Here is a 72,089-nt window from a genome sequence, read left to right on the forward strand (position 1 = left end):
CAGTAGGCACTCAATAAATACTCATTGATTGATTATTATGAGCAGCAAGGCTGGCTTGGCAGGCTGTGCCTCCTCCTTTCTCTGCTCTTTCTTCCAGCACCCTGATGCTACTGCCAACCTGGGACAACTCCTGTAAGCCACCTACAAAGTAAACCTGGCATCCTAGGATTCAGAGTCTAAAGAAACCTTAGGCATGGTGCATTTCAATATACTCCTTTTAAAGACCAGGAAACTGAGACCCAGAGAGGTAAAGCAATTTGTCCAAGGTCACACAGATTGTCAACAACAAATTCAGCATTTGAACAGGTCCCCTGACTCCAAATCCAGTGTGATTACATCAACTCAGCCCATAATGCCCCAGGCAACTTTGCCATCTCTTCCTTTCTCATGATGGCAAATGTGAATTCCTCTGAGAACCCCCATTTGAGGAAGCACCACACCAGCCATGTTCCCTTGAAACCTGCCTTAGTCCATAGTCCCCTGGATTACTTTTCCACTTTGTACCCTTCCCTCTCTGCTTTTCAGTTCCCTTTTCAGAATAAAAGCTCCTTGAGGGAAGGGACTTCTGTGTTTCATTTTTTGGCTTGTACTTGTATTACCATTACTTGGCATACTGCCTGGCAAATAATAAACACAATAAATCCTTCATTTGTCTATCTTTCTAATTGAGAATGACACCAAGGTTACAAACCTGAGTAACTGAAAGAATAGTGGTACCCTTGGCAGAAATAGGGGAGTCAGAAGAAAGAGTGGGTTTGCAGAAAAAGATAATAAGTTCTGTTTGGGACATATTAGAGCTTTAAAAAGATGACTATGGGACTCCTCATTCTAAATCCAAAAGTCAAGTGGTCATGGAGGATTGATAATTGGAAGAGAAAATAGGGCTGGCTAAATATGTCTGAGTCATAATTGGGAGAAGAGTACAGAGTCATCCTCATAGAAGTGGGAATTCATTAGATTATGAAATGAGAGAATTTAGAGGAGTTTATATTCTAATGGGAACTGAAAAGCAGGGAGGGAAGTGGGGAGATCCCTGCATAGGGGGCCAAGTGGAAAAATAATGCAGAGAATCATGGACTGAAAAGAAAAGTGGACCTTTGATGGAGCATTGGGACATGCTTAAAGTTCAGGGGTGTGGTATATGTGATGATCCAGCAAAGGAGGCTGAGAAGGAGTGGTCATACAGGTAGCAGGAAAACCAGGAGAAAGCAGTATCACAAAAACCCAGAGAGGAGAGAGTATCCAAGAGAGAGTGGAAAGCCATGTAGAATGCTCCAGGGGTCAAGAAAGACAAGGATTAAGAAAAGGCCATCAGACTTGAGCAATTAAGAAATCATTGGTAACTTTGAAGACAGAGCTTTCAGTTGAGTGACAAGGTCAGAAGCCAGTCTGCAAATGGATGAGAAGTGAGTGAGAGGAGAGAAAGAGAAAAGGCACTGAGAGAAGACAGCTTTTTCTAAGACTCTGGCCAAGAAAGGGAAGGGAAATAGAGGATGACAGCTTGAGAGGAGGGTAGTGAAGATGTTTGAAGGATGAGGGAGACAGGCATATTTGAGGAAAACGAAGAAGAAAACAGTAGAGAGTGAAAGATTGAAGATTCGAGAGAAAGAATTGTGGGATTAATTTTCTAGAGAAGACATAGGGAGATCGATGAGGTTGGTGCCAGCAGAAGTCAGTGATCTGGTTGCTAGTATGTGTAAGAAAAGCATAAATATGGTGCAGAGGAAGAAGTGTTGGTTGTCCCATCTTTATGTGCCCCTGTTTGTGTTGTCTTTGTACGTGTGACATGGCCACCTGGGCCCTTTCATGCATGCCCCCCTGACTATCAACATACTGTAAGAAAGGGCTCATCATGCACATTCCCTGGTTGCATCCATTCTCTGTATATGTGTCCTTGGGGCACATTTCTTAATCATGCCCATGCTCTGTAAACATGCCCTTCCCCACTAAGGATGTAGGAAAGGATGTCTCATGTATGCACGAGGAAACGAAGAACAGGATAGTTATGTTTCCATGTGTGGCAGTAGGAAGACAAAATATGGCAGTAACTGCCCTTGGTTTGTGGGTTGAGAATGGGACAGGTAGACACCAATCGAGTGAGTGGGTGCAGATGAAGTGTCCAAATGGAGACTACTGGGTAACCTGAAGGTTCTGGGTGAGGGGTAGTGGGCCCCACAAACAGGATCTGGGGTAGAAAAGCTCTAAAAACACTAGGTATTAGCAACGCATTAATTTAGTGGAAAGCAAACTGAACTGGAATTCTGGAGATCTGGATTCTAGTCATGAACTTGCCATTTTATGTGTGATCTTGGACAAGTCCCTACCTCCCTAAAGTTTCTGTTTTCGCAGCTATAAAATGGTGGGGTTGAACTAGATTGTCTTTAAGGATTCTTCCAGCTCTAACATTCTATGATACTAATTATACGATCCCTGAGGGCAGGGATGCGGTCATATTCATCTTTGCAAAACCATAGCCTAGGACATTGTCTTGTACATAGTTGTTGTTCAGTGGTATCTAACTCTTTGTGACCCCATGGACTTTGTCCATGCAGTTTTCTTGGCAAAGACACTGGAGTGGTTTGTCCTTTCCTTGTCCAGCATGTCCCCAATTTATAGATGAGAAACTGAGGCAAATAGGGGTTAAGTGACTTGCCCAGGGTTACACAGTTAGCAAGTTTGCCATTCCCTTGTCCAGCATTTCCCCATTTTACATATGAGAAACTGAGGTAAATAGGAGTTAAGTGACTTACCCGGGGTCACACAGCCAGGCCAGATTTGAACTCAGATCTTCAGATCTTCCTGATTAGAAGATGAGCCTAGTGCTCTATCCACTGCACCAAAACTAACTGGCCCCTGCACACAGAACTCATCTAATAAATGTCCGTAGAATTGAATTGCAGTCAGCACAGAGACACAATGCCAAGCAGACTTATCACTTGCTTCTAGGTTTTGTCCTGGAATCACAGAATTTGAAAGTTGGCAAACAGCCCAACAACGATCCAATCCAACCCATTCCACAAATGGATCCCCATTGCATCATATCCGACAACATGTGGTAAGCCAGCCTCTGCTAGAAGACCCAAGGGGAGGGACCCGGCAGCTCTTGAACCGACCCATTGTACATCAGGACAGCTCCAATTGCTGAGACATCCGGCCTAAATCCACCTCTTTGCAGCATCCACCCTGTGGCTCCAGGCTCTGCCCCTGGAGGTCACACTAGCCCTTCACCTACTTGAAGGCAGCTTTCACATTCCCTGGAGGATTCTCTTCTCCAGACTAAGCATGCCTTTGACTAGTCCCTCATGTGACATGAACTCAAGACCCTCCACCATTCCTTTGACCTCTTCTGGATGCTCTGTGACTCATCAGTGCCCCTCATGGCCTTGGAAACTTACTAGCTGTGTGACCCTGGGCAAGCTACTTAACCTTTCTTTGCCTCAGTTTCTCTTCTGTAAAATGGGAGTAAAAGCATCTACCTCCTAGGTTTTTGTGAGGACCAATTGAGATAATATTTGTAAAGCATTTAGCGCAGTACCTGGCACATAGCAGGTATTATAAACATGCTAGTTGTTTATTATTATTATTTTGCCTTTTCTAGAAGAAAGCCTAAGCTTTCCTCTCCCTCTTGGTCCTCTTGGTTTTAGTCCCACTGGGTTTCCAATAAATGCTGCTCTGCACTCACTCAGGTCAGAAATGGTGACCCTACCCCCCCCAAAACCTCACCTCTTTGAAATTAGGGGGGTTAGTGTGACTGACCTACTATGCCTGAGATTCATCGTTCATTCTTTCTTTCAATCATTCATTCACTCATTTATTCATTCAACAAGCATTTATTTATTAAGACCCTACTATGTACCAGATGTTAAACACTAGGGGATACAAAGAAATAATTAAGTAGACCTTGCCCACAAGGAGCTACCATTCTACTGAAGGAAAATAGCATGTACCCAGATAAGTGAGTATAAAATTGTAGAATATATAACACATTATACTTAATATATAAAATTATATAAATTTTTGAAAATACAAGGTAATATGGCAAGGTGAGAAGTCCCAACAAACTGGAAACCTCAGGAAAAAGCCTCATATGGGAGTTGGGACTTGATCTGTGCCCCGAAGGAACTTAGGAATCCTGAGAAGGGAAGGGAAGGAAAGTGTACATTCCAGTTATGGAAGTCCAAAGGAGAATGGAGATAGGGCTCCCATGTGCCAGAAATAGCCTTCCATGAGAGTCACAGTGAGCAGGAGTGATCCGTGTTCCATGGGGAGTAGGGAACTCTGAGATACTTTCATGTGAAATTGTGACACTTTAGCCAAGGTATTTCTGAACACTTATGATGACGGACTTTGATCTCAAAGCCCGTGAAGACTTCACAACAGGTAAGAAACTTGAAATCAGGAAAGCCAGTAACAGGACTCAGAAATCACTGAACTTGTCTCAGGGATCGGACAAGTACAGGACAGCTTGTAGACTGGTATCCAAAGCACAGGTCAAGACATCCTGTCTGCCTTTCCCCGGAAGTCACCTTGCTCTTCTTTCTCCTCCTTTCCCCATGGACTCCCACCCTTCCCCCTTCCACAGTTCAGGCAGGACAGGACTGGCCCCGGCTTTGCCCCTCTTCCTTCTACTGCCAAGCCCAGGGGGCACAGGCGTGACCCCAGCTAACCTTCACCCTTCCTCCTCTGATGGGCACAGCAATATGTGGCATCTTCAAGTTTTCTCAGAAATCTTTCTAGGGGTGTCCCAAGTGGGGCTGCTCCCTGCCCACACACATCACCCCAATCCCACAGGCTATTTGAGCAGCTGCTCCTCCGTCCTTATCTCCCCTCTGCCTTCAGAGAAACCTGAGAAAGACTGAGAGGGGGAAGTGATATGGTTTCCCAACACAAATAACCCCCCAGAGTTTTCTCAGCAGTGACCCTTAGTCGGCTCTGTCAGCCTCGGGCTGAGAGAGGAAGGAAATAGGCCTTCTATTGAGGATTTTTCTTCCCCTGTCAAGAAGATCAGAGGAACTCAGACAGAGAAAGAAAAGGAGTCAAAAGCACCTTCTCGCCGGTCTCTCCAGCATTTGTGTCCCCCTCCCTTCCCCTCTTGAACTCTAAGTAAACAAACTCCCCAGTCCAGCAAGGCCCCAGGCCTAACTCCAGCCAGGCCATAAATTAGGAGCCTTCTGCCTTTCACTCTCTTCCCAGTAAAGAGGGCCCTTCTGAGCCCAACATTTGATAGCGGGGGAGAGACTGAGGGGAGGGTGCATGTGTTAATTGAATCCCAATTTCCTTCTCCCATACCTCCTCTTATCTTTTTAATTATACAAGGCCTTTAATCTTCCCAAGGACTTGTCTCTGTCATTAAAGTGTGATCTCTATTAGAGATAGAGATCTGGGAGGTGGGTAATGGGAGCCTGGGAGAGGCCCTTGGAAACATCTTGCCTTTTCAAAAAAAAAAAAAGAAGAAGAAGAAGAAGAACACAGTCTCTGTTAACCAGGGCAAAAATACATGTTGGGGAAAGAGAAGAGTCTTGAGATGAGCTGAACTAGGAGGTTAGCCTAGAAATGAGGCTGCATGGGGTACTGGATTTCGAGTAAGGAAGACCTGTGTTCAAATCCTGCCTCTGACATTTACTACCTGGACAAATCATTGAATCACTGTGTTCCTCAGTTTCCTAACCCATAAAGGAGAGGTGTTGGATCTGAGAGCCTCTAAAATCCCTTCAAGCCCTAAATCTGACATGCTTGTATTCTATGTGTGGCCAGATCAAAGGGAACGAATGTGTGGGAAGGGGAGAATAATAAAAATTCTGTCTCTCTGACAATGGATTCTGAGCCATCGCTTGGGATCCAGAAAGATACATACTGTCAGCACATCACCCAACACCTGTGATTCCTCACAGGATCATAGACTTAGAGTGAGAGGAGATGTCAGAGCTCCCTCATTTTGCAGTTCAGGAAACTGAAGCCAAGATCAGTGAAGATTGGTGACTTGTCCAGGGTGACAGAGTTGGTAACAGAGGCAAGATTTGAACCCAGATCCAGTGCTGTTTTCCTTGTACCCTCATCACCAATCAGCTTTAACGTCCAGCTTTAACGTTCTGTGAGACTGGATGCAGGGTACCATGCTAAGTGCTAGGGGAGGGGTTCCTGCCTTCTCTGTCCTCAAAGCCGCCATAGGCCAGTTGTCTGAGGTTTTGCATTACCTTCCATGTGACCCTTTGACCCTTCAGCAAAGGCATTTATGAACTTTTATTAGGGCTTTTCACGTCAAAGTCTATAAAAGTTGTGAACAAATTAAAAAAGGGAGAAGGAGGAGCCTGAAAACACAAGGTCCTGGAACAAAGGGTCTGCAAAGAGATCAATCTGGAGATAATCAGAGTGGAAAGACGGAGTCCAGGGGACCTGGGATGCAATCTTGGCCCTACTATTTATTGATCTCTATGACTTTAGGCAAGCGTCTTTGGGTCTCAGTTTCCTCCTCTGTCAATTGAGATAGAGAAATAGACTAGACACCTTCTAAGGTTCTTTCTAGTTCTAAATCTAGGACCCAAGGATTCTAATTGTATTTATCGTGTAGGTCAGTAGACTAGTTTCCAAGGTTGGTGGCAGGGGCCATGAGTATTTATTAAGTATCCACTATGTTCTAGGCACTGTGCTAGGTGATAGATACAAAAGCAGACAGACTTTGGAAACAACATGGACCTAGACAAGCAAATACAAATTACATGCAAAATAAATGCAAAGGAATTCGAGTGAAAATTAAGAATGGCACTTGAGTTGAGTTTTAAAGGGAACTAGGGTTTCCAAAAAGTGGAGATCAGAAAGGAGAGGAGTCTAAGCATCAGGTTATGCAAAGACATAAAGATGAGAGATGCAAAATCTTTTATTAAACACCTACTATGTGCAAAGCACTGCCCAACAGAGCAGCTTCTGGTTGTACTTGGGAGCTAATCACATAAAAGGATTCCATATAGAATCCAAGCTCCAAACAGGGACTGGAGGCTATTCCTGAAGGCAGTAGTCCATTTCATTTGCCATGGTGGTCCAAAGAGGGCAACAACCCTCTGAGCCTGCCTGAGAAACGAAATGTCCTTCCCTGGACAAAGCCATCGCACATCAACACTTGGAAGACTGGTACTTGGTTCTGCTCACTGAACCTCAAGGAAGGCATAATGGACCTGGAGGAGATCCAGAGGAAGGCAATTAAAATGATCAAGAGGATGGAGGGGTTTCTGAATGAGGACAGTCAAAAAAATAGCATTCCAGCCTGGACAGAGATAGGGAGAGAGGTAATATAATCAAAGGATATAAAATGATGAAGGGCACCAAGAGAGAGAAGGTGGGCTTGTTCACCAAAGGGACACTCACTGAAGCTTGAAAGAGAGAGTTTGGGGACAAACAAGAGGAAGTGCTTTGTAAAACCAGGGGTAGATTTATGGAACTTGGTTTTCCCAAGAGGTGGTACTCAAAATACTCAAGAGGTGGCTCAGGCTGAAAATTTAGATTTAAGAGGGCTTTACATAAATTCGTGAGTGACAGCTAGGTAGTGGGTAAGAGGCAGGGTGGTGTAGTTGAAACAACACAGGACTTACAGTAGAGTCAGCAGATGTGGGTTTTAAATTCTGACTCACCCTCTCTAGTTGAATGATGCTGAGCAAGTCATCCTACCACTCAGAGCTTCAGTTTTCCTACCCTTAAAATGGGGATACTTCCACAATATACTTTATAGGACTGCTGTGAGGAATGTCTTTAATTTTGCATATTGATGTGAGTTATTAATAATATAAATTAGAAATGTTTAGTTAATCCCCTAAGGGGATGGACCAGTCAATGAGTTAGCAGGAAGCCTTTGCTCAGCACTTTTGTTGTTGTTCGGTCATTTTCAGTTGTGTCTACTCTTCATGACCCCATTTGGGGTTTTCTTGGCAAAGATATTGGAGTGCTTCACCATTTTCTTCTCCAGTTCATTTTACAGATGAGGAAACTGAGGCAAGCATGGTTAAATGATTTGCCCAGGGATACACAGTTGGTAAGCATCTGAGGCTGGATTTGAACTCAGGAAAATTCATCTTCCTGACTCCAGGCGCAGCATTCTATCCACTGTGCCATGTAGCTGCCCCTGTGCCACAGCTGCAATTCACGCTAAGCCCTATGGATACAAAGAAAGTCAGAAAAAGTCCCAGTCCTCAAGAAACTCACACTGTGATGAGGGAGACAACTTGCAAAGAACTAGGTATGACTCAGCAAGGCAGTGGCTGCCTGTGGTGGTAGAAGAACCTGTGGCCGACATGGGAGATAAAGATTGGGACACAGAAATCCTCAAACTCCCAATGCCCTCTTTTGTCCCTGTATTTAAAAAGTATGCTTTTTCTTCTGGAGCAAACGGAGATGCTTTTAATAGGGCTTCAGATTCATCAGAAATCAATGATGTACCTACCCAAAGAGATCAATTCATGAGTGGATTTGCTTCTGGATGGAGTCTGGGAAACAGAGATGCCAGCCATCAGTCTTCTAAGAGAGAAAATCTATCCATGAGAGACAGATATGGACCTGGAAAAGGTTTTGGAAACAGAGGTTTTTTTCAAGTAGTAAATTTGAAGGAGGTGATAGCTCTAGCTTTTGGAGAGAATCTAACAACTATGAAGATAATCAGAAAAGAAGGAGAAGATTTTCCAGGAGAGGTGGTTATCAAGAAGGAAATGATTCAGAAGCTTCAGGATCATCAAGAAGAAATGGACACAGCACTTTCTGAGGTTGCCATAGGAGGATTTGGTCCCACTCATCATAGTGAATCTGAACAAGAAGATGAACCTCAACAGCTCAGTGGATTTTTTAGTAAAGAACTAAGCATACACAAGGTTTATGCAGAGTAGATGGAAGGTGATCTCAAAGGGATAGCACCAACAGCTGGAGGAACCAGAAAAGGTCTAATACAGAGGCTGGGATTTGAAAGGAAGTGGCAGAGGCAAGACAGGAGAGGGATACCCATTGGATTGGCCCATGTGGCATTTTTGATGTTTAAAAAATGTCTGATAACAGAGAGAGAGAGAGAGAGAGACAGACAGACAGAGACAGAGAGAGAGACTGAGAGAAGAGAGAGAAAGAAGAAAGAAGAAGAAGGAGAAGAGAAGAAGAAGGAAGAAGAAGAGAAAGAAGAGGAATGAAGAAGAGGAAGAAGAGAAAGAAGAATGGAGAGGAAGAAGAGGAAGAAGAGGAAGAAGAACAAGAACAAGAACAAGAACAAGAACAAGAACAAGAACAAGAAGAAATTGCTCCTGGTTTCTAAGCTGCTTTTCCCTTGCAAATGATGGGTCTTTTCCAGTTCTAAAATTCTTTGATTTCACAGGACCATTTGTACAAATGACTTTGAGTCTCAGCTCTCTTCCAGGGTCTCTTCAGAGCTGGACCTGAAGGACTACCCAGACTTCTGCTCTCTGTCTTTGCAAGACAAGCAAAACAATAATAGAGCCGTTACCTCAAAGGGTTGCTGTAAGGGTCACAGGACATAATAATGGCCAATATTCATATAAAAATACTTGAAAGTTTGCAAAGCACTTTACACAAATCATCTCATTTGATCCTTGGAACAACCCTGGGAGGTCAGTGCTGTAATGCATGTAGCAATAACAGATTAAAGAGCTTCACCAACTTGAAAGCGCTATATAAATGTCAGTTGTTGTTGTTATTGGGTCCTGAATGTGTGATTTCATCATGGTGGTGAATCGTCTGGTGTGGAAACTCTCTCCACTGATGGAGACTAGCAATTCACCTATAACTTACACTCCTAGAGAATGGCCTAGGGCAACTCAGAAGTTAATTGACTCATCCGTGTCAGGAGTAGGACTCGAAGGGATGATCTTCCTGACTCTAAGAGCACTACTACATGCTGCGGCTGCTGCTCTTGATGCTGCTGATAACAATAATGTGGTATATTATTAATATGTACTAGTGTTATCCTTCTAATCATAATCTCATTATTTCAAGTCAACATTCATTATTTTTGATTTAATATTTTAATTTCCCCCCAATTACATATAAAAACAATTTTAACATTCTTTTTTCAAATTTTGGGTTCCAAATTCTCTCCCTCTCTCCCTCCCCCACCATTGAGAAGGCAAGCAGTCTGACATAGATTATACATGCGTAGGCATGCAAAATGTATTTCCATGTGAGTCACAGTGTGAAAGAAAACACAGACAAAAAATTAAAAAAATAAAGTAAAGAAAAAGTATTTTCAATCTGCATTAAGGCTCTACCAGTTCTTTGTCTGGAAATGAACAGCACCGTTCATCAAAAGTCCTCCAGAATTGTCTCAGATCATTGTATTGTTGAGAATAGCTAAGTTATCCACCGTAGATCATCATACAATATTGTCGGTTAACAATTATTATTAAAAATAATTATAGTTGTAGCTAGCATGTGTGTAGCTCTTCTAGGTTTGTAAAGCATTTTACAGTTATTACATCATACATTTATCAAGCCCTTACCATACTTGCCAAGTATCTTACCAGACACTATGCTAAGTGCTAGGATAATATATGCGAGCAGAAATAAAGAGGGTCTCTGCCTTCAGGAGTTCTCATTCTATTGGGGGAAGACATTCTTCTCACCTTATATTTGATAGATTTCAGATGGAAACATTCCTGGGATAACTTATCATTCTACCAAAGCAGTGTAGTAACAGGAATATAGTCATTAGGCTGGGCCAGTGAAGAGAAGGCTAGTTTATCCCTCCTTCTGGCCCTAATGAGTAAGATTTTCCTTTTAAACTCAGACCCAGGAAATAACATGGCAAGAATGTGGCAATATCCCTACCTTCCAACCCAAGCTAGCTAATCATAGCCTGAGACCTGCTAAATGGTTGACTCATTAATTGCCTGAATAAAAAGGTTCCTGTTTAAATTTTTCTTTCTTTCTGCTCTGGGAAGTTAAGTACAAATCAATAATTCCATTATGTTTAGTCTCAAGCCCTGGTGAGAAAGAATAAGTCCCTAGTAGAGTACTGCTGTTTCAAATCTTTCTCCCATCATGGGTGTATCACTCATGCAATGACATACGTTGGCTAGTACAACATTTAATTATGTTTATCATAAAAAGTGACTTTAAAACAGGTAATCAGGAAAGAGAAACAAATGCTTTAAAGAGAGAAGTTTCAGGAACTCAGATGTATATCCCCCTAAGGAAGGACTAAGGGAAAGAAGAGAAGGGAAATGAAGAATCATCAGTTCTAGTCACAGGATTCCAAATGTTTCCACCAACATAGTCCTTCTCTGGGCCACTCATGAATTGTCCATTCTCAGAGCCATAGTCCTGACATCCTACCAGTAACTCCTCATGAATGTCACCCTACCTCAGGCTCTGGCATAGCTGTTGGCTACCATAGCTCCCTCTCTACCCTTCTTCATTTCAGAACATTAAATTTTTTGAGGGGGGAGGAGAAACTCTCCCACACGACTTCTTCTAATATAGAAAGGATAACTCCAAAGTCAAAGTGCCCTTTGTAAAGCCAAGCTAGTGCTACATTCCTCCCCAGGGTAAGAAATGTCTCTGCCCCTTGTAATATCAACCATAGTACACTTGACATTAGCAATTATACATCACAGTACCACCTTGTGTGTCTAGCATGAATTTTGGATGTCATGGCTCCCCAGGTGGTCTTTTCCTTTCAGTTTCAGTGGGGTTTTTTGCTATTGGGGTAAGGGAGGGGTTTTGTGTTTTTGTTTTTATTCATTCATTTGTTTATTTATTGATCCTTGCGCATTCTCCTGGGAGAATTCTCTTAGCACAAGAGAGGCTAACCCCTCCATCAAAGTGATCTTTGCAGTGCCAAGATAGCATTACATTGCTATTATTCTTATATGAATCTGAGTTTAAGTCCAGCTTCAGACCCTTACCCTCAGACCCAAATCCGGCAAGTCACTTAACATTTGTCTTCCTCAATTTCCTCTACCATAAAATGGGGAATAGTAATAGTACCTACCTCATAGGGTTGTTGTGAGGATCAAATGAGATGTTTGTAAAGCACTTAGCAAAGTCCTAGCACATAGTAGGTGCTCAATCAAGGCTGGTTTCCACCCTTAATATCGACATTATTGCTGATTACATTTCTAGGGTCAGAAGTTTCTCCTAAAATTTGGCTAGCCTGAGGACTAACCACTGCTCCTGACCACTAGAAAAAGAAAATGCCAGATCTTTTGCCTCCTAGAGGCTCTTGGGCTAACAAAACATGCATGTGTCTATGTACATGTGCATGTGCTTTGAGGGGCTAGTGAAGGGTTATCCTGACCAAAAATGAATTCATGTTTAAACAGTCCTTTTGAGTGCCCAAATCTTCTGCTTATTTTGATGGGTTTTGTTGCAGATCCTTTAAGAAAACTAACACTTGAGTCATTCATTCAACAGACATTTGTTGAACACCTACTATGTGCCAGGGACTGTACTAAGCAATGGGAGAGCCAAAGCAGACTTCCAGAGATCCTGCCTTACCTGTCAAGTAGCTCAGCTTAGTCTAGTTTTAGAGTCAGGAGATGTTCTTATTTCTCCTGCTGACTCCCCAGGTGGTTGAAAGTAGTTTATCACTTGCACATGACTCAGTTTCCCCATCCATGAAAAGAGGTTATGTTATCTGCTCCATTCCTACCTAATAGACTTGTTTCACTTACTGGCATTTTCATGGTGAACTTGGAGTCTCGGCTTAAAACAGCTCTCTGCTGAAGAATTCAGCCAACTCTTTTGTGGAGGGCACTTGACTGATGGCTGGACAATTCTACCTAGTAGAAAAGGCCTCTTTCTGAGCAGCACCAAGTGAAAACAAGGGATTAATTTATACCCTGTATAATTCCATAATGTGTTGTTTTATGGATGGGAGAACAGGGAATACAGTAGTCTCCAAAGAACTGAAAATTAATACAATGCAGAGAGCAGTGGACAGGCACATGGTGTATATGAACAGGCTGCAGTATGAGCAGTGAAGACCTCCAAAGAACAGATGTAAAAGACATTATCAAAGAATTATAAGATTAAAAAAAGAAGACAAGCTGAGATAGGAAGGGTAAATAGCCAGAGTGCTGCACTGGTATCCAAATGATATAAAACAGCCAAGAGGGTCTCCAATCAATCCCCTTTGCAGCCTTATGGGAAGTTGAGACAGTCATCCATCCTGTCCCAGGACACTTCTAGTGGTGGGAGCTTACTGTCTAACAAGGCTGCCTAATCCATTTTTGACACTTCTAATAATTGTCCAACTCTTCCTTATTTTAAGCCAAAAAAACCCACCTAGCTTCCTGTAATGTCCACCCATTAGTCCCTTGTTCTGTCTTCTAGAGCTACAGAGAATAAATCTAATTGCTCTCCCATATGTTTAAAGTCAGCTACCGTTCATCACCTATATCTTCTCTTATTCCCAGTTGGTCTAAATATAAGTTAGTTCCTAAAGCATTCATCCTGATACATGATGTCCAGACCCTTCACCTTCTCTCTCTCTTATGTGCTCCAGTTTCTAAACATTCCTCTTAAAATGTGCTGCCCAGAAGTGAGCATAGCATTGGGGATGGAGTCTGGTAAATTCAGGAGTACCAGGGGGACTGGGACTAGGACTCAAGTGTGCATAGAACATCAATTCTAGAACCAGGAAGATCTGGGTTCAAGTTCCACTTCTGAGACATACTGGTCATGTGACTCACTCAACCTCTCAGTGCTTCCTACAAATCTCTAATATGATAAGCTGCAGAAAAGGTGTCAACTGCATTGAGAGAGAGTTCTTCACCAAGAGTTCCTAATGAAATCATAGGTTCAGTCCCTATCTCTAGCCGATGAGACTGTGGTCTCCTCTCTTGAGAGACAAAATAGAGTAGTTAGTAGCATACTGGATGAAAAGCCAGTAAGACCCAAGTTCAAAGGCAAGTCACTTAACCTTTCCAGGCCTCAGTTTCCTCATCTGTAAAATGGGTATAATAATACATATCTTCACTGGGTTGTTGTGAGGACCGTACAAGATAATGTATTCAAAACGTCTTCTAAACTTTAAACAGTTATTACAATTATTATGAATATTATAATAATGCATTCTCTAGTTGAGTGTCAATCATACCCCCACTATTGCAGACTATTTTTCTCTCCAAGCCCTGTCTGCTCCACTCACTACTTACCTCCTCCATAACAAGAAAATTGAGACCATTTATCATAACTTCCCTTGTCTCACCAACTCCACTCCCCAAGACCTCACTTTTTATTGTTCGGTCATTTTTCAGTCATGTCTGACCCTTCATGACCCTATTTGGGGTTTTGTTGGCAGAGATGCTGGAGTGGTTTGCCATTTCCTTCTCCAGATCTTATTACAAATGAGAAAACTGAGGCAAATAGGATTAAGTGACTTTCCTTAAGTGACTTACACAGTTAGCAAGTCTCTGAGGCTGGATTTGAACTCAAATGAGTCTTTCTGACTCCAGCACCAATGCACTATGCACTATGGTGCCACCTAGCTGTCCCTTTCACAAATAAAATGCTGTTAAACCAGGTCTCTTCTTTTTCCTCTACTTCTGCAGTTGATTTTTTGAACCTAAGTGCAGTAATTTGCATTTACCTTATGAGTTTTCACTTTGTCAATTTCATCCCAACACACCCAGGAGTTCAAGACCTCCTTAGGTAAAAGCAAGCAAATCCTTTGAAAATAGATGGTTGGTGCCCCCAGATCTGTTTCCATGCCACAAAACATGAAGTGCCCTCAATGTGGAGACCGTAGTTTAGAACTGCCTATACCTGCCTAGAGGTCAGAAGAAGGTCATTGAGCTGCTGGAGGCCTCAGCAGTCTGGTGCCTCTCTCCAGCACACTGGCCACTTAGCAACATTTTTAAGAGGACCTGAGAATCTTGGCTTAAAACAACTCTGATGAAGAGCCTAGCAAACTTCACGGTGGAGGGCACTTGACTAATAGCTGGACAATTCCACCTTGAGGTAAGGGCTGCTTTCTGGACTAGGAGCCAGGACTCCTGGCTTCTCTTACCCACCACAAATTGGTTGGCTAACTAGGTTTAAATCTGCTTCCAGCACCACTGATCCTGTACTATCCTGACAGAGAACAACAAGTAGGAGCCAGGGCACTAAAGTCCTAACCACAGCTCCTGCTATTAGATAGCATTGAATTGTAAGCATCCCGAGTGCTGGAGATTTCATTCAAAGAAAAAACCCTTGGAAACAGTTTTCCGAAGTCTTTTAGATCACAATGGTTCAGGACTTCTGGCCCAAGATCATCAATGCCACTCTTACCAACATTCAGAAAGATGATAACTCATTTTATGTCTTAGCACTTGCAGTCATATAGCATTTGAGTTGGAAGAACTTTAAATTATTCAGTCTAACCCCCTGGTGTTATAGCAAAGGAAACAGAGGCCCAGAGAAGGGAAATAAGCTACCCAAGATCACACAGGGTGTTCATTAATAGTATTTTATTTTTTCCAATTACATGCAAAGATAATTTTGTTTGATTCTTTTTTTAATAAAATTTTGAGTTTCAAATTTTCTCTCTCCCTCCCTTCCATTTCCTCCCTAAGAAAGTAAACGATTTGATATAGATTTTATATATGCAATCATATATTTCCATATTAGTAAAACATATTTCCATATTAGTAAAATATCTTTCCATATTAGTCACATTCTGAATGAAGAAACAGAACAAAAGAGAAAAACTATGAAAAAATAAAGAATGTAGAAATACTGTGCTTTGATCTGCATTCAGACTCCATCATTCTCTGTCTGGATGTGGATAGCTCTTTCCATCATGAGTCATTTGGAATCATCTTGGATCATTGTATTGTTGAGAAGAGGCAAGTCTATCATAGTTGGATCATTGCACAATGTTGGTATTACTATGTACAATGTCCTCCTGGTTCTGCTCACTTCACTCAGCATCTCTTCATATAAGTCTTTCCAGATTTTTCTGGAATCTGCTTGCTCATCATTTTTGTAGCACAGTAGCATTCTATTATTACATTTATATACTACAACTTGTTCAGCCACTCCCCAATTGATTGGCATCCCCTCAATTTCCAAATCTTTGCCACCACAAAAAGAGCTACTACAAATATTTTTGTGTATTTAATCCCTTTTCCCTTTTTTATAATCTCTTTGGAATATAGACCCAGTAGTGATATTGCTATATCAAAGGGTATGTACAGTTTGATTGCCCTATAGGCATAGTTCCAAATTCCTCTCCAGAATGATTGGAGCAGTTCACAACTCCACCAGCATTGCACAAGTGTCTCAACTTTCCCACATTTTCTCCAACATTTGACATATTCCATTTCTGTCATATCACATAAAATGTTAATGAGAGATCCGGGTCCCCATCTACTCCTCTGGGAGCTCCTTGAGAGCAGAAAGTATCTTTTGTCTTTCTTTGTAACTCCAGCTACTTAAATGGTTCCTGCATAGTGGGAATTTAATCAAAGCTAGTTGACTAACTGCCTAGATTCACCTTCCCAATGACTTGTCAAATCAAAATATCCCTCCCAAGCTGCCACTGCACAGTTAGCATGTGAGCTCCTTTATTATTCACAGATGAGCTAATAGTTGCTAGCCATTATTAATTAGTCTCCTTTGCTGGATCATCATCTATCTCCTAATCAGTTCATATGGATATTCCCCAAGACTCTGTCCAAGCCCTTCTTTTTTCCTCATCAGCTCCCATGAGTTCAATCATCTCCATGCAGATGTCTCCCAAATGTCTATATCTAGCTCTAATCTCTCTTTCAAATATACTCTAATCACACAGCATCAGCTGCTTACCACTACCACCCCCTGGATGTTCTTAGGCTTCTCAGACTCACATCTTAATAACAACTCATCTTCCCCCCACCCCAAACTTGATCCTCCCACAGAGTTTCTCCATTTCCATTGAAGCTTCCACCATTCCTCCCACCTACCTTGGAGGCCACGTCCTTGTGAGTTTTAACAGATCAGGAAACCACGTGGTCATCTGGGCATTTGGAAGTCAATCCTATGTCAGGTTTTGTAGCCAGCCCAGAATCAATGCCCCAAGGAAAGAGTAACAATCTTTCTCAGTTGCAAAAGCAGTAACTGAGACAAGGATCCATTTGACAGCAATGTCGAATTTCTATGTGAACTTGATGGGAGAAATGCTGTGTAGAAACTGCTAAGTCTGAATCTTCTCTCCCTAGAGACTAAAATGGCATAGGAGATAAAGTGCCACCTACATGTTGGGGGAAATGTTTATATTTCTGTTCCTGCTAGAGCTCCAAAGTATATATACCTTTCTAAAAGGTAACTGATATTAACTGGTTAAGTGGAATTAGGTTATTAATTACTCACTGGTGACAAACAGTAGGATGAATGTAACTGATGGGAGCTCAAAACATTAAAGTAGAGACATACCAATCCTGAGTCACATCCTAGAACCCTAAGGGAGCAATGTGGCTGACCTGGGTCTGAGATGGTGAGCCATATTCCCTACATGTATAATGAACCCCCCTCATCAAATAGCTTCATTCAAGAGTTAACTCAAGTGATAGTCCTTCCACAAAGTCCTCTCTATTTTCCTTAACTTGTAGAGTTCTTTCTCTCCTAAAGTTTCCTTATATTTTATTTTTTCTACTTGTTATGTTCCCTCCCCCCAGTAGATTATAAGCTCCTTGATGGCAGGAACTATTGCATTTGGGTCTTTGTATCCCCACAGCCTAGCACAGTGCCTGTTGATTTTAATTTAATTTATTTTATTAATTTAATTTATTAAACACCTATTACATGCAAGCTGTGAGATTCAGAATAGCAAAATTTGTTGAGAACTGGCCTTGATGCCAGAAAGACCTGAGTTCAAGTCTGGCCTCTGGTACATACTGGCCATACAATCTTGGGCAAGTTGATTGCCCAGTACTCTCTTAGATGCTCTCAGCAACTATCCAAGAAGAAAAGGCACAAACTGACGTTGGAAAAGAGAGTGTACTCATCACGTAAATTATATCATATCATATCATATCATCGCTATGCCAGTGAAATAACAGACCCAGGCCCGATGCCCACCCTACAATGAACAACATATTATTGTGGAGTTTGGGGATACAAAGAATAAAAAAGAATAATCTCTGCCCTCAAGGTGGCCATACAGAATGACAAGCTATTATCTGACTTTGGGGAAATCATGTGAGTGTGCACATTATGTGTTTCTACGTGCCTCAAAATCCCCCATGGGGATAATTATACTTGTCCAGTCCTCCTCACAGGGACATGGTGAGTATCAATCCAAAAGCAGATATGAGATTGCTCTGGGGGAAGGATTTAACCAGGTTAACTCATGGCATTCTTATTAAAAATCCATGCCATACTTAGTCTTCTGTACATCAATCAATGAACATGCATTTGTTAGCCATCTATTATTAATCAGGTACTATACCAGGTTCTGTGGTTAAAAAAGAGAACAAACAAAAGCAGTCCTTGTCTTCAAGGAACTTACATTCTAGAGGGGATAATACACATACATGTATAAACACATACATGATAAATACAGAATAAATACAAAGTGGTTAGAGATGGAAGGGTACCAGTAGATGAAGGTAGGAGGAGGTGGGCCAGGAAAAGCTTCACATATGTAAGCCCTGGTCCTAAGGACCAATTGTATGAAACTCTCTCCTCATTGGTTGAGTGTCAGAGTTGCCAAGAGTGAGAGAGAAGAGAGATGTAGTCTCTCAAGCTCTTCTGGCTTCCAGCATCAAGATGGAGGGTAGATGATGCCTTCCTTTCTTCGGGTTGGTAAAGGGGAGAAAGGTGCTGGGAAGAAACTCGCATTCAAGGAGCTGAAGGTTTCTATCATATCCTTGTCCCCAGCTTGCTACACTAGAGACTTTAGAGATTTTCCCCATGGGTGAGTTCTGGGACTCTCTGTCTCAGTTTTCTTGGCTTCTTCCCAGATCTTTCTCTCTCTTCAGTGACCTGAAGGGTGGGTTGCATCAAACATCTTCTCTCTTGATGCCAGAAGTCAGAAGGGCCCAAAAGACCACACCTCTCTTCCCTCCTGTTCTCTCCAAATCTGGCCCCCTTCATGCTGGCTCAGGACATTTGGTAATCAACCTCCATCAAAGAAGAGAGAGTTCCACACAATTGAGTTTTAGAGCCAAGTGTTACATGTAGAAAGTGACCTGAGAGCTAAGTTTTGAAGGAAATGAGAGATTTCAAGAGGCAGAGATAAAGAGGAAGAGTACTTGAGGCACCTAGTATCTGCCATGGGCAGAGCACTGGGCCTGGAGTCAGAAAGACCTGAATTCAATTCCAGCCTCAGATATTTAGTAGTGGTACGAGACTGAGTAGGTCACTTACCCGCTATTTGCCTCAGTTTCCTAAACTGTAAAATGGAGTTATTAATATCACCTCCTTCCCATGGTTGTTGTGAGGATTAAATGAGATATCTGTAAAGTGCTTAGCTCATAGTAGGCACTTAATAAACACTGCTTCTCTTCCTTCCCTTCTAGGCACAGAACAATCAGTGAAGAGGCTGAAGAAGAAAATTCAAGGCTAATATGCTGGCCCTTTGACTTTGCTTGGAGCTAGAGTCCTCTCATTGCATTGCTGCATTTGGATAATTTTCCTTATGATGACAGAGTCATAACTCTAATAATTATAGCAGCAGTAATAATATCCTGCATGTATCTCATACTTCTCTTCCAAGGATCTTAACGAGTGGGAGGTGGGGTGGAAATTAATTCCATTCAACAAACATTTATTGAGTGCCCACTGTGAATGAGACAGTGTGCCCCTCAGAGGAATCTTAGCAGAAATCTGAATAAGCCCTGTCTAGTGGAAAACCTTCCATAGCTTTCAGGAGAGGCTTTCGGACCTGAGGGAAGGATTGCTGACCTTCAATAAATAATCCAACTCTCTCCAACTTTGTGCCAAGCAGTCTTCTAGGCACTGATGATACAAGACAGAGCCAAAAGAAAAAAGGCTCTGCCCTCGGGATGCTGACATTCTATAAGAGTTACAACATGAAAACAAATAAAGACAAAGTATATACAAATAGGCAGCTAAGCAGTATGATAGAGGGCTAGGTCTGGAGTCAGGCAGACCTAAGTTCAAATCCAGCTTCAGATACTTACTAGCTGTGTGACCCTGGGCAAGCCACTTTACCCGGTTTGACTCAGTTTCCTCATCTGTAAAATGAGCTGGAGAGGGAAATGGCAAATCACTCCAGTACCTCTGCCAAGAAAACCTCAAACAGGGTCACAATGAGTCAGGCATGACTGAACAACTGAACAACAAATACACAAATACAAAAAAACTTCAGTGAGAGGTAAGAAAGGCCCCGTCTAGGAGGTAGCTAGGGATTGTATGCAGCTCAGATGTAGAGGGTGGGCATTCTTGATAGAGGAGACCACCTGTGCTCCCAGGTGCAACATGGAAAGACAGGTGCAAAACATCTCCTCCCCAGGATCTCATGGGAGGCATGCATGGAGAATGCCCTCTTAACTTGTGGCCTCCACTTGCTGCCCTCATATGGGAGGTGAGGGGGGAAGGGAGGGAATAAAGATTTGTCTGGCACCTATTACATGCCAGTCACAATGCTCACAACAACCCTGAGAGGTAAGTGCTATTATTATCCTCATCTTATAGTTGAGAAAACAGAGGCAGGTAAAGGTTAAATGCCCTCTGTGCACTGTGGAGCCCCCCAGCTGCCTCTGTATCACTAGGTGCTTACCTTGTCTGTTCAACAGATTCTCAAGTTTATTATCATTGAATCATGGATTCGGATCTATAAAGAACTCTGGAGGCCAGCTAGTACAAGCCTCCCACTTTACAGATGAGGAAACTGAAGCCCATGGAGGTTAGATGGCTTACCTGAGATCACATAGGGAGTAAATGACTGAGGCAGGATTTGAATGCAGATCCAAGTCTGTCTACATGCTGACCTTTTTTAAGTGACAGGATCATAGGATTTCAGAAGGGACCCTAGCATTGTCTAATAATTTAGCATCTCAGAACCCCCCTCTGTGAAATGGAGGAAAGGGAACAGGCTAGGAGCTCTAGGAGATATTTGTAAAGTGCTTAGCACAGTTCCTGACACGTAATAGGCACTTAATAAGCACCTGTTTCCTTCCTTTCTTTTGAGCTCTAACAGCCTAAGAGTCCTGGGTATGTAATGCTTGTCTTTGCAACAAGATTATAAGATGCTCCTGGATGGACTGACTAGAAGCCAAGGTTGCTAACTAGCCTGCCTTGGTATTTATTCACTTTCCCCCAAGCCAATAGATTCAAATGTCTAACTGACCTTTCAAAGTCCTCTGGGTCCATTTACTATTTTTCCCCCTCTGGAACATTTGACATTTTTATTTGCAAACTGCCTCCCAGCCAATTTTTAGATGGCTTTTCAAGCATTCCTGAGGAGGTAGGCTTCTTCCCCATTGTACGGGGGCGAAACTGAGGCAGGGGCACCCCAGAAGGCACTGACCAACGTCCTGGAAGCAGATAGCAATGCCCTTGCTTCCTTGCCAGTGTTTTAACTATTGGGCCTCAAGCTATTTAGATACAATATGGGAGGATGAGGAGCAAAGCAATCCGTTCCCCGCCGTAGCCCTGAGAATGTCTGCGGACGTGTTCCATGCACAAAAGATGGGTATGTGCCGCCACCTAGCTGCACAGCAGGAGAACTACAACTCTCATTAAGTCAGCGCTTTTGCCCATTGCCCCCTAAGAAACTAAGAACATGAAAACAAATAAAGACAAAGTATATACAAATAGGCAGCTAAGCAGTATGATAGAGTTCTACTGTGAAGCTCTTTCTCTGTCAGCGTTCTTTTATGGGATTACCTGGTTCAGCACTCCTTTCATTTTCAGATGAAGCATTTGAGGGTAGTGTCTTATCCGTGGTCACACCCACTAAGCCAGGCAGCAAATAACAGAACCAGCCCGCAAACACTCTACTACACCATGTTAATTCTGTCCTGATTGCCTTGAGACTCAAAGACACATCACAGAAAAATGTGTCTAACTTACTACAAAAGAGAAAGGTACAGTCTTGAAGAAAGTCCATTGAGAAAAGCAAAATATCATGCTGAACTTGGAATGAGGAAAACCCAGGTTCAAATTCTTTACCTGACATTTGCCAGGTCACATCTGGCATATTACATTCAGTTCCAATAACCATGTTTTATTTTTTGTTTTTGTAGGCAATCAGGGTGAAGTGACTTGCCCAGAATCACACAGCCATTAAGTGTCTGAGGTCAGATTTGAACTCAAATCCTCCAGATTCCACAGCTGGTGCACTATCCACTATGTCACCTAGATGCCCCCTAAGAATCATGTTTTAAAAGGGATGCTGACAAACAACAGTGCATCCAGAAAGTTCTTCAATAAGTTCCTGTTCAAGCACCTCATCATGGTATGGAGATGACCCTGGGTTCCCAAAATCTATTCCTGGGGAATCCAAGTTATAATAGTTCATTCCAAACCGGGAAACCTTCGAGTCTGAGCTTGTGGTGGACTTCAGAGCTCCCGTTCGATGATCAGTCAGCTATGTTTGGCCATCAGCAATGAAAGGTTGACAGCAATCTAAGAAGAGATACAAACTGTGCTTGTTGTCTAAGGACTAATCTGGTGAAATATGGAAAAGCTTGTCGTCACTGGACACAAGGTGATGAATTTATCAGTCACACCAACTCTCTACCTCTCTACCCAAGTCATGAAGGAGTGGTGTGATCCTCAATGGTGGAGGAAGGAACCACACTGATAAAATCACATATTCCTGAAGTGTTAAGTAGAGAGGCCCTCACCAGGATGGGGAGGAAATTGGATCCCATACCATATAATGAAGGACTGAAGAAACTCTTTGGTTTAGAAAAGAAAAAGTTTCAGTGGACATGACTGCTGTCCTCTCAGCCCCTGAGAAAGATCCATGTAATGAGGACGTGGGGGTTCATCCAGATGGTCAGCTACCATCTGTTCCCTGACTGAGCCCTGAATTCACCCATAGAATGGAGTATTGCTAAGAGAGATAGACACCAAAGACTTAAGGATGGAGAAAGATATAACCACAAGCCCTGGGGAATAGGAACCACTCGGAACTTCTTAAATGTAGGGCTGAGTTCATTCTTTGTATTTGAACCCCCAGGACCTAGAACAGTACCTGACACATATTAAGTGCTTGTTAATTGATTGATTGAAAGGTCTGCCCTCTCAGTTTCCTCATCTCTCAAATGATCTGGAAGCAGGCTCACCAGGCTTGTCCACACAGAGAATTGCATCAGCTGAGCATGTTGATCTACTCTGCACAGGCTCAAAAGGACTAGAGTTAACTGACCAGTCCTCCATTACAATATTACTTGTTACATCTTAGCCAAAACCTCTTTTTCTGCTAAGTTGTTTTGCAGTTTTCCCAGAAGTGCTACTCACATAGGGAATCCTTTGCCCAATAATTTGTACTCTTTGAAGCACTAGGTTACTCTGCTGAGCCTGGATTTTCTGTTCTCCTGTCCTACTTGTCTCATTTTTAACCAGTACCAATAGTTCTGATCTATAATGATCTATAATTGAGCTCTGGAAGTGTTATATACCTGCCCCATTTCTACCTTTTTTCATTATTTCTTTAGTTATTTCACACCTTTTAATTCCTTCAAGTGAGTTTTGTTATTCTTTTGTTTAATTTGATAAAGTAACCTCTTAGTACTTGGTACCACATTGGTATTGTGCTATAACTAGGTTTCCATTAGTGCGAATGAATCCCCTAAAGTCAGAAGTGCCAAACTCACTGCCCAAAATGTTTAACAAAATAAATTTTAAAAACACTGCAACCTAGGATAATGTTAATTTGGGATTTTCTAAGTCAATATGCAGCAGAGATCTGTATCGATTTGAATTTTATGCTACTTCCCTGAAGTAGTACCATGTATTCGAATTTGTACTATTTGATATAATTATATAAAATATGGTCAATGGTTCCAGTCCAATGGAAGTATGCGATTTAAAGTCAAATAATGTGACCACCTCAGAGGAGTCATTATTCACACTAATTAGGACCTCTGTAAATTAATTTAGTAATATAAGGGTGGGGTTGATTAAATAAATCAATTAAGTCACCCCCTACCCCATTTAAATTAAGGGATAAAACATCTTAACCAGATGAGAGCACATCTCCACTAATCAATCATACACTTTAGACTGAGTGTTGATAATTCCTTAATCAACTATGGTGAGGTTGCAGAAGAAGAGTATTTGATTGGCTAAAGAAACTTAACAATGCCCTGTGGGCTCTATACAAAACCTAGGGTCTAGTTTAGACCCCAAGGTATTCTAATAAACAGAAAAGAAGGTGTTAGAGCTGAGCCCTAATAAAGGGACTCACTGAAGGTGTTCTCTGCTAGGCACTTTTGTTATCAGATAACCACTTTGGAGCACTTGCTTTTTTCTCTTTTCTTTTGGACTGGGATTTGCAGTTACTTTTTCTGGTATGCTCACTTACATCTGTCCAGTTCTTTTTAGATAACTTTTGCATAGTTAAATGTTTATGTACCAATACCTATTGTATTACTATAACACAGTATGAATATTTCAGCTAATAGAATAGAAGTATAGATTTCACATCCCTAAAACACTAGCAGCTAGCAGTTTGCCTAGGATAGTTCATTAACATCCACATATCTTTTTTCTTTTTTACTTTCCAGCTGACCTAGACTATTTGCAGCTAGATGGTGCAGTGAATGGACTGCCATACCTAGAGTCAGGAAGATTCATCTCTTTAAATTCAAATCTGTTCTCAGACACTTCCTAGCTATGTGACCCTGGGCAAGTCACTTAACTGTGTTTGCCTTAGTTTGCTCATCTGTGAAATGAGCTAGAGAAGGAGATAGCAAACCACTCCAGTATCTTTGTCAAGAATACCCCAAATGGGGTCATCAAGAGTTGGACACAGCTGAAAAACAACTGAACAAGACTATTTGTCTTGTTGTGAGATCCTTCTTTGGTCATGTATTATCTGCTGGCCTAGACACCCTAATTAATCAACCACAAGTACTTAATCACTTTCAGGGAACCTCTGAATTGCCTCAGTGAATGAGTTGCAGTAACTACCATCATTGGTGTGTCTCAACCATAAGCAATTAATATGCCTTTAGTAAGTAATTTCTATAATCAGAATTTTCTAATTCCATTAATAGGAGACTTAAGTATGTTTTAGCAAGTTGAATCTTGGATTTGCATTTTTTTTTTAGTTATTTAGAGTGGGATTTCTCTATTATTTTCCCCTGGTTTTTGGTATTTTACATAGAAATGATGATTTCAAAGATTTCATATATATATATATATATATATATATATATATATATATATATATATATATATATATATATATATATGTGTGTGTGTGTGTGTGTGTGTGTGTGTATACATATATATACATATGCATGTGTATATATATATACATATATACATATACATGTGTATATATATATGTATGTATATATACACTTTGCTAAAGCCATTAATGATATTCGATAGTTTCTTTACTGATTCTCTAGAGTTTCAGATTCTCTAAGTAAAATATCATGTCATTTATAAAAAGGGATAATTCTATACTCTGCCAATCTTTATTCCTTTATTTTTTCTCTTGTCATTTTTAGTATTATGTCAAATAATAGTGAGGAGAGGATACAACTTTGATTTACCTCTGTACTTACTGGGAAAGTAGCCATAGTTTCTCCACGAAAAAAGTGATGCTATCTCTTGATTTTAGATAAGTATGTAATAATTTTTTTTAAAAAAACACAGCTAGGTCAAAGAGCTGGGACCCTGGGGCAGGTAATACTCCCTAAGCAGTCCCTCTACTCTGGACCTACACATATAGCCATACTAGTTTCAGTTCTGGGGTCTTGTCCTCCTTTGAGCTCATTATGCCCCCCACTTCTTCATCCCAGAGGGAAATTTTTTATTGCTTAGGTTATGGCTTCTGTCTGGGGTCTCCCCAAAGGGGAAAATATCAGGATCCTCATTGTACAATACAAATCAGGTACGGGGCAGGTATTTATTTCCTACATGCAAAAGAAATACTAAAAAATACAAAAGACAGCACATATTGACATAACATCTTAAAACTGGATCCAGTCATTTCATTTGTAACTATTGCTGCAATCTCCTAGGAAGCAGAAACTTTATCAGAACATTTAGGCAACGTTGGCCTACTGAATGAACATTTCACATTTCACCTCTCTTGCACGTTGTCCAAATGACTTCTGGTCTAGGTCTTCTGTTGGTGATCATTTTCTCCAGTGAGGAAACTCTGCTTGCCACCAGTCAACTCCACCCAATTGACCAAGAACCTCTGGATCTCTCCAATTCACAAGTTCATCTCCAAGGATGGCAGTGGCCATCTTGGGGATGTTGTTGCTCACCAGCTCAAGAAAGGAAACAAAAAGAGAAAAACATGTGGTTAACCTTAAGCAGAAAACTCAGCTTTATGCATGCTCTCCGTTCAACCTACTGCATCCCAATACATACGTGTATTTTTAGTCATTTTAAATAATAACTGACATTTGCATTGTGCCTTGAAGTTTGCAAAACACTTTATATACATATATGTATATAGGCATGTATGTGTGTCTGTGAATACACATCTACGTATATTTGCATATACATAATGTATGTGCATATATACACACATACGTCAAAATCTCATTTGCAACTCACAAAAATTCCAGGAGGTAAATAGGATAGGGATTATTGTCCTTATTCAACAGCTAAAGATTCAGAGAGGTTGTGTACATGACACTCACATAGCTGGTGAGAGACAGAGGCAGACTCTGAATCTACCCGACTTCAAGTCCAGTTTATACCACCTTCCCTCTTTCTGAGAATGGGCTGCTTGACATCTATATTTTTTGTTTTGTTCATTTGGGTATTTTTTAAACTTTTGTAAATATTATCTACTTCCCATAAATTCTTTATTTCTTTACATATAATAATAATAGTCAATTACTCAATAAATATTTGTTAAGCACTCACTACGTTCCAGGCACTGTGCTAAGTTCTAGGGATACAAAAAGGGGTGAAAGATAGTCCCTGCCCTCAAGAAGCTGACAGTCTAATGGGAGAGACAACAAGCAAAAGAAAAGTATGAACAAATTATATACAGGATGTATAGGAAATAAGAAAGAGAAAGCATTAGAATGAAGGGGTTTTATTATTATTATACTTAAAAATAATAACAATAGATAATGATAACAACAATAATAATAGCTCCCATTTATATAGCACTTTAATCCTTATAAAACCCTGGCAGGTGGGTGCTGATATTATCTTCATTTTATGGATGAGGAAATTAAGGCCGATAAAGGTTAAGTGACTTGCCCATGGTTACACAGCTAAGTGTCTAAGTCAGGATTTGAATACAGGTCTTCCTGATTCCAAGTCCAGGGCTCTGTCCATTGCATTTGTATATGGTAGTTTCTGATAATTACTGTTGTTTACTCTCTGCTGAGCACTGACCTTGTTCAATCATTATTTTGCAAATTTGATTCTTCTTTTTTTTAATACAGTAATTAATGGCTCATTTATTTGGGGTTTTTAATCAGCTTTTTAATGGTTCTATAATATTTTTGTTTTAAATATTGTCCCTAATTTTCAACAGTTCTTCTTTTGTACTTGCTTGGGATTATTATTTTCTAGCTTTTAAAAAAATTGCGTGCTTACTTCATAAATCTCTCTTTTTTATTGATAAATGTTTTCAGATATAGATTTTTTCCTCTGAGGGTAGCTTTAGTTACATCCCCTAAATTTCAATATGTTATTTCATCACTGTCATTTTCTTTAACATAGTAACTTATTGTTTCTAGGATTTTCACTGATCCACTAATTCTTTGAGATGTTGTCTCTTAGTTTCCATTTAAGACTATATCTTTTGCTTATATTTCCTTTATTAACCACTATTTTTATTGTGTTATGTTTCATGAAAAATGTATTTAGTATTTCCTTCTTTTTATCTTTCATAATTTCATTATGCCTTATTACATGATCAATTTTGGTAATAGAGATTCTATATGAAACATAAAAGTATATTATTTTGTATTTGCATTCTCATATAAATAAATAAATTCTCAAATAAATAAATATATTTAATTTTTTCTAACAATTCATTCTGCTCTGCTTTCTGTTTTATCTTTCAGAAATTTTTCTATCTTTGAAAGAGGGACATGAAAGTCTCATATAATTATTAATACTTCTATGTCTTTTGACAATTTGTTTAAACTTTTCCTAAGGAATTTAAACATTATGCTGTTTGGTGGATATATATTTAATAATGATATGACTTCACTGTCTGTAGTGCTTTTGAATATAATGCAATTTCCTCATTTCTCTTTCTTGGCATTATCAGTTTATATTGTTGCAATATCTGAAATCACAATTGCAATTCCTACTTGTTGGAATCTCTTCAAGTGTGGTAAATGTAATTCCAGACCTTTATTTCCACAATGTATGTGTCTTTAGTTTTTATCTTTTTGGATGTGGCAAATTATTTTCTTTCTCTGCCTGCCATTCTATCTTATTGGGGAATTTAATTCATTCATGTTCATGGTCACACCTGTTCTTTGTGTTTTTCTTCATTTATTCTTCAGTATTGGTTTTTCTTTTTTCTCTCTTCTTTCAAGTGAATATTTGCTCCAAAGGGTGTCTTTTTTCTTGATTTTCACAGAAAAAAGAGTAATCATAAGTGGAATATATGTTTTGGATAATCCATGTCTGGAAAAGACTAAAGGGTTCAGAAGAGGGTATCTAGCATGGTAAATGACCCTGAGTTCATGACATATTAGGGTCAGATGAGTGATCTGAGGTTGTTTAGCTTGAAGAAATAAAGACTTCATACAATTTGGCCATGTACAGATGTCTGAATGGCTTTAAAATGGAAGAGCTATTAGACTTGTTTCGTTTCTCCTCAAAGGGCAGAGCTAAAAGGAAATGTAGAAGTTGCAAAGAAACAAATTTTGGCTTGATGTGATGAAAAATGGAGCTATACACAAATATAATGCATCAGCTCAGGTGCTAGTGGGCTCCCATTCACTGGGAGTTTCCAAGCACAGGCTAGAATATCATTCATGAGGTATGTTTCTAGTGAAGATTCTTTTTCAGGTATAAATTAGACAAGAGAGCCAATGCAGTTCCTTCCAACTCTGAAATTTTGTGATTCAATGATCTTGATTCTGTGAAGCCATGTCTCCACCATTCACAGGTGACAGTTCACAAAATTTCACACACAGAATCTCCAGAAGTAGCCTGCTTTTATCTGGCACATCTTGCAAATCTAAGCTGATAGTGAAATGTTGTAGGCTTAAGACCTGGGAGTACAAAGGAAAGAGAGACCACAGTGGTTTGGGATTAGCTTATGTTTAACTATATAAAACAAAAGTTTGTATGTATTTATAGTTTTCATAAATCATACCTGGTGAAATGAATTTTTTTAAAAAGATTTTAAACGTAAATTTTTTATTTTGAAGTTTTCTTTATAATTTATGGAATAAAACAAGCATTTTCATAACATAGTACAATAAAAAAGATGATTGCTTATGAAACTGTAAATCCCCTATATACAACTTGCTATTCCTTTCAAATATACAACAAAATTATCATGTAAATTTCTTTTTTTTCTTCCTTCTCCCCATCCTAAAGATAGCTACCACTAGACACAAATAGGTGTGTATATATATGTATGTATGTATATATATAATTATTCTATACAAACTTCTATTTATCAGTACTTTCTCTGGATGCAGATAGTATCTTTCTTCATATGTCCTTAATAGTTAATTTGGGCATTTATAATAGTCAAAATAACTTATTTGCTCAAAGTTATTCTTAAAACAATATTCCTATTACTGTATTACAATGTTTTCTTGGTTCTGCTCCTCACTCTTCATTATTTCTTGCAAGCCTTTCCATGTTTTTTCTAAAATCATTGAGCTTATCATTTCTTACAACACAGAACTATTCCATCACAATCACATACAACAGCTTGTTTAGCCATTCCCCAATCAATGGGCAATTTCTAGTTCTTTGCCACCACAAAGAGAGCTGCTATAAACATTTTAGAACATATAGGTTCTTCTCCTTTTTCCCTAATTGTTTTCAGAAACAGACCAAGTAGTGGTGTTGTTGGTCAAAAGATGTAATTCCAGATTGGTCCCCAAAATTGTTGGATCAATTCACAATTCCACCAAGAATGAGTGTCCCTTTATTTTGGTATATGGTGTAAGATATTGGTCTATGCCAAGTTTCTGCCCTACCATTTTCCAATTTTCCCAGTACTTTTTGTGAAATAGTAAATTCTTAGCCCAGAAGCTGGATTCTTTGGGTTTATCAAAGAGTAGATTACTGTAGTCTTTGACTACTGCATCTTGTATACCTAACCTATTCCACTGATCCACGACTGTGTTTCTTAGTCAGTACCAGGTAGTTTTGATGACTGCTGCTTTATAATACAGTTTAATATCTGGTATGGCTAGTCTACCTTCCCTAGCATTTATTTTCATTAATTCCCTAGATATTTTAGACCTCTTGTTCTTCCAGATGAATTTTGTTATTATTTTATACAGCTCTGTAAAATAATTTTTGGTAGTTCAATTGGTATGGTACTGAATAAATAAATTAATTTAGGTAAAATTGTCATTTTTATTATATTAGCTTGGCCTAACCATGAACAACCGATATTTTTCCATTTATTTAGATCTGACTTTATTCGCATGAAAAGTGTTTTGTAATTATGTTCATACAGGCCCTGAGTTTGTCTTGGCAGATAGACTCCCAAATATTTTATAGTGTCTACAGTAACTTTAAATGGAATTTCTCTTTCTATCTCTTGCTGTTGGGCTTTGTTAGTAATATATAGGAATGCTGAGGATTTATGTGGGTTTATTTTATATCCTGCAACTTTGCTAAAGTTGTTTATTATTTCAAGTAATTTTTTACTTGATTCTCTAGGATTCTTTCAGTAAATCATCATATCATCTGCAAAAAGCGATAATTTACTCTCTTCTTTGCCTATTCTAATTCCTTTAATTTCTTTTTCTTCTCTTATTGCTACAGCTAACATTTCTAGTACCAAATTGAATAGTAGAGGTGATAATGGACATCCTTGTTTCACCCCTGATCTTACTGGGAATGCATCTAGCTTATCTCCATTACAAATAATGCTTGTTGATGGTTTTAGGTAGATGCTATTCATAATTTTAAGGAAGGCTCCATTTATTCCTATGCTTTCTAGTGTTTTTAATAGGAATGGGTGCTGTATTTTGTCAAAGGCTTTTTCTGTATCTGTTGAGATGATCATATGGTTTCTGCTAGTTTTGTTGTCAATATGATCAATTATGTTGATAGTTTTCCTAATATTGAACCAGCCTTGCTTTAAAGTCAAAATGGATTCATGATTTTGGATTAAAGGCTGATACTATAAGCAATTTGGAGGAGCAAGAAATAGTTTACCTATCAGATTTATAAGAAAGCAAAGAATTCATGACACAGCAAGAGATAGAAAGCATTACAAAATGCAAAATGGATAGTTTTGATTATGTTAAATTGAAATGTTTTTGTATAAAAACAGCCAATGAAACAAAGATTAGGAGGGAAGCAGAAAGTTGGGAGAAAATCTTTACAACTAGTGTCTCTGATAAAGACCTCATCTCTAAAACATACAGGGAACTGAGCCAAATTAATATAAATACAAGTCATTCCCAATTGAGAAATGGTCAAAGGATATGAACAGGCAGTTTTTAGAGGAAAAAATTAAAGATATCTATAGTCATATGAAAAAAATGCTCTAAATCACTACTGATTAGAGAAATACAAATCAAAACAACTCTTAGGTACCACATCTCTCCTGTCAGATTGGCTAAAATGACAAAACAGGAAAATGATAAATGCTGGAGTGGATGTGGGAAAATTGGAACACTGCTACTTTGCTGGTGGAGTTATGAACTGATCCAGCCATTCTGGAGAGCAATTTGGAACTATGCCCAAAGGGCTATAAAAATGCTCATACCCTTTGACCCAGCAATACCACTTCTGGGGTTATATCCCAAAGAGATCACACAAGTGGAAAAAGGACCCTTATGTACAAAAATGTTTATAGTGCCTCTTTTTGTAGTAGCAAAGAATTGGAAATCAAGGGTATGCCCATCAATTGGGGAATGGTTGAACAAGTTGTGGTATATGGATGTAATGGAATACTATTGTGCTATAAGAAATGGGGAAGATACAGACTTCATAATAACCTGGAAAAACCTACACGATATAATGCTGAGTGAGCAGAGCAGAACCAGGAGAACATTATACACAACCACAGATATATGTTGTGATGACTAACCCTGATAGACTTCGCTCTTATCAGCAATACAAGGTTCAAAGACAACTCCAAAGGACTCATGATGGAGAGAGCTATCTACATCCAGAGAAAGAACTATGAGTCTGAATGCAGATTGAGGCACACTGTTTGCTCTTCTTCTTTCCCTTTTTTTTCTTTTTTCTTTTTCTCTTTTGTTTTTGTCTTTGTTTTTGTTTTGTTGTTGTTGTTGTTGTTGTTTTGTTTCTTCTTTCTCATGATTCATTCCATTGGTCATAATTCTTCTTTACAACTTGACTATTGTGTAAATAAGTTCAATGCAAAGCTATATGTAGAAATTATATCGGGTTCCATGCCATCTTGTGGAGGGAGAGGGGAGGTGGGGAAGAAAATCTGGACCTCAAAATCATGTGGAACTGAGTGTTGTAAACTAAAATTAAAAAATCTTAATAAAAAAAAAGAACGAGTGTCCCAATTTTTCCACATCCCCTCCAAAAACAGCTTTTAAGGTTTTTCATAGCCTGGCTTAAACTTTTCCTTTCTGGCCTTATTTCACACTATTCCCCTTCATAAGCTCTATGTTCTAGCCAAACTGGATTCTAACTGTTCCCTCAGTTCAACACATGGCCTCCCACCTCTGTGCTATCTTTCAAACCACTCCCAACCCAAGAATGCACTCCCTCTTATCACCACTAGTTGAAATACTTATTCTTCCTTCAAGCCTCAGTGCAGTTTTGTTTTTTGTTTTGTTTTCAGCAAAGAAACCCACTTATCCAAGTTGATAAGAAAAATGAAATCAGAAAAGGTATATGTAGGAGAATGAATATCAAATAATATAGATTAAAAGATTTCTCCCATTGAGAGTGAAATAACTTAGCCTAACTAACAAAAAGAGAGTCCCAGATCTCTTCCAAAGGAGAAAATGCCCCTGGATCTCTAGCATAGCAAGCTGGGGATGGAGACATAAGAGAGACTCCAAGTTCATCTCATATAGGCTTCTTCCTAGAATCTTTTTCTCAATTCAGCAACCTGAAGTGGTGTTGGCATCATCTGTCTTCTCTCTTGAAGCCAGAAGCTTGAAGATGAACTAGAAGGCACTGAAGAAATCAGAAACTAAAGAGATCTTTCATCTGTTCTACTCTGTCCCACCCTTCACCTGTAGGTATGGGACATTGCTCTCTGCCAATGAGGAGATAGTCCTATACCAGTGGGCTTCAGGGCTCCAGTTACATTCCTCCCCCTAGTCTGAAAATCTTTGTTGTCCCTTGGAAAGATCAACTGGGGAAAGTTCAAAACCTGTAAGTATAGAGTATAAACACAAAAATCAGCACTTTAAAACAACAAAGGCAATTTTCTTGGCATATAAAGTAACCAACCTGTGCTACCATTAAAACTGAAATAAAACACATACATATTAATAGAACATGTAGTAGACATTGCACTCCACAGAGCTTCATCTGGGAGGTTACTGCAGTGACAACATGATTAGTTACATACAGGACATAGTTACATGCACATCTGGAACTACATACTATACACGAATATACACAACACACAGAAATCAAGAGCAACAAGCATGGCTAATCAACAAAGCAAAGTCAGTTAACTATAACAATGACATTATCAATAGGCCCATATATAAGATACAACTTACCTATAAGCATATATGCAAAACATAGTCAAATGAACATAACAGCAAAATATGAAACAAGCACACTACATTACATTGTTGTAATGCACATATGTATCAATCAACCAATAAATATTTATTAAGCACCTACTATGTGCCAGGCACTGGGGATACAAAAAGAGGCAAACTACATTACCTGCATTAAATGAGCTTACACTCTAATGAAGGAGACAACATGCGAACAAATATATACAAAGCAAACTATATACAGAATAAATAAGAAGAAATTAACATAGAGAAAGCACTAGAATTAAGAGTGTTTAGGGAAGACTTCTAGTAAAAGAAGAGACTTTTAGTTAGGACTTAAAGGAAGACATTAGTCAGAGATGAGGAGGGAGAGCCTTCTAGGCAGGGAGGACAGCCAGAAAAAAATGCCCAAAGCCAAGAGATGGAGTGTCTTGTTCATAGAACAGCCAAGATGCCAATGATGCTGGATCAAAGAGTTCATATTGGACAGCAAAGTATTAGAAAGGAGAGGTAGAAGGAAGGGCTTTGGATTAAAAAAAAATTTATATTTGATCCTGAGGCAATAGGGAGTGACTAGAGTTTAATTGAGTAGAGGGAACCTGCTTTAGGAAAACCACTTTAGAGGCTGAATAGAGGCTAGATTAGAATGGGGGATGACTTGGGGCAGGCAGACACACCCACCCCAAGCAGGCTGATGCAATTGTCCAGGCATGAGGTGATGAGGTCTGTATAAGGGATGAGGGCAGTGTCAGAGGGGGCATATTCAAGAGGCTCGCAAAGATGAAATTGACAGGCCTTTGGCACCATATTGGATATGGGAGGTAAGAGACAGTGAGGAGTCCAGAGTGACTCCTAGAATGGAACTCTTTGAAGCCTTCCTTGCTCTGCCTAGCTAAAAGTGTTCTTTCCCTCCTCAAAAATTTTAAAAGACTTTGTCTGGATCTTTCTTTGTTCTCATCACTCCCTACTTCGTATTACACTTAGCTGTGTATGGACATACTATAATCCCTTCATAGAGTATAAATTCCTGAAAGGTAGTGACTTGTTCAAGGTTTCTCAACTTTTTTGTGAGTTACAAACTCAAGAGGGTGCTGATAGCTATTTAACTACCAGCTGGGCGTGGAAGGGAGGTGGGGGAATGGGTGCTTGACACACTTCTAGGTGTAACTGGCATTATTAACATTTTCCCCACCACTCTCTTAAGTCTAGACAATCAACAAAAATAATAAATCAAGAACTGATTTGTAGAATTTGCCAATTTCCAAGACGTAAATGCTCACACTGAAGATTCAACAATCAGTTCTCAGGTCTGCTTTAGCTGATTCTAATATATCCCTGCAGGGGCCCTTTGGACAGTCTGATTAAGCCTATGTACCCTTTCACAGAATAATGTTTTTAAATAATTGAGGGAAATGATAACTTTCGGTTAGAAGTTAATGAAAATCAAAATAATTTTTTGCCCATTCAAGTTCAGGGATCTCCGAAAATCTATCTCATGGATCTCTTGTAAGTCTGTGGACCCCAAGTTAAATACCCTTGAACTATATCATCAATTATTTTTGTATCCACAAAGCATAGCTCTATGACTTGCATGTAGTAGGTGTTTAGCAAACACTTGTTGAATTTAACTGAATTAAAATATAATCTGATTTTATGTTATTGTTTGTGTGACACAGATATGTCTACATATATAACACATAAACCAAGGGATTTTAAAGAAGGGTAACCAGGATTGTGAAGAGTCTTAAGTCAAGGCCCTAGAAGGATCAGTGAAGACCTAGGATTGTTCAGCCTAGAGAAGTTGTTGTGGTGGTGGTGGGGATGTGGTGGGGATGGTATAGTTGTGTTGGTGTAGTTGATATGGTGGTGGTGGTGTGTTGTTATACTTGTGTTGTTATAATTGATATGGTGGTAGTGTTTGGGATGAGGAAAGTACTTGTCGTCAAGAATCTGAAGGCCTGTCAGGTGTAAGAGGGATTAGATTTGTTCTATTTGACACCAAAGAAAAGAATCTGGAGAAATGTACAGGAATTACAATGAGATACAAGGAAGTTTAATGTCAGGACAAACCTTCCTAACATTTTGCCCTATTCTAGGGCAGAATGGGACAACTTGGGAGGTAGTGGGTTAATTCTCATTGGAGGTCTTCAAGTAGAGGTTGGATGTATTGTTGAGGATTCCTTCCAGGTCTGGGTTGAACTAGATGACAGCTGAAGCCACTTCTAACCTCAAAGTTCTGTGATTCTCTGAAATTTAGTGTTTGGAGTTAGCATTGGGATTTGGCGGAAGAGGAACCTTAACCACTGCCTACACTCTATTTCCTGCCTGAAGTGTTCCAAAATGACAGCCAGGAGCCATGGCCAGATTTCAGACACAGGAAGGAGAGAAAGAAATTGATGAATGGAACAGCCCTGGGAGATATAAAAACAGTAAGATTTGCGCTTGACCCTTTTGTAGTTAAAAGCCACAAGGAATTAAGTGTTCAAATAACATATGAAGAGAAAGATATAAAAAGAGCATTAGAAGCAATAACTAGCAAACTGAAAATCATTAACAACTGACTGGGAGTCACAGACAGCAGGCTCTCAGAATTAGGGGGAAAGGCTAGACGTAGAGCAGAGAGCTTCAAATAGTCACCCAAGAAGAGAACTTTAAAAACTGTAGAAGGATGTTTGAAAATTGGTCATGGAGAAATAGCATCCAATTTATATGCATATCTGAAAAAAGCAAAAAAAAAATCTTTAAAAAGAGTGAGAAAAATCATTCTAATTTAAGCCTTCTCCAAATTGAGCAGACCAGCAAAATCATTACCCTGGAGAGAGTTCACAGAACAGCTAGGAAGAAACTTCCAGTAATAAGATACAGCCAAACAAATTAGTGTCAAAGCTTTGAGGGAAAATTAAATATATAGAAGAAATAAAAGGTATACTGTATAATCTGGTTAAAAAAAGCCAACTTGACCATACATTCTTTTTTTAAAGGATTTAATGTAACACTGTAAAGGCTATATTAATAGGAGGGAGTGGAGAGGGAAGAGGGAGGGAAGGAGAGGGAGAGAGAAAGGAAGGAGGGAGGAGGGAAAGGAGAGAGAAAGAGGGAGGGAAAGAAGGGGGAGTAAAATTGGAGAGGTAAGGGAGAGAGAGAAAAAGAGTGGGGGAGGGGTTAGGAAGGGAGAGAGAGAGAGGAGGTGGGGGAGAAAGTGGGAAGAAATGAAGGATGGAAGGAAGGGGAAAGGAGAGGGAGAAAGAAAGAAAGAAGGAAGAAAAGTAGGGAGAGAGAAGGAGGGAGGAAAGGAGAGGGAGAGAGAGAGAAGGAAAGAGAGAGAACAAAAGAGGGAGAAAAAGAGATAGATCAAACAAAGGAGGGAGAGAGAGAGAGAATGAGAGACAAAGGAGGGAAGGGAGAGGGAGAGGGGAGAGAGAGAGAGAGAGAGAGAGAGAGAGAGAGAGAGAGAGAGTGAGAGAGAGAAAGTTAGACTGGGTAATGGAAGGAATGAGGTAGGATGCCAGGGCAAACAGTGTCTGGGTCATGATGAGTCAGAGGCCAGGAAAGCATTAGAAATCAAAAGTACATAAATACCAGAGGGTGCAATGGAGATTGGAATGTCTAAAGTCCATGCAAATTATCATCAAACAGGACATATGGCTAAGGGGTTAAAACTCCCAGAGAAAGAGGGGGATGCATGTGGTTGGTAGCAGCTGGCTTTCATCCAAGAATAAACTCCCCCTCATCCATTTCTAGCATTTAGGAATTAGCAGTAGCAGTAGCTCTTGCCCTTAGGAAGTCACTTATCCTCTAAATGTGCCTGAGGAATGATCTACTAAGTCACAGATGGGTGGCAATCTGCATTATTGGAGGGAGCTCTCATACCAAAAGTACCCAATACTGTTGAAATCAGGGATCCTTTGTGTGTTTTCATATTGTTATCTCTTGTTTGTATTTAGAAATATTTAAACCCATAAACTTTGCAAGCATTTTAACTACAGAAACAAGAGGCAACTAGGTGGCACAGTGGACATAGAGCACTGGGTGACCCTGGACAAATCCCTTAAGGTCTTTGCTTCCTTTTTTATAAAGTGGAGACAATAATAACATCTACATCTCAGGGTTGTTGCAAGGATCAAACGAGATAATATTTGAAAAGTACTTAGCGCAGTAGCTGGTTCTTGTGAAGTCCTTAGCAGCCAGGCACATAATAGGTGCAGTATGAATTATTAAGTATAAACATGATTGGTTTTTTAAATTAATATAAAATCAAGTTCATTAGATATCAATGAGGGATATCCACAAGGGGTGCTGTCAAACCAACAACTAACAAACATTTATTAAGTGCCTACTATGTGCCTTTTGATTCCAAAAGGCACTGTGGTTGGCTCTGGGAAAATGAAACCTAAAGAAGCTTATCTTCTATTAGGTAAGACAATTTACACATAGAATTCATATATACAAAATAGGTTGAAAAAGAGATACAGAGTTATTTGGGGTGGGGAGAGCACTGGATGCCGAGATAGAGAGAGAGAAGTCAAGAAAAGCCACATATAGAAAGTGGCACTTGGGCTGAGCCCTAAAGGACTCTAAGAGGCAGAGCTGAAGGAGTGCATTCTTAGCACGAAGGCCAGCCAGTGCAGAGGCATTGAAAAAGAAATTGGAGTGCTACGTATAAGGGATGGTTAAAAAAAATTCACTTGACTGGAAAACAGTGAGTCTGAAGGGGAGTAATGCATAATAAGCTGGTAATACGAGTCGGGGTCAGGTTGTGAAAGACTTTAAGCCTTTGGACATCATTGAGAACAGTACCATGATCAAATCAATGCTTAAGGCATCTGTGCGGCACATGGATTGAAGGGAAAAGAGACTTGAAATAGGGAGGACAATAAGGAGGTTATTTTAATACTCCAAGTGAAAGATGGTGAAAGGTGAGTGAATAGAAGGGAACAGATGTCAGAGAGGTTATGGAGGCAGAAATTACAAGATTTGGCAACTGATGGATATGTGAGGTGATGAAAGTGAAAGGTAGGGGATGGTTCCAAGGTTGTGAACTTGAGTAACTAGAAAGGTCATGATGCCTTTAATAGAAATAGGTAAGTTTAGAGGAGGAGTGGGCTTGGGGGAGAAGATAACGAGTTCTGCTTTAGATATGTTGAGTTTGACATATCTGTTGGAATCCAGTTCAAAATTTCTGTGAGTCAGTTATTGATGTGAAACAAGAGCTTAAGAGATGGGTTGGAAAATAGGTCTTGCTGTCACCTTAATAGAAATGATCATTAAAGACATGGAAGTTAATGAAGCTACTAAATAAGACAGTGTATAAAGAAAAGAAAAGAAAATGGAACTGTGAAGAGAGCCTTCGAGTTCATCCATAGTAAGGGGCATGATATGGATGATGACCCAGCAAAGGACGTTAAGAAGGAGCAATGAGACAAGTAAAGGTAAACCAAAAAAGAACAGTGTTAGGAGATCCCATGGAGGAGAGAATATTTAGGAGGAAAAGGAAGTGAACAGAGTCAAATGCAACAGAGAGATCAAAAAGTTGGGGACTGAGAAAGGATCATCAGATTTGGCAATGAAGACATCACTGTTTACTTTGGAGAGAGCAGCTTTCTTTGAGTAATGAGGTCAGAAGCCAGATTACCAAGATCTTAGAAGTGAGAGGGGGAAAAATGAAGGGAGACAGTGATAACTGAAAGCTTTTTCTAGGAGTTTGGTTGAGAACGGGAAGAGAGTCATAAGATGGTAACTAGAGAGGAAAGTCAGGGTAACCAGTGAACCACTGATGTGTAAGAGCAATAAGATCATTACTGGGATGACAGAGTTAGTTTACTCTGTGGAGATTGGGCTGAGTTCTTGTAGAAGTATGCCAGTATATGTCAATGATATTATAGTGAGAATAAACAACAAAAGATGTCAGATGTCAGGGGCCATGTTTGATAGAATGTTAGAGAGACAAAGGAAGCATGACATCTTTGAGGATTACAGAGATTGCAAGAGAGAGTAGTACCTTTCTGAGTATGATCTCAGTGGAAGAGAGGTTGGAGTATTCATTCATTCATTTATTTATTCATTTATTCAACTAGTATTTATTAAGCACCAACTATGTGCCGAACACTGTGCTAGACCCTGGAAATGCAAAGATGAAAACAAAATAGTCTCTGCCCCCAAAGAACTTGTATTCCATTGGATGGAGGTAATACATACATAGAAAGGCAAACACAAAATGTAGAATATACCAAAAATCTTAGTGAAGTTTCAAGCTAGATAGCCTTTAAGAATGATGTACAGGTGGCCATGGGAGTGAAGAGAAAGGAATGGATGCCAGAAATGTTGTGAAAGTAAAATCACCAAGCTTATTTTCTATGGTTTATAGCCAAAGTTGTATAGCCTCACTAAAGTCCTTAGACAAATCCAGGTTTCCTTTCTTTTATTTCCAAATCTAGGAAACTCACAACCAAGGAAGAATTGGGGAGCAACAATGTGGCATCATGGGCAGGAAAGAATTGGATTGATTGCCCACCTTCTTGGAGTTATTTGAGAAGATCCTGGGAGGTTTTGTGAGTTGCTATAAGCTTTGTTGCAAAAAATGCTTGAGTAAATGTTCAATATTTAATATTAACAATAATACTTCTATACTAGGGATGAAAATTTCCCATAGCACAATGGGAAAATCACGGTCTATCTTAGAACTATTAAAGTTGTTGTTATTATTGAGTCGTTTCAGTTGTGTTCAGCTCTTCATGACCCCATTTGGGATTTTCTTGGCAAAGATACTAAAGTGGTTTGCCATTTCGTTCTCCAGCTCATTGTACAGATGGGGAAACTGAGCAAACACAAGTTAGTGACTAATAAGTGTCTGAGGCTGGATTTTAACTCAGGTCTTCCTGACTCCAGGTCTGGTTCTCTATCCACTGCACCATTTACCTACCTGGAACTATTAAAAGGTGAAGTTTATTCTTGTCCTTGCACCAAAAAAACCATCTTTGCCTCCCTTCACCCAGGAATTGAGTATACAGGAGTTAGAAAGTCTATTTAACAAAAATCACAGCAAGCTATGCTGTATGTTAGCTAGTCCAGAAGGGTTGAGAAATGAAGCTGACTAATGGAAATATTGAAAATAACTGGAAAAAGATAAAATGTTGAGAGTAGAAATAAAGAGAAGTGGGATTGGGAGCTCTATAGCTTATGAAGAGTTGTAACACACTTTGACAAAGAAAATCAGGCTATAAAGCAAGGCAGTGAAAGATGTGGGCTAGCTAAGAAATAGCTACAAAAACAGCAAAATGTCGGCCCCAAGGTGGTATGGTTGATAGAGTGCTGGACTTAGAAACAGGAAGACCTGAGTTCAAATTCTCTGTCAAATACTCACTAGCTCTGTGACTGGGAGGCAAAACATGTCATCTGTCTCAGCCTTTCATTTCTTATCTGTAAAGTGGGGAAAGAAGTAGCACCTATTTCACAAGATACCTCGATCCTCAGAGTAAGGATTAAATGAGATAATGTATGTGAAGCATTTTGCGAGCCTTAAAGGGCTATAGAATTGCCAGCTATTGTTGGTGGTGGTGATAGTCATGGTTATTATTATTATGAAGAAGAAAGAGAAGGAAGAGGAGAAGGAGAAAGAGGAAGAAGAAAAGGAAGAAGAGTAGTAGGAAGTAAAAGGAAAGAGAAAAAGAAGGTGATGATGGTGATGGTCATGAGGACGATTAGGATGATGGTGGTGGTGGTGATGGTGATGGTGATGGTGATGGTGATGGTGATGGTGATGGTGATGGTGATATGACCACTGGTAAATACGAGCTGTAATGAGTGGAACTCTAATTATTAAATCAAGAATATTGGAGAATACTGGTTTCAGAGGTCAGGGTGTGGGTTCAACCAGAAGACTCAGAATATTCTAGCAGTGGTTCTGGGGGAAGATAAGATGAGGCCTAAGTGAATTTTCCCAAACCAGAATGAGAATCTGGGGCAGCATCAAAAACCCACAGAGGATCCTGGTGACCAGAATTGTAAAAATCCTGAGGAAGAGCCTAAAGGCTCGGGGTTTGATCCAATGGACTATTCCTACCAACACCCGAATCAGGATCCAGAACAAATCAAGTTGACACCAGTGGACAGTAATGAGAATGCTGTTACAGATAATCAGAGGAGTATTCAGGCCCTGGGAGCTGCTACCCTGGTCCCTCTTGTGGAGAGTGAAGATGAGGAAAAGGAATCTGTCTGCTTAAAACCCAGGAGTCTCTGGGCTAAAGCCCAAAAGATTTCAGCTGCCCAGGGGGAGGATGCAGTGAAGAAGATTCTCTATGCTCCACATCTCTATGTGGAAATGACTACTATTGAGAACACCTTTATTCTTCTTTCCCCCAATTCCAGATATAAGACTGTCTTAATGAACAACTGCTTAGATTCCTGGTCCCAAATAATTTGTTTCTGGGCCCTCACTGTTGCTAGGCAATCCTACTCATCAGCACACTCAATGGCCCTACCAAACCTTCCGTCCTCAAAACTCCCATGCCTCCCTGTCCCTCCACCCTCTCAGCTGTGAACCTTATTCCATACTTTACAGAAAATATTGAGGCCATTCACTGTGAACTCCCTCTTCTCCCCTCCTCCTCCTCATCTCATATCACTCACATGCCTTCTGCCACTCTCTCCTCCTTCACCTCTGTCTCACATTACTCCTTACCAAGGCTAACCCCTCTACCTATGCAAGTGACCCAATTCTATCCTGTCTCCTCCAACATATTATGTCCTCTCTCATCCCCACTCTTTCATTTTTCAGTCTCTCCCTCTCTGCTGGCTGTTTCCCTACAAACACGTCCATATCTCCCCTATCCTGAAAAAACCTTCCCTTGATCCATCCACCCCTGCTAACTATCATCCTATTTCTCTTCTGTACTTTTGTGACTAAACTCCTTGAAAAGGCCGTCTACACTAGGTGCCTCCGTTTTCTCTCCTCTCACTCTCTTCTTAACCCATTACAATCTGGCTTCTGACCGTATCATTCTAGTGAAACTTCTTTTCCTAATGCTACCAATGACCTCTTAATTGACAAACCCTACGCCTTGTCTCTATCTTCATTCTCCTTGACCTCCAACTGTCTTTCAGACATCTCTAACTGGATGTCCAGTACACATCTTGAACTCAACATGTCCAAAAACAAACTCATTATCTTTCCCCCTAAACTTCCACCTCCAGCTTTCTCTATCACTACAGACGGCAACGTCATACTCCTAGACCCTCAGACTCACAACCTAGGGTCTAACATAGTTTGAAAAGTATTGTTTCTTTCTTTAACAAGTTTCTGATGCCATAATTCTTGGAGGAAAAAACATTTGACTTCTGAGTGTGCGCTTGTATTTTGTTTTGTTGGAGAGGGGGAGGAAGAAATGATAGGAAATCTGGCAACTTCAAAAACTGGCAACATCCCAAAAATATTTATTAAATGCCTACCATGTGCCAGGCCCTATGCTATGCACTGGAGATACAAAGAAAGGCAAAAGCAGTCCCTGCCCTCAAGGAACTTCCAATCTAACTGGGGAGACAACATACAAGTATCCATGTAGAAACAAGTTGTAAACAGGATAAGCTGAATGAGAAATTCCTTAACAAAATTCCAAACTATTGGTATTTTGGATCCTGTTATCTACTTGAATGGGGCCCTTGAAGTTCAGAGATTGGAGAAGCATGTGTTATAGCATATAGAGCCCTGGGCCTAGAATCAAAAGGCCTGGGTTCAAATCCCACCTCAAGTACTTAATGGTAGGCAAGTTCTTAACCTCTCAGAGCTTCAGTTTTCCCATCTATAAAATGGGAGTAATGATAATTTCACTACTTATCTAACAGGTGGGCATGAGAAACAAAGAAGATAATCCATGTAAAGTACTCCATAGACCTTTAAATGCCCTACAAATGTGAACTATTACTATAAAATTTTCTATTGTAAAGTTTCGGCCAACTCATCTTCTTATGCTTAGTCAACAAGGGACTATAAATTTCAGCCCTTAAATTGATGGTGATGGAAGATAAATTTATGGGTCAGAATGTGAGTTTGTCTATGCAAAGAATTCCTTCTCCCTACATGGAACAAATCTTCTTTTAGATCAGAGCATAGTTTCACAAATGTCATTGCTTTTTCTAAACTTTTTTATGTATTTAGTTTTTCTGGTTTTCATTTTTTCTGCATCTTACATTTTATTTTAATAATTAGAATTATTTCAAATGAGAGGATGACTTGGGAAAATTCATGGTTTTAAATTTTTTCTGTATCTTTTCAATTTGGGATTTATCCATTCAAATTCCTTATGGTCGAGAATTTGTGAAATACTGATTTGGCAGATTTAAATTTTAAATTGAATGTAAATTGGAACACTGGACTATAGATTTCAAAGTGGAAGGGACCTTTGAAATGATTCTGATCATGGCTATTTCATTAGTTCAAAATTGAAATTTATGTCAATGTGATATTGAAATCCCATCTATCCCAAAGTAGCACATCAGGCTGTGAATTTCTGGATAAATTCATCATAGATTATTAGTGTAAGGGAGAGGGTTTGTCACACCCACTGATCCACAGAGTAAATTAGGTCTGAAGGAATTTCCTCTAGAATTTCCTCACAGTGCATGGACAATCCCTTTCTCAATTTGAAAGGAACACGGAGCTTTTGTATGTTGGATGAAGACGGAGGAGACCACATCAAACACATCTTGTGATTGACTGAATCAGGCGCACCTCTAGGGTCGTGTAAAAGGAGTGTTCAGATCCTAATTCTGTGACTCTCTAGCTGTGTGAGGTTGGAGTATGTGATTCCTCCTCCACTCTCTTTAGTATCTTCACCTATGAAATGAAGGCATTAGACTGGATAAGCTTCAGGAAACCTCACCTTGCTCCAAATCTCTGGATTTACAGACCTTCTATTTACCCTTTGAGCTGCCTTATGGCTCCTTAGATAGTGTTGCCTACTACTTAGTTGCCTACTAAGAAGACTAATTAGTCTTCTTACAACTCCTTTATTTTATTTATAACTAGCCAGCCAGCAGCTAGGTGGCACCATAGTGCACAGAGTGCTGGGCCTGAAGTCATAAAGATTCATCTTTCTGAGTTCAAATCTGGCCACAGACAATTATTAATCATGTGACCCTGGGCAAGTCACCTAACCCTATTTGCCTCAGTTTCCTCATCTGCAAAATGAGTTGGAGAAGGAAATGGCAAACCACTCCAGTATCTTTGTCAAGAAAACCCCAAAGGGATCACAGAGCGTCAGACATGGCTGAACAACAAACAAAAGCCATTTTAGCTGACATTTTCTCAGTTCTGAAGTGGATTATCTGTACTGGAATTCTGCATTTTTTAGTGCTCATGATATGCATATGCTCTTAGTTTGTTGTGACGGATTTGTTTATACTCTTCTTATCTATGATAGACATGGCTTATTTTGAAAAAAGTTCCATGTGGCGGAGAGGAGAATGTACATTTCCAATTTTCTTTTGGAAAGTTTCATTGGGGGCTTTGTTTTTACATCATAATATTTCTAGATATGCCACCTTGCCCCTGCAAATTAACCATCTGAGCAGTGGTCAGATCCAGGAGTGAAAGACTCTTGAAAGGGGAATTGCCCTTGGTCATAGGGAAAGTAGTCATTCTCTCTGAGTCTCTCTCTCTCTGCCTGTCTGTGTCTCTCTGTCTCTGTCTCCATCTCTCTCTCTCTGTCTCTCTCTGTCTCTTTCTGTCTCTGTGTCTCTGTCTCTCTCTCTCTCTCTCTCTCTCTCTCTCTCTCTCTCTCTCTCTCTCTCTTTCTGTTAGTCTCTGTCTCTCTGCTCTCTCTGTCTCTCATTTACCCACGATCACAAAGTTAGTAAAGGTCAGAGATATGATCCAAACCTGCTTTTTTGCTGACTTTAAATCCAGAACTCATTTCCCTCTGCCACATTTGCATCTGAAACGAGAAAAGCTGTATTTGTACTGTCTCACTACAATCTAAAAACAAAAGAAGGAAAAAAAATATTTATTTTTCTCTTGTGGATCCCTGCAATGTGAAAGTATTCAATATGGAAAGACTCCATCAGCACCCACAGTGTAGCAACCCAGAGGCAGCATCCCAACTCATACTCAAGGTAATCCATGGGCTTATCCCTAAAACTATAGCTCACAAGTCCCCACCAATGTGTTTACTTTTCAACAGTCAGCCAGATTATACAACTAGCTCACCGCAAAGGCATTTACTGAAATGACATAGTAAAAAAAGTAGCTATAAAATACCTCCCCCATAAACTTGGAGCATACTCTGCCACAAATAACACCAAGCATCAGCAGAGAAAGTGTATACATATAGAGATTAGGCTTTAAGAGGCATATATGTGGGGAATTTGTATGACAAAGGTATACACAAAGAGGAGCACTTCATAATTCTGATGACACAAGGTTGCAAGGCCCCTAATGTCTTCACACTATCCCATTGACTTTAGTGTCTAGTCTCAGCTGGATTTTCCAGATTTTGCCCCCCAGGAGACACTACCTGGCTATAGTTTCCAGTGTTTCCATATTCTGGCTCAGCTGAAATCATTGGCTCAGGTATTGCTATACTTTTTTTAGAAAATGTAGACACCTTTATCTGCCTTTGAGATCCAAACAGGAGACAGCCTAGGAACCATGAAGACTATGTTCTTTCTTCTCCAGGAAGTAGGATGCAACAGGCAATATTTTCTCTAGGAAATCTAGTACCAAGAAGGCTCATACTCAGAAACTCCTTGGAGTTTCATATAATGCAACATATGAGCAACTCTCAAAGCTGGTGCAGCCCCAGAAATCTCCTTTCTCTACTGAAGGCTAGATCCTATGATCATGCTGTCCAGAGAATTCAGAATCCCCCCTTCCTCCACCCAAAAAGTTGAATTTCAGGAAGCAGTGCCTTGAATTCCCCTCTCAAAGCTTCATGCAAAATGCATTTCACCCATGGCCATGTATTTCTTTCACAAGTTGCCACTACTGCTTCTGGTTGCAGGGGAAAGAAGATGAGAAATTCTCCTATCCTTTGCTTCACTTTTGAAGAGATTCAAGGGAAGAGGTAAAGAGTGAGTCCCAGTAACTGAGATTGCCCTCAAAAACTGAATTTTAGCAAAGAGGGGCCAGCTTGCTTTTATCAGCCACAAAGGGCATGGCTGATCCTCACCCAGTTGGTGAAGTATATGTATGATGTGGTATGCCTCACATCAGTTGCCTTCATCCAATGGCCAGTGCCCCATAGTCCTATGATCTATCCCATCTGGTTAGGACCTGCCAGAGGTGGTGACACTTCAGTGACATGATGAGGCTTCCAAGTAGGACTTTACCATCCTTTATTTCATTACTAATTGCTGGATAAGAGGAAGTGGTTTTCCATTCTCTCTTCATTGCCTTTCTGAGAACAGAAAGTCATAAACAATTCCGCCCAGGAAACAGACTAAGACAGGGAAGAAGATTCACTCTCCTGAGCTGGGGGCTTGAAAGGAAATAGATTCTCAAAGAAAGGAACATGAGTGCCATCTAGTGGCCAAATACTTAACAAACACTCAAATCTAGTTAGATGGTAAACTGAATAGTAGGGACTAGACCCATTGATTTCCTTGGAATAGAGAACTCCCGGGTGAGAAAACTCTTTCTACCAGTGATGGATGGCACCTTCTCTATAACTTAGAGTCTTAAATAGTTGCCTAGAGCACTCAGAGGTTAAGTGATTACCTCAGTATCCCATGCCCATCTCTCAAATTCTACATCCGATGTCTCAACACCATACCCAGGGTCCAACTAAGAAGCCTATCAGACAGTCAGAAGCCAATGTCCCAGCACATACAAAGCACTCAGCACCACAAGATTTTCCATTAGGAAAGGATCCCAGGCTTGGAGTCTTGTTGTTGTTCAGTCGTGTCTGACTCTTCATTACCTTATGGACCATAGCACACCAGGCCCTTCTATCCTCCACCATCTCCTGAAGTCTGTCCAAGCTCCTATTCATTGCTTCCATAACACCATCTATCCATCTCATCTTCTGTCATCCTTTTCTCCTTTCGCCTTCAATCTTTCCCAACATCAGGATCTTTCCTAATGAGTCCTGTCTTTTCATTATGTGGCCAAAGTATTGAAGCTTCCACTTCAGTACCTGTCCTTCCAAAGACTAATTTGAATTAATTTAAGTATTGACTGATTTGATCACCTTGCTGTCCAAGGATCTCTTAAAAGTCTTCTCCAGCATCACAGTTCTGCAACACTCAGCTTTCCTTATAGTCCAACTCTCACAGCCATACATTACTACTAGAAAACCCATAACTTTGACTCTACAGACCTTTGTTGCCAAGGTGGTGTCTCTGCTTTTTAGTACGCTATCCAGATTTGCCATAGCTTTCCTTCCAAGGAGCAAGTGTCTTTTAATTTCATGGCTGCAATCCCTTCCTGCAGTGATATTTGAGATCAAGGATATAAAATCTGACACTGCTTCCATTTCTTCTCCCTCTATTTGCCAAGAAGTTATGAGACCAGTTGCCATGATTTTAGGGGTTTTTTAGATGTTAAGCTTCAAGCCAGCTTTTAGACTCTTCTCTTTTACCCTTATCAAGAGACTTCTTAATTCTTCTCCACTTTCTGCTATCAGAGTGGTATCATCTGCCTATTTAAGATTGTTGATATTTCTCCTGGCAACCTTAATTCCAGCTTTTGATTCATCTAGCCTGGCATTTTGCATGATGTACTTTGCATATAAGTTAAATAAATAAAATGACAATATATAGCCTTGTCATGCTCCTTATCAATCGGTTGTTTCATATTTGGTTCTAACTGTTGCTTCTTGGCCCACATAGAAGTTTCTCAGAAGACAAGTAAAATGATGTGGTACTCCCATCTCTCTGAGGATTGCCACATTTTCTTGTGATCCATACAGTCAAAGGCTTTAGTGTCATCAATGAAGCAGAAGTAGATGTTTTTCTGGAGCTCCCTTGGTTACTTCAACATCCAGCAAATGTTGGCAATTTGGTCTCTAGTTTCTCTGCCTCTAAGAAAAGCAGCCTGTACTTCTGGTAATTCTCAGTGCACATATTACTAAAGCCTACCTTGCATATATAACCCTAATGGTTATATATGCAATCCTAAATATAACCCTGATGGCATGTGAAATGAGCACAATCCTAACTTGAACCTTTCTTGGCATTGCCCTTCTTTAAGACTGGGATGTAAATTAATCTTTTCTAATCCAGTGACCACTGTTGAGTTTTCCAAACTTGCTGGCGTATGGAATGCAGCACTTTAACAGCATCACTGTTTTGGATTTTAAATAGCTCAGGGGGAATTCCATTACCTCCACTAGCCTTATTGTTAGCAATGCTTCCTAAGGCCCACTTGACTTCATTCTCCAGGATTCATGGCTTGGAGTAGAAGAGGGATAATAAGGATATACAATGAGAATGGCATGCAATATATGTCAATAAAAGAATGAAAGACAATGTTTGAAAGGAGCTATTGGATGTGGCCTTGGAGTCCCGGACCATGAGAGCCCTTCTCCACAGAATCCCAGTTGAGTCATTTGCCTCTGTGGCACCTGGCTTCGCAACCTGAATGAATCAAAGGGAAACTTTCTCCATTAGAGACAGATGAACTGATGCTTGTAGGAATCCCCAGATAAGGATTGACCAAGAAGCCATTAGCCAGGATTTAATAATATGCCAACTAAATACGCCAACAAAGATATTAATATATCTTTGTTTAAAGACAACTTTTCAATGGCAAATGAGAGCAGCATGGGAGCAATTGTGCCACCTCCTGTCCCCTGACACTTCACCACAGTCATCTTCATAACATCACAGATCTTGAACCCCTACATTCTTCAGATGAGGAAACTGAGGCCCAGGATTGTTAAGTGACTTGCCCAAAGTCACACAGGGTAGTGATTCGTCTGGGTCCTGTGACTTCAGTGTCAGAGCTATTTACATGGCACCATCCTACAGCCATGGGTCTTAGTTCTACTGGAGCCAAGAAGACCAAGTATAATCCTCCATGACCTACACTACCCCTTTCTTCCCATGACCCCTAGATGTTCCCAGTGACCTCATCCTCTCGTTCCCATTTTCCTACCACCACACACACACACACACACACACACACACACACACACACTAATAGCAACAAAAATCCAGAATCTAAGATTTGGAAGAGAACCTCAGAGGCCACCTATTCCAACATGTGCTTGGATAAAAGTCCCCTCTACAACAAACCTGACAAGTAGTTTTCCATGTAACCCAAGCCCCAAAGCCCATTCATATGGGATTACTCTCCTTTTTGGTGGAGATCAATTTCTATACCTCCATGAGGATTAGGTCAGTTAGTTAGAAGCAGGAGAGAAGAGAGATCCACTCTCTTCAGTCTCTTCACTCTTTTCAGTGGTTTTCTGGCTTCAAGCTTCAAGACAGAAGATGAACGATTCCAACTCAAGGAGCTGGAAATCTCCATCATGTCCCCATCCCCAACTTGCTATACTAGAGACCTCAAGGAATTTTCCCCTTGGGTGAGAACTGGGGCTGAGATATATCACTTCCAATCAGAGATGTCTTTCACACTCTGTATTGTCTGGTATCTGTATTCTCATATGTATACTTTCTTTGACTTCTGTTTTGCTGTTGATTTGGATAAAAGGGTTTCTTTGCTATTTGCTCTGGGTGTGTCCATTATGAACCTGATATTCAGTGGGAAAGATGTCAAGCCTCAGATAGAGAGTTGGGGATTCCTCCTTTTTTCATTAAGGAATGGAGACCAGCTAAAACCTGAAAACTACCTCCCCAGACTAATAATATTTAAGGGGTCAGATAGATATAATTCTAGCCTGATACCCCCTCTCTCTGAGAAGAAAAGACCAACTGGCCTCCAGCCCCAAACTTTTGCTTCCCCTTCTGGAAGAAATTAAGGTCCCCCTTGAAGAAGAATAGGGGGAGACATGCTAGAGATGTATCAATTCCTGCCTTCCTTCAAGTTATACATGGCACTCCCATGGTAAATGTGGGGGACGGCCTTATTACACCATCTTCCACCCAAAGGGAGGTTGGACCAGGTAGCTCTCAAAGAATGAATCATTAACACTCCTACCTAACACCTTTTAAATTCCAAGAGCATAAAAGCAGAGCAGGGTACAAAGTTTGGAGGTTCTAAGAGCCTACTAGTAATCACTATATGGGGCTTACAAAAATAGCTGTTCCACCAACTTCTACAACCATTAATTCCATATTCTGCCACTTTAAGAAGGGATTTTACAGAGCCCTGACCTCTGAAGCTCACATGTGACCCCATATTTATATTTGACACCCACTAAGCTGCTTGGAATGCTCTCACAGAAGGTGAATTGTTCAGCTTATATGGGGTTCATTAATCATCAGGAAAAACCAGGTGAGTTACAGAGCAAGTGTTGGTCTACATAGGAGTTTCTTCACTGGAGTTGCCTGAATCAATGAGATCACAGGTCTGTTGGTTTGTTTGTTTTTCTCTTTAATTCTAAAGTTCATCTCTTGGGACGAGGAAAAGAGATGAGGCACTGAGGAACAACCCAGTTTCAGAGCAAGAAAACAAAAATTCTCTCTGATTCTCCCTGAGGACCCCATCTTGGAAATGTTCGAGGATGCCCCAGAGGGTATCCCCTTCATGTCCTTGACTGACAGGGTCAGTAGTTCAGATTTTAGGGATAGATATCTAGCCACACTGTGGCAACCATTCAGGAGGAAGTTGATGTCCTTTTTTTGCTCATCCTTTTTGCATATTCCTTCCTCTGCTGGCCTATAAATGCCTCCCTCTCTGATTCAGTGATCAGTCCTAATCTGTGGTCCACTGCCAACTTGAGAACTCATGCTCAGTTCCTCTGGATCCTGGCTTTCTGGGTAATATATAAGGCCCAAATTTAACAGATTCTTTGTCAAATGGGTGAATGTCATCAGGGAGAGGGGATGGCCATCACTCAACCTGCATGTGGTCTCTGATTCAACACATTTATCATTTTCTGTCATTTAGCAGCAGAGGGAGCCTACTCAATGACACAGACTCCAGTTCCCCTGTCCCTGTTTCCAGGAGAGAGAGCCACAATCACCTGCAGGGCCAGTGTCAATGTGAACAAAGAAGTCAGTTGGTACCAAGTCAAGCCCAGACAACCTGTAAAAATTCTTATCTACAAAACTGAAAATCTGGCCTCAGGTGTCCCTGCCTGGTTCCTTGGCAGTGGAAGTGGCAGTGACTACAGCTTGGTCATCAGAGCCATAGTGATGTGCACTAGAACAAAAACCACCCTGCTCTTCAGAGCAGGCAGAAGATTCACTCCGTGTCCACAGCCAAGACCAGCTCCAAAGTAAAAAGCACAAAGTTTCTGATTCTCCAGGAAACCCCTGGGGAGCATACATGTTTCTGCCCAGTAAAAGGCAAAAAAAGTAAAAAATCTTAGTCCTGCATCCAGCAGTTTCTGCAATCTTGTGTCGGGTAGCTCATTACTAGCAGGGGAGACTCCCTATGTCTGATAGCAAGCTTGTCCTCAGTTTCTTCATCTGTGAAGTGAAGAGGACTGGGCTAAAGAAATCAACCAAGCAATCATCAAGGATTTCTTAAGCAACCCCTATGTACCAGGAATCACATGAGGTGTTGGGTATATAAGCAAAATTCAAATAGTCTTTGCCCTCAGGAAGAGCATATCTTTGATCTCCAAGATCTTTTCAGCCTGAATAATTTATGATTGAGAAGGAGTCTCATCATCACCTACATGGCCAAGGAGAACATTAACAATTTTTTATACTGGTTCCAGAAAAAGAAAAAAAAAGAAAAAGCAGGGTGGGGGATGAAGGAGAGCAGTCTCCTAAACTGCTATGCTAAAAGGCTTCCATCCTGCAGATGGGTCCATGCCTGGTTCAGTGGCAGTGGGTCTGGGGCACATTTCTCCCTCAGATTATTCCTGTTTGCTCTTTCAAAGCTGGTGTCTCATACAATATTCCTGCTCCAAAAAGGAACTTCTCCAGTTGCTTTAGGCTCAGGGGAGCAGCTGCTTTGTCCATGGTCTCTGGATCAGAGCCACTGTTCACAGGTCCAGGAAGCTCATGTTCATCCCTCTTCCAGTTTCTTCACTCACTGCCTGAACTTTCAAGCCTGTCTGACTCTAGAATCTCCTTCCTCACCTCCACTTCCCGGCTTCCTTCAAGACAGCTCAAATCTCAGCTTCCTGGTGCCACTCGCCCCCACGCCCCCATGTTAGTGCCTTTCCTCTGAGAGCACTTTCCATTTACACCATATATCATGTGGTACCTTGAGGTGGGGAGCTCTGTTTTCCCTTTTCTTTGTATCCCTAGGGCCTGGCACATAGTATGCTTACTGACTTCCTGATTGTTGACTGCCAAAGAACCACTAACAAATTGTGAGTCCTTTGGTTCAGAACAAATTGTAGCATATGAATAGAATGGAATATTACAGGACCATGAGAAATGATGTAAGAAACCAATTCAGAGAAACATGAGAAGACTTGAATGAACAGAGTGAAGTGATAAGAACCAGGATAATTATTTAGATATTAATGACCATAACAATGAAAGGAAAACATTGAAAGATTTAAGAACTCTATAATCTATAAAATATAAACAAATATAATATATAATAAATACAAAATAATATAAATGAAATCTAATCTAGAAACTCACAATTCTATAATTACTAAACACAACTCTAGAAGACTCATAACGAAACAGATCTCCTGCCTCTTCACAAAGGTTTAGGAGATATATTTCCAGACGCTAGAATGACAACACAAACTTGTTTTGCTTGACTATAGTTTTGTGTGAGTTGTGGGGAGGTAGAGAATAAGAGGAGGGAGCAAAATGGATGTTAAAAAAAGGAGGGAGTGAGGGGAGTGGTAGCATCAGCAAAATATTTTTAAACTACGGAGAAGAGAATAGAGGGAGAATAAGAGGAGAACACAAACAGCAATGTTGATCCTACCACATTAAATATAATGTAGATTAAAAGGAACAAGTTATATATAGTTGATCTGAAGTTCCATATATAATCCCAATTTTTTCTGACTTTCTTTGAATATGGAAATTGTCATATTTGTTGATGATTTTCTATTTCATAACCAAAAAATTTGAACTATAACTAAGTCATAGACGTGTGATGTCTAAAAAGTTTGAGAAACATAGTTTCTGGGTAATTTAATCTTTTTATTAATAAGGCTTTTAAGGATGGTCATTTGGCCATCTCCTTCTTAGACCAAAGACCATCACGCAGGTGGGCTCCCAGTATATATACCCTTGGAAGAGTAGGTGTTCCTGAGGGTGGCAATCATCTTCCTGAGTTCAAATCTGGCCTCAGATATTTACTAGCTAGAACACAGGACCTCGAGTCGGGAAGACCTATCCTGGTTTAACTTCTGCCTCAGTGACTTGCTAGTTGTGTTTCTCTGACCTCTCAGCCTCTTTCCTCATCTGTAAGATGGTGATAATAGTAGCACCCACTTCATAGGGTTGTTGCAAGGATCAAATGAGATATTTTGTAAATACTATGCAAACTTTAATGCACTATATAAATACTAGCTATTATTATTATCTCTGTCTCTCTGTCTCTCTCTGTCTCTCTCTATGTTTCTCTTCCCCCTCCCTCCTTTCCACTCTCTTAGATATTTCTTACTCCCTGAGTTGTTTGTTCCCCTCTTCCCAAATCACTTTCTCTTTCTTTTGGGTTTACCTTGTACTTGCTTCACTTAAATGTTTCATATCCCCCTAGTAGAATGTGAACTCATTGAGGGCAGGACCTGTCTCACTTTCGTATTTGTAAGTCCAACAGCAAGCATAGTTCTTGAGACATAGTAAGTATTTAATAAATGCATGCTGATTTTTTATTTGCTTTTTTCTTGACTCCATGCTACATTTCTGGACCTCAGAATGCTGCTTCTAAACCTCTTTCTACCTTCCCAATGCATCTCCTATTGGACATGGCCAACCCAGTGAGTTCTGATTACACAATATCACAAAATCTTGTTGTTGGAAGGGATCTCAGCATATATTCCATTTACAACATAACTAGCAAGTGACCACAAGCCTTAAAAATCTGCTGTTGTTCAGTCATTTCTGACTCTTGGTGACCCCATTTGGAGTTTTCTTGGCAAAGATACTAGAATGGTTTACTGTTTTCATCTCCAACTCATTTTGCAGATGAGGAAACTGAAGCAAACAGGGTTAAATGACTTGCCCAGTGTTACACAGCTAGTAGGGTGTCTGAGACTGAACTTGAACTCATGAACATGAGTCTTCCTGATTCCAAGCCCAGTGCTCTATCCGCTGTGGCACCTAGCTGCCTAAAAGATCTCTAGTGAGAATAAATCAACACTTTCTGAGCAATGTATTGTATTTCTGGAGAGCTCAAATTTTAAAAGAAGTTATTCCTGACATGAAGGCAAAATCTTCCTCTTTATAAATACCACCTGGTTCTACCTTCCAGAACCAAGAACAAAGATAATCCCTCCATCACATGATAGACCTTCAAATACGATCATAGCCTCTTCTGCCCCAAGAATTTTCTTTAGGTAAAACATCCTAGATTCCTTCAACTAGTTCACATATGACATCAACTAAAGTCATTCACCATGCTGGTGACCCTGTAGGATCAAGTACAAACTCCTCTGCTTGGCACACAAAGCCCTTCATAATCATGAACCAACCTACATCTCCAGGCTTATTGAACGTTCCCTTTATGAGATCTATATTCCAGACAGAATGGCCTTCTTAATGTCCCCAAATATGACATTCCATCACCCATCTCCATGACTTTGAACAGAATGCGTGAAATGCATTCACTCCTCAGATCCACTCAGCAGGTGCCTTCAAAGCTCTGTGTCCAGAGTCAGCAAGAGTAGAGAACTCCCCTGACAAAGCCCTTGAGTAGTCATAAAACTCCAGGGTAGGGATCTACCAAACTCTGGACCTTCCATTTCAAGAAATCATAAATGAAAATTGTTCAGACCTTTCAGAACCACAGAGCAAAGTAAAGAAAGAATCCACCAATCATTTGAAAAGAATACCAAAAAGACCAGGAATGAAGATCAAAACAAACACTCAGAAGAACACAGGGAAGTCAAAGCTCCTACCTCCAAAACCTCCAAGAAAAATTTGAATTGATCTCAGGCCATGGAAGAGCTCAAAAAGGATTTTGAAAGCAAAATAAAAGAGGTAGAGGAAAAACTGGGAAAAGAAATGAGAGTGATTCAAAAAAATCATGAAAAAAGAGTCAATAGCTTGCTAAAGGAGACACAAAAAATACTGAAAAAAATAACTCCTTAAAAAACAAACTAGTGGTAAAAGAAGTCCAAAAAGCCAACGAGGAAAAAAATGCCTTAAAAAGCAGAATTGGCCAAATGGAAAAGGAAGTCCAAAAGCTCAATGAAGAAAATAATTCCTTAAAAATTAGAATGGAGCAAATGGAAGCTAATTATTTTATGAGAAATCAAGAAACCATAAAACAAAACCAAACGAATGAAAAAAGAGAAGACAATGTGAAATATCTCATTAGAAAAAACAACTGACCTCAAAAATAGATCCAGGAGGGAGAATTTAAAAGTTATTGGTCTACCTGACAGCCATGATCAATAAATGATTCTAGGCACCATCTTTCAAGAAATTATCAGGAAAAACTGCCCTGATATTTTAGAACCAGAGGGTAAAATACAAATTGGAAGAATCTGCTCATCACCTCCTGAAAGAGATCCCAAAATGAAAACTCCTAAGAATACCATGACCAAATTCTAGAGTTCCCAGGTCAAGGAGAAAATATTACAAGCAGCTAAGAAGAAACAATTCAGGCATTGTGGAGCCATGGTCATGATAACACAAGATATAGCAGCTTCTACATTAAAGGATGGGAGGGCTTGGAATATGACATTCTAGAGGGCAAAAGAGCTAGAATTACAACCAAGAATCATCTACCCAGGAAAACTGAATATAATACTTTGGAGGGTTGGGGGGGGGGGAAGACATTCAGTGAGACAGAGGACTTTCAAGCATTCTTGATGAAAGAACACAACTGAACAGAAAATTTGACTTTCAAATACAAGGCTCAAGAGAAACATAAAAAGGTAAACAGGAAAGGTAAATCATAAGGGAATTAATAAGGTTAAACTGGTTACATTCCTACATGGGGAGATGATATTTGTAAGTCATAAGACCTTTCTCATGATTAGGGTAATTGGAAGGAGTATATGTATACAGAGGGCACAGACATGAGTTGAAAATGAAGGGATAATATCTAAAAAATAAAACTAAGGGGTAAGAGAGGATTGTACTGGGAGAAAGGGAAAGGGAGATGTAAAATGAGGCAAATTATCTCACATAAAAGAGACAAGAAAAAGCTTTTGTAGTGGAGAGAAAGAGGGAAGAAGTAAGGGAGAGTGAGTGAACCTTACTCTCATCAGAATTGGCTCAAAGAAGGAATGACATACACACTCAATTGGATATAGAAATCTGTCTTATCCTAGAGGAAAGCAGGAAGGGAAGTAAATTAGAGAGGGGGAAGGCAGTAATAAAAGGGAGGGTGGATTGTGGGAAGGGTTAGTTGGAAGCAAAGCACTTTTGAGGAGGGGCAGGGTGAAATGAGAGAGAATAGAATAAATGGGGGGAAATAGGATGGAGGGAAAGGCAGTTGGCAATAGTAACTGTGGATAAAATTTTGAAGCAAGTTTCTCTGATGATACTTCTCTTTCTCATTTCTCAACTATATAGAGAACAGGGTCAAATTTATAAAAATAAGAGTGATTTCCCAGTTGATAAATGATCAAAAAGATATGATCAGTTTTCAAATGAAGTAATCAAAGCTATCTATAGGCAAATAAAAAAAATACTCTCACTATTGATTGGAGAAATGAAAATTAAAACAATTCTGATGTTCTACCTCATACCTATCAGATTGGCTAATAGGAGAGAAAAGGTAAATGACAAATGTTGGAGACAATGTGGGAAAAATGAGACTTTAATGCATTGTTGGTGGAGTTGTGAACTGATTTAACCATTCTGTAGAAAAATTTGGAACTATGTCCAAAAAACTATAAACCCATGCAGGCCCTTTGACCCAGCAATATCACTACTAGGTCTGTATCCCAGAAGAGATTAAAAAAAGAAACAAAAAGGAAAAGGAGGGGGGCAGAGCCAAGATGGCGGCTGGTAAGCAGGGACTAGAGTGAGCTCCGTTACCGAGTCCCTCCAAAAACCTATAAACAATGGCTCTGAACCAATTCTAGAACGGCAGAACCCACAGAACAGCAGAGGGAAGCAGGGCTCCAGCCCAGGACAGCCTGGATGGTCTCTGGTCATTAGCCTTACTCTGTCCTCCAGGGTCATCAGAGTCCACTAACAAGACATAGATGGTGAGTGCAATGGCCCCAGATGCAATGGGAAAGAGGTCTTTCCAAGGTCCCAGTTTTTCATCTCTTTCTCAGGTCTCAAGGGCCCTTTCTAGTCATCTTCATCTATGTCTTGCCACTGGATCCAAATGGATCTGGAGAAGAGAGTGAGGCTGGTGACTTTGCACAGCCCTGCCTCACTTAAATCCAATTCACTTGCAAGTCAATGATGTCATTGGTCTCTTCAAGAATGAAGGAGGAACAACAATCTGTGAGGAGGAGGAGGAAGAGGAGGAGCTGCCTCATTGGGGACCCAGTTCCAAATCCAGTTGGGCAATGCTCTTTCCTTCTTTCTTTCCTGCATTCCTTCCTCCATTTCTTCCTTTCTCCCTTCCTCTTTTCCTCCCTTCCTCCCTCCCTTCCTCTCCCTTCCTCTCTCCCTTCCTCATTTGGGTGCTCTGACCAAAGGAATATAAATTGCTTGAGACTGAGTTCTGGAAAACCAGTCTGATAAAGGCCTTTCAGATTCAAATAGAGATACTTCCCTCTGACAAATCCAAATCACTCTGGCTCTCAATCATTGGCCAATGATAGGTCCCAGCCCAAGCTGCCACTGTTTGGGTTTTGATAGCTCAGAGTGAGTATAAATACCAATTCTTTCTGTTCTGCCCAGAAACCCTGAGGATCTTCCCCTTCCAATTGGTTTGTGACTGGATCTGCCTGTCTCACCAGGCTGGAAATAGTACAGGTGCAACAGGTTTGATCCCCCTGTTGACTGGCATGGAAACTTTCTGAGTGGGGGAAAGGAAATGATGGACTTTAGTAGGAAAAAGGCACCTGAATAAACATTTCACTGCTTTTGGCCTCAGTTTCCCCATCTAGAAAATGAAAGGTTGAGACCATCAACACTTTTTTTCTCTTGAGCTATTACAATTAACAAATACAGAAGAGAAGAATAAACATATCCTACCCCCACAATAACTCAAGGGACGTGTTTTCCCCAAACTGCCTATCATACGGACCAAAGAATCTCCAAAGTCCCCTCCATCTCCATTTCATCTAAGCCTGGGTCCTTAGCTGTCTTTAAATCTGTTGGTTCCCCAGCCTTAATTTTCTAACTCAGCTCCTTTGGTTCTTTCTTAATTCTATTCATTGAATAAACACATGTCAACTTTTGGTCTCTAGACCCAAACTTATCTGATCTCTCCTGGAAAGATAGAGAGGCCTCCCCCTCTTTCTAACCAAAATTGACCACTGGCCACAGCCACCACCATGGCCAGCCTAGCGCAGGTCCATTTAATATAGGAATAAACAGGCCACAGGAAGCCACACCTTCAAGGAAATACAATTGGGCCACTCCCTCCATATACATGTAACCGCTCCTGTGTCCCCGAGTTGAGGCTGGACCAGTATTGTTCTGCATGGTGATCTCCAAGGGACCTTTCAAAAATCCAGCCTGACATACAAATATCTCCCACCTTTCTCACTGAGCTCAGAGCTCTCTGCCTCCACCTCTGCAAGGGTCACAATGCTCTCCCCAACCTTACTCCTCTGGCTCCTACTTCTCTGGCCTCAAGGTAAGACTCCCAATGAGCCATAGGTTGGGACCACTCTAGAAACAGAAGGAATTTTCCAAGGTGCATCTCTGATATAGACTGAGGGTGGGGGAATTACTGCATTCACTGTATCTAGAAGGAATTGTTCACTGAAATCTCTTTCTTCTCTTTTTCCCATCAAGAATCCCAGGCAGCCAGTATGATGACCCAGTCCCCAACTTCCCTGTCTGTGGGTCTAGGAGACACAGTCACCATCACCTGCAAGGCCAGTTCCAGCATTGGCAGTAGGATGGCCTGGTACCAGCAGAAACCAGGACAGTCTCCCACGCATCTGATCTATGAGGCTTCCTCCCTACATTCTGGGGTCCCTGCCCGGTTCAGTGGCAGTGGCTCTGGGACAGATTTTACCTTCACCATCAGTGCTGTGGAGGCTGAAGATGCTGCAGATTATCACTGTTTGCACTATAGTACCTATTCTTTCCCACAGTGTTTGAACCCTGAACAAAAACCTCCTCAGGCTGCTCAATCCTTCAGTATATAGGAGCAGCTGCTACCCCAGAGTCACAGGCTCAGGGCAACCACTGCCCATAGGGGAGAATTGGGCCTAATTCAGCTCTGCTGCAGGAGCTACTTGTCCCAGGATTGAGGTAGAAAGATTCAGAAGAGAGAGAAAAAGGGGGAAGAGAAACAATCTTCTGCCTGGTAAGCTTTAGCCAAGGACCACAGACCTTCCCATGGGGACTGCTTCCAGAAGCTGATCTCATCCTTTACTCTGCCCTCTGCTCCCTCCCAAAATTCCCTCACCCTGAGCTGGTGTTTAAGAGGAACTACAACCAACTGAGGGGAATGGGCCTGGACTTTCAGCTCTGGCTGATTTTCCCCAGCCCTAAAAACAGAGCCAGCATGGACAACCTGGATGAAACAGTCCCTAAATTTCTTGAGGCAACTCAGTCTACAGGATGGACCCAGTCTCTCTCCAGTCTCTCTCCTCACTCTGGGAACCTAACTTTCAGGCAAGACTAGATCTCCTGTCCCTGTCACTCCTTGGTAGTCACTTGTTCAACTTCCCAGAGAACTGGACCATCAGCATTCAGGATAACCATGCTTAACTTTGTGGAACATTTTATACCATTTTATATCATTTTTGTAATTTCAATAAGACTCAGAGCCTGAACTAATTAACCAGAAGAAAAGCCTGACCCTAACAGTCTCTTTGTTCTCTGAGTAAGCTCAGAGATGTCTCTATCTTATAAGTCAACAAACCCAGATAGAGCATTCCTTTCCTCTGTCCATGGCCATTAAGGATGAAAACCTTGACCCCAGACACTATCTTGAATTATGTGACTTTTCCTTATCTTAATATTTTATGGGCATATGTTATGTTATGCAATGTTAATGGCAAATTAAACACAGAGATCCTGGGTTGTAATTTCAAATGACACTTTGTCAACTATCTGACTTACTGTATTTACAATCTATTCCATTAAGGAAAATCTTTGTCTTGTATCATAATTAACATACATGGGGGTCATAAAAGTGATGTAATGCAGGCTGGTGTGTTGGGACCAAAAAAATGTAGTTAAGCTTACTCATTTCTTTGTTCAGGGAGTCAGACTTAGTCTGGCCCCCATGCATGCATGTATCCACTAAGTCTAAAGGGAATGAATAAATAAATGTACAGGTAATATGAATTTTTCTATCACCTAGCTTGTTTGCCTCCCTCAACCAACTTTCAGGTTTAACAACTTCCATAAGCCTTCTAAGGAAAATGTGACTGAAAAGAACAATAAGGGAGGGAGGGTAAAAAAAACAAGTAATTTGCCTGATACCTTTGTTGTACATTTGAAAGGAATAACAGGTTGTGCATAGTAGATTAGCAGTTCCGTGTACAATCATCTTTTTTGTTGTACTGTGTTATGGAAATACTTGTTTTATTCCATACATATGCATTAATGTAATTTTTTTTAAAAAGCAGGGGTTAAGAAAAGCAAGAAAAGATATGGAGCCAGGATGACAGAATAAAGGCAGGGACTGAGCTCTTCCCCAAACCCCTACAAATACCTTTTTAAAATGACTCTAAATAAGTTCCAGAGCAGCAGAACCCACAAAAAATGGAGCGAAACAAATTTCTAACCTAAGACAAGTTGGAAGGTCAGCAGGAAAGGTCTGTTGCACCAGGGTGAGAGAGGAGCACTGTCCAGAGCAGGCCTCACCAACACAGACTGGGCCCCAGCACACCCAGAGAAGGCCTTGGGGTGACTGAGTCACTGACAGCAGGAGTGGTTTCCAGACCTCTTTGCCCACAGACACCAAAGACAACTTAGAAGTTCAGAGAGAAAGATCTGTCACACATGGGTGAGTGTAGAGCCCACACTAGCACTGCTCCAGACACAGCAAGCCACGGGCAGGCCTTGGGAATGACTAAATCAATTGTGGCAGTGCAAGCAGCTGCTTTTACAATTCTCCACCTACAGATGGTACTGTTATAAGAGAGAACTGAGATGATTAGAGAAACACCTAGCTCAAAGGAGAATATTTCTCCTATACCACAGCAAAATGGGGAATCTCAGGTGGCAAAAGAATAGATTACTGTTCAGGAATTGACTGATTTTGCTCTTAATTTGGCTAGAAGACAGAGGGAGCCAAGGATTTCAGTTCACCCCAGGTCAAATCTAGCAGCCAGTCTGGTTGCCATGGTGATAGGGGGAGAGAGTCTAGAGAGGATGATACAATTTCAGAAACTAAGGCACGAAATGTTACTTTATGGTATGATGCTATGGAGCCAGAGAATGACACAGTAACAGACCAGGCTTCTCAAACAGCAGTGTACCCCATACAGCGAAGGAGGCAAGAAACCCCAGATAATAACAGTGTTCAGAGAGATGTTGGAGGATTTTACACTGCAGGAAATCACAGATATCTTGAGCAGGTTCACCCAGAGAATGGGAGAATCATTTATATCTTGGATGGTGAGAATCAGTGATGAAGGAGCCACAGGAGTATCTGTAGATACTGTGGATTGTATGAGATTCATGAGTATTAGTCAGAATCCTTTTGTACAGCAAGTTTTTAGGGATTATCATTTGCAAGGAAGCAGTCAAACAACCAATCTGTTAGCTTTAGCTGCAACAGATTGTAATAGAGAATATCTTGCTGATTCTATGTGGCCTACTGCAGATAGACCCTGGTATTCACTTAGGGATTGGATGAGAAAGTTAAAGGAGGAGATAATGAAGACTGATATTATGATAGGGAATATGGATACATACTATGACACTCCCTTGGGAATCTCTCACAGAAATTTGATAGTTAAAACAGCTCCCTCTGCTTACAAACACCTAATTCTGACTCTACTAATTGCAGAAGTAGGGAATCCTCTTTCAGAGGTGCTGGATAAGATTTCACAGTTAAGTGACTTAGGAGACTGGGGAAAAAATAAATTTCCTCAAGAGAAAAGAGTGAATAGCCAGCAGATTCAATGTCAGAATAGAGTGACAAGAGAAAAAATGTTTGCTACTCTATTGAGAGTAGGGGTAGATTTTAGAAGAATAGATGGTATTCCAACTAATGAGCTATATAAAATGTACCGAGATAAGGGGCTTAATAGCAGATGGAATAGAGAAGTAAGAACTGCTCCTACAAATCCTACAGATCTTGAACCCTTGTATCCAAGTGAGTCACACCTTCAGGGGGACTAGAAAATAGGCCAAGCCCCAGCTCAGATTAAAGAAATGCATAAGATCTCAAATACTGAGTGTTGGACTGTGAAGAAAGATGTCCCACCACCTTAACCAGGAATACCTGGTTTGGCAGGATATGGTTTACATTGTTTAGAGGAATTTTGGTTGGATAGAAGAGATAAGAAAAATCTCTACTGGGATATGTATGAGGATCCCTGAGAATCATTTTGGACAGATATTACCTAAATTAGGATTAGCAGCTCAGAGAATACATGTATTGGCTGGGGTGATAGGTTCTAGTTATCAAGGAGAAATTATTGTAACATTCCAGAATTTGGGTGAAGAACCTATACAGTTTTGTAAAAAAGGATTGAATAGTTCAATTAATTATTATTCCTTGTAAAACAATACCTCTTGTGAAAATTGACCCTCCTTCCAAAATAACTAGCAGAGGAAAGGAAGGATTTGATTCTACTGAAGGAACAAAATTGGGAGCTAAAGTATGAGTAAAGCAGAACCCTGAAGATGTTCCAAACACTGCAGAAATTATAGCACATGGGAAAGATAATACTATAACAGTTGTTTATCCAGGAGAAAATGATTATGAAACTGTATGCTTGACGCACGTATTCTACCATGAATGAGGCTATGATTGTTTCCTTGTTTCTTTTTGGGTTTTGTCTGTTAAATTTGTTTGTGAAATTTGTTTCCTGCAGGCTTAGTACCATCCACCATGCCTGACAGGTTAAGCCAGATGTCACCCTCTGATGTGTTCAGATATCACCTCTGGACCTGTCTATGACTGTGATGTGTCATCCCTGGACCTGGCATTGACCAAGTTCCAGATGCCAGCTAAAGAAGTGACCCCTCAAATAGGACTCTTTACCTCTTGGGGCAGGGACAGCTCTATGTCCAATTTCAGCAGGAAGAAGCTACGGAGGATGAGACCTTCACCCCTTACCCCAAGATTTTGAGCCCCGTTTGTTTGAGGGGGGGTGATGACATTGTTTTATGCAGTTATCTTGTGTTATCCCTGTTATATTGTTGTGGAAAGTTCTATTGACACCAGTTATCCCAAAACTCCCGTTACCATATGTAATGGATAAGAAATATCTTGGGGCCCAGTGAAATAACAATTTAGATTTGAAGATCTTTCCAATCGATTATAGGCCATGTGACCTGCTTACATCACAGGAAGCCTAAGTCACATGTGGTGGGAGGAGCTTGCTGAGAGGAAAAGGAAATTGTGTCACAGGAAATGCTGAGAGAGCAGTTATGACAGAGCTGAGGGAAAGAGCGGACGTGTGATAGCTGTGCTGTAAGGTTTTGGGAAGGCCCTAGCAGGGGGAGAGAGAGGTTTTGGGAGGGAAGGTTGTGAGTATTGTGATTATTGCCTTGCTGATACAGCAAGTCATTTAACCCTCTTTGCCTCAGTTTCCACATCTATAAAAATGAGCTGGAGAAAGAAATGGAAAACAATTCCAGGATCTTTGCCAAGAAAACCCAAATGGGGTCTTGAAAAGTCCAACAAGACTGAGACAACTAAACAACAATCCACTTTCAACCGTAGTTAGAGCACTGAGTCATCTTTTTAAAAGCACAAAATAGAACCAAAGGAAGTTCAGAAGGAAGTATAAATAAGAGGATAATCTGCAAAGACAGAGATGGATTTTATTCTATGCTTGTTTTGCAAGCTGTGTAAAAGGGAGATTGATAGCATCACATAGAATTCTCTTTTTGTGTCAGAGCCAAGATGGCAGCTGGAAAGCAGGGACTAGCGTGAGCTCCCTGCTGAGTCCCTCCAAAAACCTATAAAAATGGCTCTGAACCAATTCTAGAACTGCAGAACCCACAAAACAGCAGAGGGAAGCAGGGCTCCAGCCCAAGATAGCCTGGATGGTCTCTGGGTGAGGTCTATCCCACATGGAGCTGGGAGCTGGGAGCGGAGCAGAGCCCAGAGTGAGTGGCGTGGACCAACCAGACCAGGAGCTGGGCGGAGTGTGCCCTAGCGCCCTGAATCGCTGAGCTAAAGCAGTTACCAGACTTCTCAACCCACAAACACCAAAGACTGCGGAATAGGTTAGAAGAAAAAGCTGCGGAAGTGGAAGGAGTTCGTGGTTCGGCCACCACCCCTGGGGCAGCGGAGGTGGGGCAGCTACAGCTGCAATTGCTTCGGGCCCCAGGCCCACCTGGTGGGAGGAATTAAGTGGCAGATCAGAGCAGGAGTGTACACAGCCTGTTGAAGATCTAAGCCCAGTCCGGGTTGGGGGTTCTTGGGGAAGGAGGAGTGCTGGTGTGGCAGAGCTGGTGCATTCCCCCCCAAACGTGGAACATAGAACTCTTTAGTCTACAAACAGTCATACCCCGCTGAAAAATTCAAGGGTCAAGTTAGTTGGTTGGGAATATGGCCAGGCAGCGAAAACGCACCCAGATTCAGTCTCAGACTTTGCATTCTTTCTTTGGTGACAAAGAACACCAAAACATACAGACAGAAGAAGTTAACAAAGTCAAAGAGCCTACAACAAAAGCCTCCAAGAAAAACATGAACTGGTCCCAGGCCATGGAAGAGCTCAAAAAGGATTTGGAAAAGCAAGTTAGAGAAGTAGAGGAAAAATTGGGAAGAGAAATGAGAAGGATGTGAGAAAACCATGAAAAACAAGTCAATGACTTGCTAAAGGAAACCCAAAAAAATACTGAAAAATACACTGAAGAAAACAACACCTTAAAAAATAGACTAACTCAAATGGCAAAAGAGCTCCAAAAAGCCAATGAGGAGAAGAATGCCTTGAAAGGCAGAATTAGCCAAATGGAAAAGGAGGTCCAAAAGACCACTGAAGAAAATACTACTTTAAAAATTAGATTGGAGCAAGTGGAAGCCAGTGACTTTACGAGAAATCAAGATATTACCAAACAGAACCAAAGGAATGAAAAAGTGGAAGACAATGTGAAATATCTCATTGGAAAAACCACTGACCTGGAAAATAGATTCAGGATAGATAATTTAAAAATTATTGGACTACCTGAAAGCCATGATCAAAAAAAGAGCCTAGATATCATCTTTCAAGAAATTATCAAGGAGAACTGCCCTGATAATCTACAGCCACAGGGCAAAATACAAATTGAAAGAATCCACAGATCACCTCCTCAAATAGATCCCAAAAGAAATCTCCTAGGAATATTGTCGCCAAATTCCAGAGCTCCCGGATCAAGGAGAAAATACTGCAAGCAGCCAGAAAGAAACAATTTGAGTATTGTGGAAACACATTCAGAATAATCCAAGATCTGGCAGCTTCTACATTAAGAGATCTAAGGACTTGGAATATGATATTCCAGAGGTCAATGGAACTAGGATTAAAACCTAGAATCACTTACCCAGCAAAACTGAGTATCATGCTCCAACGCAACATATGGATTTTCAATAAAATAGAGGACTTTCAAGCTTTCTCAGTGAAAAGACCAGAGCTGAATAGAAAATTTGACTTTCAAACACAAGAATCAAGACAAGCATGAAAAGGTAAACAAGAAAGAGAAATCATAAGGGACTTACTAAAGTTGAACTGTTTTGTTTACATTCCTACATAGAAAGATGATGTGTATGATTCATGAGACCTCAATATCATAGCAGCTGAAAGGATTATGCATATATATATATATATATGTTTATGTGTGTGTATATATATATAAGTGAATGTGCATGTATGTATATATGTATGTGTGTATATATATGTACATATATGGGGGGAGAGAGAGAGAGAGAGAGAGAGGACACAATTAAGGGATGAAAGAGGAATATATTGAGAGAGGGAGATAGGGAGAGATAGAATGGGTTGGATTATCTCCAATAAAGGTGGCAAGAGGAAGCAGTTCTGTGGGAGGAGGGGAGAGGGCAGGTGAGGGGGGAATGAGTGAATCTTGCTCTCATCAAATTTGGCCTGAGAAGGGAATACCATACATACTTAATTGGGTATATTACCCCACAGGAAAGAAGAGGGAAGAAGATAAAAAAGGGGGGATGATGGAGGGGAGGGCAGATGGGGGTGGAAGCAATCAAAAACAAACACTTTCGAAAGGGGACAGGGTCAAGGGAGAAAATTCAATAAAGGGGGATGGGTTGGGAAGGAGCAAAATATAGTTAGTCTTTCACAACATGAATATTGTGGAAGGGTTATACATAAAGATACACATGTGGTCAATGTTGAATTGCTTGAATTCTTAGGGAGGGTGGGTGAGAAGGGAAGAGTGGAGAGAATTTGGAACTCAAAGTTTTAAAAACAGATGTTCAAAAACAAAAAAAAGTTTTTGCATGCAACTAGAAAATAAGAAACACAGGCAATGGGGAGTAGAAATTTATCTTGCCCTACAAGAAAGGAAGGGAAAAGGGGATGGGAGGGGAGTGGGGTAACAGAAGGGAGGGCTGACTGGGGAACAGGCAACCAGAATATATGCCATCTTGGAGTGGGGGGGGAGGGTAGAAATGGGGAGAAAATTTGTAAGTCTGAAAACTAAATATGTTAAATAAATAAATTAAGAAAAAAAGAAACCAAGCACATAGCCATGGCAAGAGAAGACATGAGAGGATGAACCTGACAAAAGGTGACAGCTTTCTGAGTGGAGAAAAGTTGATGACAAAGGGACCCGAATAACTATTTTGCTCCTTTTGGCCTCAGTTTCCCCATCTATAAAGTGAGAGGATAAGACCAGCACTCCTTTCTCCTTCTCAGCATTTAAAAAGATGTCACAGAAATACACAAGAGAAGAATAAAAATCTCCTCCTTCCGGGAGACGGAGTCAAGATGGCAGCTGGTAAGCAGGGACTAGCATGAGCTCCATACCAAGTCCCTCCAAAAATCTGTAAAAAATGGCTCTGAACCAATTCTAGAATGGCAGAACCCACAAAACAGCAGAGGGAAGCAGGGCTCCAGCCCAGGACAGCCTGGATGGTCTCTGGGTGAGGTCTATCCCACACGGAGCTGGGAGCTGGGAGCTGGGAGCTGGGAATGGAGTGGAACAGAGCCCAGCCTGAGCAGCGTGGACCAACAAGACCAGCAACTGGGCAGAGCATGCCCTAGCGCCCTGAATCAGTGAGCTGCGGCAGTTACCAAACTTCTCAACCCACAAACACCAAAGACTGCTGAGAAGGTTAGTGGGAAAACCTGCAGGAGTGGAAGGAGTTCGCGGTTAGGCTTCCAGCCCCGAGGGCAGAGGAGGTGGGGCAGCTACGGCTGTTGCTGCTTCTGGCTCCAGGCCCACCTGGTAGGAGGAATTAAGTGGTGGATCAGAGCAGGGGTGCACAGCCTGCTGAAGATCTAAGCCCAGTCCGGGTTGGGGGTTCTTGGGGAAGGAGGAGTGCTGGTGTGGCAGAGCTGGTGCATTCCCCCCAAACGTGGAACATAGAACTCTGTAGTCTACAAGCAGTCATACCCCGCTGAAAAACTCAAGGGTCAAGTTAGATGGCTGGGAATATGGCCAGGCAGCGAAAACACACCCAGATTCCGTCTGAGACTTTGCATTCTTTCTTTGGTGACAAAGAACACCAAAACATACAGACAGAAAATATTAATAAAGTCAAAGAGCCTACAACAAAAGCCTCCAAGAAAAACATGAACTGGTCCCAGGCCATGGAAGAGCTCAAAAAGGATTTGGAAAAGCAAGTTAGAGAAGTAGAGGAAAAATTGGGAAGAGAAATGAGAAGGATGTGAGAAAACCATGAAAAACAAGTCAATGACTTGCTAAAGGAAACCCAAAAAAATACTGAAAAATACACTGAAGAAAACAACACCTTAAAAAATACATTAACTCAAATGGCAAAAGAGCTCCAAAAAGCCAATGAGGAGAAGAATGCCTTGAAAGGCAGAATTAGCCAAATGGAAAAGGAGGTCCAAAAGACCACTGAAGATAATACTACTTTAAAAATTAGATTGGAGCAAGCGGAAGCTAGTGACTTTATGAGAAATCAAGATATTATAAAACAGAACCAAAGGAATGAAAAAATGGAAGACAATGTGAAATATCTCATTGGAAAAACCACTGACCTGGAAAATAGATCCAGGAGAGATAATTTAAAAATTATTGGACTACCTGAAAGCCATGATCAAAAAAAGAGCCTAGATACCATCTTTCAAGAAATTATCAAGGAGAACTGCCCTGATATTCTAGAGCCACAGGGCAAAATAGAAATTGAAAGAATCCATCGATCGCCTCCTCAAATAGATCCCAAAAAGAAATCTCCCAGGAATATTGTCGCCAAATTCCAGAGCTCCCAGATCAAGGAGAAAATACTGCAAGCAGCCAGAAAGAAACAATTTGAGTATTGTGGGAACACAATCAGAATAACCCAAGACCTGGCAGCTTCTACATTGAGAGATCGAAGGGCTTGGAATGCGATATTCCGAAGGTCAATGGAGCTAGCATTAAAACCTAGAATCAACTACCCAGCAAAACTGAGTATCATGCTCCAAGGCAAAATATGGATTTTCAATAAAATAGAGGACTTTCAAGTTTTCTCAGTGAAAAGACCAGAACTGAATAGAAAATTTGACTTTCAAACACAAGAATCAAGAAGAGCATGAAAAGGTAATCAAGAAAAAGAACAAGAAAAAGAAATTGCAAGGGACTTGCTAAAGGTGAACTGTTTTGTTGACATTCCTACATGGAAAGATGACAAATATGATTCATGATACCTCAGTATTAGGGTAGCTGAAGGGAATATGCATTCATATATGTTTATGTGTATATATGGGTGAATGTGTATGTATGTATATATCTATGTGTGTGTATATATATATATATATATATACATATATATATATATATATATATATATATATACAGAGAGAGAGAGAGGACACAGGGTGAGTTTAAGATGAAGGGAAGATATCTAAAAGAAATAAAATCAAATTAAGGGATGAGAGAGGAACATACTGAGAGAGGGAGATAAGGAGAGATAGAATGGGGTGGATTATCTCGTATGCACCCTTTAGCTGTCATCAAACATCATCTGAGCGACCAGAACTTAAGCTCTTACTATTGGCTCTGGTCTTAGCAACTCCCCTTCACGCCCACATAGGCTTAGCACCTAATAGATATGGGTTTGGGCCTGGGGCTTAGCACCTAATAAGACTCAATCAAAGACACGCAACTTAATTGATATTACAGGGGTAAAGGAAAAGAATACCACAGCTCTGTTTTTTGAATGTTGAGTTTAGCTATCTCCGACACTTCTAGTTCCAGAAGTCCAAGAAGCTATTGGTGATGCAGGACTGAAGTTCAGAAGAGAGGAAGGTGCTGGATATTTGGCTCCATGAGTCATGTAAATTCATGGGAGCTGAAATTCCTCTTTAATTCACTTAGTATTTTTTTCACTACCTCCTCCATAGGGTAGTGAGAAAAATGCTTTGTACACTGCACCACGCTATACAAATATTGATTATTGTATTATTATTGAATGTAAACTATATGCCAAGCATAGGTTCCATGACTAATTCAAAGTATGTGATCTCTATCTTTGCCCTCAAGGAACTTGCATTCTCTTTGGGGTGACAAGACTTAGATGTATTATGAAACAATTAAAGAACAATATAAAGACAAAAAAAAGATTTCTTAAATTACAATTCTTAACCTAATAACATTTAGATTGTAAAAGAAATTGCTTCTCTAACAACACAGATGATACAGCTGCTTACCAAGTTATGCAATAAGAAAAATTTTAGACATATAACAATATCATAAACAATTATCATCTATTTAAACTTGAAAACCAAAACAAATTAATTTCCATTTTGGTGGCTTTACCTCAGTCAGATATGGCCCCGAACTGTCTGAAACAGAGAATCATTCATCTCATCACCAAAACTTCACATTGAAGAAAATCCACATAAGGTTAATGAATATGAAGCAATTATTGTTAACTTAAAACAGTGTACATTCAAATAGCATTTATTCTATGCCAAGCATTGTGCCGAGCACCTTTACAATCATGCGATCTTTGTAATATCCCTGGGAATGGATTCCACCACCATCCCCTTATTGAACAGTGAACTACAGTAAATAGAATTGTCTTGGGGCTATATACTTAATAAATTTCTCAATGCCAAATAAAAAAAATCTCCTCCTTCCACAACAGCTCAAGGGATACACTCTCCCCATACCACCTAGTAGACCAAAGATTCTCCAAAGTCCTCTCCACCTCCATTTCATCTAAGCCTGGGCCCTTAGCTGTCTTTAAATCTGATGGCTGCCCAAGCTTAATTAACTTTCTAACTCAGCTGTTTTCTTTCTTTCTTAATTCTGTTCTTTGCACAGAACTTGTCAACTCTTGGTCTCTAGACCCAAAGCCATCTGACCTCTGCCGGGAAGGTAGAGAGGCCTCCACCTGTTTATAACCACAATTGGCCACCTGCCACAGCCACCCCCGTGGTCAGCCTAAGGCCGGTCCATTTAATACAGCAATAAAAACAAAGGCCACACGAGCTCACACTTTCAAGGAAATACAATTGGGCCGCTGCCTCCATGTGCATATAACCGGTCATGGGGTCCTAGAGTTGA

The 72,089-nt window shown here is 40.5% G+C and overlaps 1 gene segment (V, D, J or C); it reads left to right on the forward strand.

Annotated features, from left to right (window-relative positions):
• Positions 1–4,337: 4,337 nt before the first annotated feature.
• On the forward strand, positions 4,338–60,406 carry LOC118842707. The segment is given in 3 exon segments: positions 4,338–4,380; positions 59,806–59,886; positions 60,048–60,406. Coding segments are annotated over 3 exon segments (483 nt in total).
• Positions 60,407–72,089: the final 11,683 nt, after the last annotated feature.

Source organism: Trichosurus vulpecula, chromosome 3, assembly GCF_011100635.1.
Source record: "Trichosurus vulpecula isolate mTriVul1 chromosome 3, mTriVul1.pri, whole genome shotgun sequence".
Classification (NCBI taxonomy): domain Eukaryota; kingdom Metazoa; phylum Chordata; class Mammalia; order Diprotodontia; family Phalangeridae; genus Trichosurus; species Trichosurus vulpecula.